Below are 72,089 nucleotides of genomic sequence, written 5' to 3'. Positions count from 1 at the left end.
TGTGGACGAATGAGATTTCATAGATGCATTTATTTTTTTATTGCATTCACTAATAAAAATCACCTTTCACGAATACCATCTATTTGAATAGCTTTGTTCCTATATGTATATCTATCTATGTTTGGGCTCCATGAAAGCGTAAGATATCGTAGATGCATTACTTGGGAATGCATTGACTAGTTAAAATTGGATTGCACGATTGTAAGACAGGTTTAATCATATTCAATAGATAAATCAATTTCAATTATTACACTTACTTACACTATATTGCGAAAATGTTGTTCGGTAATTTATGCACATGTTGGAGTAGTAATTGGGTTTCGAAATTTTTAGACATCTGTAAACAATATTCCACATCATGGACGGATGCTTTTTGATCAAAAGTGTTTTTAATATGATATAAAACTAGGCAGCATGTAGGTGACAAAATAACGACTTTTATTAATGTTAAGCAACAAAAACAAATACGCAGTTGAAAAACAATCATAAAGCTCTGTTTGCTATCTTTGTACAACCCATTACATTATTATAAAAAATGTTACTTATTGATACGTCATGGCATGCAAGAGCGCCACCTATAACAATTATGATTTTGAACATTCGAATGCTGTAACCCGTTGAGAGCGGTTGCACAAAATAAAGCCTTAATAACTATAACGTCATCCGTATTTTCGACTACTATATATCCATTTATAATCGACGATAACAATTATGTTATCCTTGTGTTAATTTGAAAAGAAAAAACTTACTCTCAATAAAAAGAAATTCTTAAGAAAATCGATAAAATATGTAAAAAATAATTATTTAATGATAAATAATTATAATGAGTAAAAGACCCGAATGTATCAAGACATAATGCTCAAGAACTTGCAAAACGATTGTTAGATAAATGTTTTTAAACGTTTAAAAATTCATCAAAATGATTGACCAATATTTATCGCCTTTTTCGCAGCGTATAACTTCATAATTGACATAATTGGCGATGCCATTGAATATCATTGAAAACATTTGACTCTTCCATAGGCAATTATTTCTATTCTTTGTATCACATTTTAAGCTCATTACTAGCCATTAAGCAACTTAAGCACGTTCCTCAAGTAGAGAAAGAAAAATGTTTTTAACGTTCTTTGATGGAAAAAGCTTGTTTTATTACCCATACTCATAATTTCATTAGAAAGTCGATGTATTAGTTTATTCTAATCAATAGCTTTATTAATTTTCCATCCCTGACCTTGACTTTTATTAGAAGCTTTTTTTTCCAGCAATTAAAGGGACGAAGTAGTGTAGTGGTAAGTTCTCAGCTTTGGGCCAAAGGGCTCTAGGTTCGAGATCAAATTCCGCTAAAGTTTTGGTGTATGGTGTGGTACTGGTGCACATTAAATCTGGTTCTGTAATTCATTCTAGTATGTTTAATGTAGCTCCTGTCATCTGACTATGGTTCAAAATCGGAAGGTACATCTCCTAATAACTGTTGTACTACTTCAAAATTGAACGTTAAACTAAGCTATTCCAGCGCTCTAAGATTTGTTTGCATTATAATTCATGCGAAAATTCGTATGAAAAGGCTTCGATAAAGATTAGATATGTCGAATGAAAAATAATAAATAATGAAAAGCCTCAGTACGATCATCGCTAATACCTAATAACGCTAGTGCTTCAAGATGAATTCGAAATATATAAATTTAGACATGTTTTACTAAGCGGGCTTATTAAATTATTTCACGATAATGCCTACAATAACTATGTTAACTGGGAATGATCCAGATTTCCCTAAATACTATTTGGAAATTTGTCATAATACAAAGGCACAGTTGTTTTATTTTTTCCCCATAAATTGCATGTTTGGTATCTCAGCAATACTTTTTCCTGCTTTCATTATATCTTCAAATGGAAAAGTAATAAATTTATACTGGCCATTCCAAATGGTCAAACAGTGTCTTCAAATAGATATACTTGTATTCCTCGTTATATTTTCCCTAAAACTAATTTATGTAGGAATGCCTTATCTTCTCTTGAAGGTTTTTGGTAGCATTTTTAGTGGTACTTTATGCTTTACCATGTCTAAAATTTTTCATGCAGTTTTAGGTAGGTAGGTAGATTTCCGATAGGAATACCACTTATTGCAATTTTCTTCATGCCACGATTTTGGCAATATTTTGGGCACATTTTCTTCTATAATGTTTGTTAGAAAGTGAAATTACAACTGCTTAAAATTTATTTATAAATAGGATATCCATTTTAATCGTGTGGCCTAATAGTTCTTTTTTAAGTTGTTAGAGAAATACATATGTTGTTGTGTTGTGACTTATGGCACTTTACAAGCTCATTGACAGTTAATTGCGAGCGATTTAAGCCGAATGAGTGCCTCTTGTTTTTTCAATAGCGCCAACTAGGGCCAAGAGTCTGACTTAGCTACTTACACGTCACATTCTATTTTACGGGGCAGACTTCATTCATGCATTTCATTCACTCATCCACAGATCGTAATTTAGACCTGAATCAGGGAACAATCGCCTTTGAACCAGTCCCCCAGAGATATTACTCTCGACATAGAGGACTTTGTGACCACGACAGATCTGTACGTACCCCAGCCACCACACGCACGGGGAATCTTCGGCCCGCGAGACTTTCGGAGAGAGAAAGACATTGTTCCAAATGGAAAAAAGCTTGAAATGGGGGCAGTCTTTATATTTTGGGCCACTTATGTCAATACATATTTTTTTCAAGAAATTGCGAATTATAGCTGTTTATTATGCCTATCAGTCCTTCAATTACATTCATTTTAACTTAACATTTTAAACAAAATACAAATCCATTCTTTTGCTACTAAAACTGATCGCATTATTAATGTTTGAAAATCGCATTTTTGAATGAATCTTCCAGCTAAATTCGCAGCCTCGAGATACAATTAAAGGGGTTGTTTGCATTTGACAATTATGCATCGTATGTTACTTATGCAAATTATTCATTAAAATAAATTTGTGTACGACCCCCCCCCCCTTTTGGGTTAAACATCTATAATTCGTTTGTTTTTAGTTATTAAACAACAGGATATTTTTATTGTGTGTTTTAGAGCATCGACAATATTTTTATTGATATGATTTATAGAACATGCGTCCTGCATAAAAGGCTAGGATTCGTAACCTTTTAAAAAGAACATTTACTGATTTAAAAAACATAAGATATAATTTTTCCTGTCATTTAAAACATTTTCCCCCTTTAGAACCACATGCCTACCTCTTTTGAAATAGAAATTACACACTGGGCCAAGACATAATATAACATACAACACTTTAATTTTATGAAAATTAATATAACTCGAATTGTTTTGATCTTATTTGAACGAGCGAAAAATATATTATCTGGGAGGGAAAATCTCAGCTGACGTCGTGTATGAGTCATCCATTTAAAAAAAAAAGGATGAAAAAGGCGGAATTTTTTTCATAATTCTCTTCTAGTGGACGGTAGAAAAATAAGTCAAATTGCATGACTAATCAATTCATCAGAATGAAAAACCTTTGTGCTGAATTTTTTTTATTGACTGTAATAGCTTAAACTTTGGGACTAAAAAGGCAGCCCATGACATGGGCTGCCTTTTATTCTAAACCTGTGACTATTAGCTTGCTCATGAATTATGTAATCTTCCACACTCTTACATACTCATAATCAGACTTAGGTGAAATAAGAAGAGGAAATGCTGGAAGGAATCTAATATCTAATACTTTTGGTATCCGTTCCCCGAAAGGATTTTTTTTGTTTTTTATTTAATTTCAAGATTTTAATTAAGAATTTTAATGCAATTTGATTCTATTTTTTATTTGCTTTTGGGAGAATTAAAGCATTTTGTCTGGTGTTGAATTGCATTCAATGAAGCCAAAAAATAAATAAATTCATATCATAGGAAAGTGTAAAAGCACTCTTTTATTATGCGCCTCGTATTAGAAGAATGTATCATACTTCACAAAATTCTCCATTTTATTAATGAAAAAATCGTTACAACAATCAAACGTATTTATTTATTACGAATTACATTTATAATGAACATACATATATAATGAATGACAAAATTGACATTGCCTATTGCCATCATAACTATGTAATGATGATAAAATAAAGTTTAAATATTGTATATCTCGTTGTTTGTTTTCCAAATACATTTGAATATTTATACAGATGCTGAATACATTTTTTATTCAAGCAAAAAATTAATGAATTACATTATATGAATAAAGAGCATTTCAGGATTAAACCAATAGAGGTGGTCTCCCAAAATTTTCTCGCATAAATTAACTTGTCATGCCAGGGTCACGACCTTCGTAAAACACGAATGATGTATTACGAAGGTCGTGCCAGGGTACGTCTTACACGGCAAGGTGTACAATAGTTACGAAATATTAACTTTTGGGTGGCATTTAGCATTTTTACTGAATCTACTGTGCCATCCTTGGGGAGTTTTTAACTATTAATCTCTGTCATGCGGTTAATAGTATCTAAAAAGAATTGTGATTTAGACATGTTCTTCTCAACCGATTGAAATAAAAAATGACATAAAACTGCACTTGTATTCACAAAATCCCATACCAAATTTAACATATTTATTTCATTTTTGAAATATCACATTTACATATTTCTGGAATTACATATAAACGGACAGCCAACCCATAGTTGGATTTGGCTTAAATTTTACAGGTCTCTACATTAAAGATGTTAAATATGTATGCCGAATTTTACCTATCTAGCTCTTTTCGTTTTGTAATTATGATGTTAACTTATATTAGTACAACCGAATAAATGGACTTCTCTGAACAGATTTTACTCAAAATTTGATCAAAATAAGAAAATTTGGTGCAGACTGTATACCAGATTTCAACAGCCTAGTTCAAAGCGTTTTTTGAGTTATCATTGTCACAGATAGAAGGACAGACATATTCCAAAAATGTGTTTTTTGATCTCACAAAGGGCTAAATCGTGGAGAGTACGATTTTTTTTTTTTGACGATTACTATACTTTCTCTATACCTACGTATAAGGAAAAAAAAAAATTCCTTACTTCCAGTTTTATGATAGCTATATTAATCTTTCGATTACGGACATGTTACAATCTCATACATCCTCTTCATACGAGAATATTGACGAAGAAACTAGGCGCTACTGACAACGTATACGAAAAAATAAAAAAAAACGTTATAAACTGAAACCATGGTAAAATCATCTATTCTTTACTTCCAGTTATATGATAGCTATATTAATCTTTCGATTACGGACATAATACAATCTCATATATCCTCTCCATACGTGAATATTGACGAAGAAACTAGTCGCTACTGACAACGTATACGAAAAAATAAAAAAAAACGTTATAAACTGAAACCATGGTAAAATCATCTATTCTTTACTTCCAGTTATATGATAGCTATATTAATCTTTCGATTACGGACATAATACAATCTCATATATCCTCTTCATACGAGAATATTGACGAAGAAACTAGTCGCTACTGACAACGTAGACGAAAAAATAAAAATAACTTCATTCAGTTGTTTATCTTATTTGAACATCATTGCACAAAGAATATAAAAAAACATTTCAAAAATCCTTCATATTTTTAAAGCGAATAAACACAAAATTTAGTTCAAAAATATATATAAAACTAAGACTTTAATCCCTAGGAAACAACATTTTTGGAAACAATTCTACCTTATCCAAAAAAAGAAAATATTTCAACTCTTTGGGAAACGCTCGCTCCAAATATTTACACAAACATATGACAAGTGACGAAAATAAAATATAGTTCCAATTCACTATTTAGAGCAATAGAGTGGAAACAACACTTTGTGGGAGCCTATCGCAACGGGTTTTTGAGGAGAGAGAGAGAGAGAAAGTAAAATATGCCCCAGTGAGTATATATCTAGATATGTAAATGGGCACCCAAGTGAAAGGACAAATAAGAAGTTCAATTTCGCCTGCTTCTCGGGGAAGATATCTAAATCCGAAATGGGAGCATTCTTAGAGGACGTTGTGTTTGCTCAAAGTATTATGCATTTTGGATTTTGAATATTCCATTTTGATATAAATCCATCTTTTTCTAGCATTTAATCAATCTTTTAAGCTATTTTATGGTATATTTCGGGAAAAATTGTTTATGTGGAATGTTCATCGTTTTAAGATGTCTGCATGATAATAACAAAAAATGGTGCAATCAAAGCATGTATTCTATTTCCATATGACTGGATTTTTTTTATTTTATACAAAATTTAAATTTTTTAAGGTGGCTTTAGAAAGTTTTATTATGTAGAAAGTACAGTTTATCCGGGCTTTTATTAATGAAATAGCGAGGAACAAACATCTCAAGTACTATGCATATAAATTTTGAATATGCTATCTTTTTATATTGTTCATTGATTGAATTCATTTTATTCAATTTTAGAACGATGCTCTGACAAGAATTTATACCTTTCGGTAATATTTTCTTAAAAATAAACTACAACATTACACTCAAATTCTGTGTTTAATTGTTGTTTATAATTGTTGTTAGGTTCGGGCATTAATCTAGGGTTTATATGTACTGAAATTTTTCTACGATAATAAATTAATTATTTGATTGAGTTGTTTAGTTGTAAAAATTGCATACACATTTACGATATAACGTTCGTACAATTAAAATTACTCTCATTTAAGGAAAAGATTTTTTTTTCCATTTTAATCCTTGTTTATACTGACTTCTCTAATTTTTATGTGAAAATAAAAGAGCGTACGATTGAAAAGATTAATTTACATGGGCTTTGATTTCGATATGTTGTGAATTAATAAAGTTCCTGAATTTAAACATTGTTTATCTTCTCATATTACTTCTGCTGAGAAAAATGCAGCATTATAAATTTAGTTAGTTAATAAACTTATATGGATCATAAAAGGGTAATGGAAGGAACTTATCAAATATTTTCACAGATTAATTATTAAATGGAATATTGAAAACTTTTAATCGACAACCACAAAAGGACAACGACAAACCCTCACTTGCTTTCGAATTCTGTGCAATTGAATGATACTTGTCTCGATAGCACTAAGATGGGAATTATGGTCATCATCGGTCAAGGTATAATTCCTTCTGAAAGGAGGCACAGCCAATCATAGGAATGGAAGTGTCTAGACCCTACATCCTACTTTTTCCACTAGACTTATGAGAAACAACTACCACTGAAGGAAGATTCTGATCCCTGTTTTTGGATGGCCTCCCGTGAGAAAATCTTAATTCTACAAAAAAGAAGTTAATCTATTCTGCCTGATCATCTTGATACAGTAGAACAAGAGAATAATATTGTCTACAATGCGATTAGGCGTACAATAAATAAGAATCTGATTTTTGGCATACAGTTGTCATGCGGATAGTATGCATTATGCATTTTCATTCTTTGGACTTTCTATAAGCATACAGCGGCAAAGTAGCAGAGCAATTAAAATTTAAGGGGATACTCTTGGCTTTAGAATATGAAAATTTGAAACTCAAAATTTCTTTATAAGTTGGGGGTATCAGTCGAGAAATAAACGTGTTTGATCTTATTATTCTTAAAATTCAATGGAAGAGTACTTTTATACTGATTGTAGATTTTTTTTTATTTAATTTTTGTCTTACTAACAACGAGCCCATTTATCACGCACGTCGTGTATGACAGAGCGAGAGAGTAATATTATTTACAAGATGTTTAAATATCCAATAAATAAATATGGTGGAAGGAGTGAAATTGTATTGGTTTATTGGCAAAGCATAGAATTAGTGGAAGTTGGGAGATTATTCTATTTTTATTGGCAGAGAATAGACTAAAAAGTGTGAATATTATTTCAAAAATAACATTCGAACCATTTTGGAAAATAAAAAAAAAAATGATTTCAAATAAATTCTTATCCGTCATCTTCCCAGTCATCATCCTAGTTAATTCTCAAGAGTTACTATCCTATCTAGATCAAATAATAATTTAAATAATTCTCTATTGAATTTAATTTTACTAATTTTATTGCACAGATTTAACAAGTATTAAAATAATTCTTCACAATAAAATCTCTTTAACTTCTTTCTCTTAAATCTCTTAAACTCTCTTTTAAGTAAATTTCTATTAATTATTTTAACAGTTCATAAGTATGATATGTAAACCTGAATTTAACCAAAATCTCCTTTTTCATATGATTACAACAGAGATATGGATTGCAATGAATCTGTAACACCATATCTGTATCTGTGTTTTTAGTTTTTTTCTCTTCGAAAAGGTGTGAAAAAAATTCAAAATAGTTTTTATTTAATAACTCATTACCACTCACAGTGCAAATGATTATACATTTATATCCCTTCATGTCGCCAACGAATAAAAAGTTGCCAATGTCAACATCGCCATTGGCAGCTTGGCGGTGTTATGAAATTCTGCCGGATAGTGGATTTGATTTAAATTGAATATATGGTATAAAATCGTTTTCATAGTAAGCAAATATTGTTTCTTTAATATTTGTTTTAGCGTAGATAATAAATGCAAGAGATAACTATTATAATTCACAATATTCACTTATATAATTCTTTTTAAATTAAAAGTTTTGAAATAAATAAAAATGACTTGTATTCAATTAATTCATCAAGACACCTGAAACACAAATTTAATGCAATAACTTAGCTAAGAAAAATATAAATGTCCTGGCCCTTTAATATTTATGTTTAACTTTGCCAATTAGACAATATAACAATTTTTTAATTGAATCAGACATGTACCAGTTGATGTTCTGTCCACCAGACAGCAATTCAGGAAGACTCATTTTGTTATCAAAAGCTTTTTTGTTGCTATTAAGTAAAGTATTGTATGGTAAGTAAATATTTTATCATAATTATATTGATTTTAATTTTTTTTACTACTTTTGTTTATGTTAAATATAGAAGTATGAATTAAAACATTGAAATGTAAGTTTAGCTTATGCAAAATAAGGCTCTTTCTATTATACAAAAAGTGTTTGATGATATTTTTTCTTGAAGATACATTGCTATATTTTAGGACAACAAACTATGTTCTATGCTAGAATACTCCTAGGATTTTCAAGAAATGTCCAATTTGGTGTTAAAAAACATCATTTGATCTAATTTATTAACCCAGTTTATACCTTGAATTCTTCTTTTATAATTTCTCAATTTTTTTTAAAGAAAAAAGCTTAAGTTTAGGTTTTTAAAACTGCCAATGTTAATAACTGTGTTTAATTGTTAATAAAATTTAAAATTAGTTATCTTCTTTTAAAAAAAATTTAAATACAGTCAGTAGATTAGCGATTGGAGAACGAGGCGGTGTATGGATGCTTTGAGCGCCAGCCTTAGAAGGCATCATAGAAAGCAAACATCAATGTATGCATTTTTTTTAAAGGGAAATATCATGAGGTGGTCAAAAAAATATAATAAAATGCGTCCGGGTGCTACTTACACTAACTAAGCCATTATGCATAACAGAATTATACCTTGGGGATACTTGTAAGGATGTAAGAAAACATTACCAGGATTTAAATCGGAAAATAATACATTTAAAGAGTGAAGTATATTTTAAAAATGGTTTATCATAATAGAATTTGAATTGAACAACTTTAAACGCAAACGTAGGTAATTCTTTTATCACTTTTTCCTCCTCAAAACTTCACAAGATTTTTACTCATTATTCTTATATACTTTATACGATATAATATTATATATACTTGTGGTGAATAGCTTATAAGCTAATTAACAACTACGCTGCACGAGCAATTGCTTTTGTATTGTGGTCATGTTACTGGGCTGCGAACCACAAGGTCCCAGGTTCTATCCTCGCTCATAACAATCCATTACATACTTAAAGAGCATATTTTTCACTTCATGGTGTACAGTGAGTTGATATTTAATCATTTCTTGTTTCAAAGAAGAAAAAAAAGAGCTCAATTATAAGTGAAAAGATATAAAAATAGAATTAAACTGTCCACAGCAAAATGAAAAGTACAAGTATAAAGTTTCAAAAATAGTACAGTTACATGCATGAAAAATGTTTTTTAACGCTGCTGAGAGTACTTTAATAAGAGTTGCGAGTAAAACAGTTTTTTGAATTTTTTTTCACTCTCTGTAATCTCTAAATATCAATATTTTAAATCTAATACTTTCATGCGAGTAAAATTAAAGTTCAGGAACCTAGAACTATTATTGAATTATCCAAAGCGTGACTGGAGGGAATTTATATTTGTTCTACGTGGGAATAATAATCTTAATACTTTAATGTCGTATTCTCTATGTTGACACGTAAACGAAAGAATATATTCTATTAGTGCAACATCAAAAAATTTTATAAGAAAAAAAAGTGAAAAATTAAATGTAAAAGTGTGAAAAATAAAAAAGTATCTACTTCTTAAAATGATCCATTTTACTAATGAAAACTTTGTTATATGGTTTTCACTAAATTAAATATGAGTTTTAAAATTTTATTGACAAATTTGTAGGTAGACCAAATGAATAATGTTGGATGGAAAGAAAAACTCATTAATTTTTAATCAATCTGTTTTCGATAAAAAATAACTCAGAAAAATGTTAGGATTTACCAGGAAAGTATTTAATATCATTTTCCTCAAAATATAGTAAATACCTTACGAAACTAAGTGGCGCAGAATTGGAACATTTTTGCCATTAATCTTTTCTTCATCGATAAATACTAGTTACCCCAAGTTTTCAGATATATGAAAAATAGCTTCACTAATGAGAGTCATTATAAGAATTCCAGGTATTGATTTGCAGCTGAAAGGCAGCAATTCGTTACACTCTAAGCGTCAAAATGAATCATTTGGAAGCAATGTTTGTCAACATTTCTAGCTGCCTAAAAATGCCAGCTTTTCAGTAAAGAAGAGAACAAAAATAGTGCGTTGAAATCGATGATTGTTTGAAAAAATTCTTCGGAACTAATTATGCTGAGATTTCTATAGAAGTTTCACAAATGAATATGCTTACATTCTTCTCTGGTTTGATTCGTTGAAAGGGAAATATTTATTACCTGCCACCTTTGACTCGAAATCGGTTTGCGGAAATATTGGCAATGTTCATATTCTTGCTTCAAAAGATTAAAGGAATATATTTATTATTAGTTAACTTTGGCCACCAGTCGATTCACTGGGAATATTGATATTTTTGGCCTGCTTTGATTGGATTGAAAAGAAATTATTTATTAGTAGCTAACTTTGGATACCAGTCGATTCACTAGGAATTGTAGTCTAGTATTTCTTGACTGTTTTGACTGGATTGAAAGGAATATATTTATTAATAATCATTTTTGGCTTCAAATCGGTTGTCCGGAAATATTGGCAATGTTCGTATTCTTGCTTCAAAAGATTAAAGGAATATATTTATTATTAGTTAACTTTGGCCACCAGTCGATTCACTGGGAATATTGATATTTTTGGCCTGCTTTGATTGGATTGAAAAGAAATTATTTATTAGTAGCTAACTTTGGATACCAGTCGATTCACTAGGAATTGTAGTCTAGTATTTCTTGACTGTTTTGACTGGATTGAAAGGAATATATTTATTAATAATCATTTTTGGCTTCAAATCGGTTGTCCGGAAATATTGGCAATGTTCGTATTCTTGCTTCAAAAGATTAAAGGAATATATTTATTATTAGTTAACTTTGGCCACCAGTCGATTCACTGGGAATATTGATATTTTTGGCCTGCTTTGATTGGATTGAAAAGAAATTATTTATTAGTAGCTAACTTTGGATACCAGTCGATTCACTAGGAATTGTAGTCTAGTATTTCTTGACTGTTTTGACTGGATTGAAAGGAATATATTTATTAATAATCATTTTTGGCTTCAAATCGGTTGTCCGGAAATATTGGCAATGTTCGTATTCTTGCTTCAAAAGATTAAAGGAATATATTTATTATTAGTTAACTTTGGCCACCAGTCGATTCACTGGGAATATTGATATTTTTGGCCTGCTTTGATTGGATTGAAAAGAAATTATTTATTAGTAGCTAACTTTGGATACCAGTCGATTCACTAGGAATTGTAGTCTAGTATTTCTTGACTGTTTTGACTGGATTGAAAGGAATATATTTATTAATAATCATTTTTGGCTTCAAATCGGTTGTCCGGAAATATTGGCAATGTTCGTATTCTTGCTTCAAAAGATTAAAGGAATATATTTATTATTAGTTAACTTTGGCCACCAGTCGATTCACTGGGAATATTGATATTTTTGGCCTGCTTTGATTGGATTGAAAAGAAATTATTTATTAGTAGCTAACTTTGGATACCAGTCGATTCACTAGGAATTGTAGTCTAGTATTTCTTGACTGTTTTGACTGGATTGAAAGGAATATATTTATTAATAATCATTTTTGGCTTCAAATCGGTTGTCCGGAAATATTGGCAATGTTCGTATTCTTGCTTTGGATATATTATTATCAGCTAACTTTGGATACCATTCGATTAGCTGGGAATTAGGTATTTCTTGCCTGCTTTGATTGGATTGAAAGAAATATATTTATAGCTAGTCACATTTGGGTATCAGTCGTTGGACGAATATATATAATGACAATGTAAGCATTCTTACCTGCTTTGATTTCGAAGGGGAAATATTTATTACGAACCAACTTTGGCTAACAGTCAATTCTCAGGGAATTTGGTATTTCTTGCTTGCTTTGATTCGATTGAAAATAAAATATTTATTACCTGCTACCTTTGGCTTCAGAATGGTTTGTTGGAAATATTAGTAATGGTCTTTCTTTTACCTCAAAATATTGAAGGAATATATTAATTATTAGCTAACTTTGTTTATTAATAGATTCCTTGGGAATTTCGTGTTTATTACCGGTTTTGGTTGAATTAAAGGGAAAATATTTATTACTAACAACCTTTGGTTACTAGTCGATTTGTTGAAATATTGGTAATGTTCAGTTTCAATTAAATAACGTATTTATAATGTGTAGATATTATTTTTATGCTTACACAAAATGTGTAAATTTGCCTATACATGTTTTAAATTAATTTTTAAATGATTCAATTTGATTATTTTTAAAGAAATTCAGAATATTTTAAAGAAAAGAAAGAAAATAAGGGATGTATTTTCGTCTCGATGCATTATTAGATATTTCCATAATTTTTCTTACCGAATATTTATTCTTCGTACATCATCATATGTATTTACGATCTTTCTCCGTTCAGATTTTCAATTTGCAATTCTGCTTAAAATCTTATATACGTGATAACTTTTATACACTTGATAAAGGATGGTTTGATTCTCAAACTTTACATAGATTATCATTTCTTGGATTTACATAAATTAATTCTCGTTATTGAAAAAAAGCATTAATACATACGCAAAGCAAGTGTCACACAGATAAAATACTTATTCGGGTCTATGAAGCTTCACATGAAATGCTTTGCTATTTTTTCCGGCCCTAGGATAATTTTACTAGTCAAATTAAAAGCCTAATAACTAATCAAGCATAGAAAACCAAACAAAATAATCAGATTACGGCAGGCAAATTAATTATCGTTACTAAAAAAAGAATATTAATACATACGCAAAGCAAGTGTCACACAGATAATATACTTATTCGGGTCTATGAAGCTTCACATGAAATGTTTTGCTATTTTTTCCGGCCCTAGGAAAAGTTTACTAGTCAAATTAAAAGCCTAATAACTAATCAAGCATAGAAAACCAAACAAAATAATCAGATTACGGCAGGCAAATTAATTATCGTTACTAAAAAAAGAATATTAATACATACGCAAAGCAAGTGTCACACAGATAATATACTTATTCGGGTCTATGAAGCTTCACATGAAATGTTTTGCTATTTTTTCCGGCCCTAGGAAAATTTTACTAGTCAAATTAAAAGCCTAATAACTAATCAAGCATAGAAAACCAAACAAAATAATCAGATTACGGCAGGCAAATTAATTATCGTTACTAAAAAAAGAATATTAATACATACGCAAAGCAAGTGTCACACAGATAATATACTTATTCTGGTGTATGAAGCTTCACATGAAATGTTTTGCTATTTTTTCCGGCCCTAGGAAAATTTTACTAGACAAATTAAAAGCCTAATAACTAATGAAGCATAGAAAACCAAACAAAATAATCAGATTACGGCAGGCAAATTAATTATCGTTACTAAAAAAAGAATATTAATACATACGCAAAGCAAGTGTCACACAGATAATATACTCATTCGGGTCTATGAAGCTTCACATGAAATGTTTTGCTATTTTTTCCGGCCCTAGGAAAATTTTACTAGTCAAATTAAAAGCCTAATAACTAATCAAGCATAGAAAACCAAACAAAATAATCAGATTACGGCAGGCAAATTAATTATCGTTACTAAAAAAAGAATTTTAATACATACGCAAAGCAAGTGTCACACAGATAATATACTTATTCGGGTTATATGAAGCTTCACATGAAGTGTTTTGCTATTTTTTTCGGCCCTAGGATGATTTTACTAGTCATATTAAAAGCCTAATAACTAATAAAGTATAGAAAACCAAACAAAATAATCAGATTACGGCAGGCAGGTTTATAAACAGATTTTTTCTCTGCAATTTAGCTTGTTACATTTTTGAATTCTAACATGAATATTTAAGCAGATATTTAAAATCAAGTCTAAAATTGGTCACGGATCCAAAAATTTTGGAGCGAAAGTTATATACCAAATTTCATTCATTTTGCTCAGAATGCTTTTCAATTGCAGTATTTGCATACCTTTAGATAGACAAAATATTATAACGTTGAATAAATGGACAAAATTTCATGCTGGTCCTCATCTAATTATTATAATTCATTAATTATGAATGAATATATTTATTACTAGCCGCCTTTGGCGACCAGCCGGTTCACCAATCTTAATGTTCGTTTAAATTTTAATAATGAAATAGGTTGAACCGGAGTTTAACCCCCTTCTTCGCCAAGTTGCGATAACGCGCCAAAGCTGGAAATCTTTATTATGCACTATAATTGAACATCTGCTCCTTTGCTTTTGAACATTTTGAAAGACCGTTGATGGCAATTTTTAAAAATTTCGCCAAGCAGGGGGTTAAACTCCGGTCGTGCCATTGAAAATTTTACGCAATTCCAACTTTAATAGATTCTTCAGCAAAATATTTTAAAACTTCAAATTTTGTCATAGCGTGATATGTATCTCTCTAATTTTCTGTTGCCCCTCGTAGAATTTATGCTTTAAATTAAAGTGTAAATGATTAATCTGCAATTAATATAATAATATTTTTTACTGAAACAAAGCATTTTTTTAATACTATGATTACTGATAATAGAGTCACAGAGCGTTTAAACTTTATGGGCACAAAAGAATATCTTTCTTAATTTATGTAATATCTCAAGAATTTATCAACAAAAATTTCTCAGATGAATCATGAACAGATCGATTCATTAACAATGTTTCATTTTAAATGCATCAAACACTAAGAAAATAAAATGAATCGTTTAAAATAATCGGTCGAAAACAGGTTTAAAAAAACTACTTAAAAAACGATGTACTTAAAACTATAAGCATATACAAAAAATATATAACTAACATAAATACAATTTACTTACAAAAGCATGCAACTAACCTAAAAATAATTTAAATATTCCGTTGGTTGTCATGTCAACAGTCAGAACATAATGCGCATGCGTGAATTTTCTTCGCCAGTTACGTTAACGCAAATGCGTGAATTTTTCTACGCCAGTTGGGGTAACGCTATGCAGATTATACATTTTAAATTTCCTTTATTCTGTGTTATTTTAATTCAAAAGTACTTCAGAAGGAATCTGAAACATGGATTAATTAACAATGTTTAATTTTAAATGCATAAAACATTAAGAAAATAAACAGAATCGTTTGAAATAATCCATCGAAAAATGTTAACCCTAGCCTCATTACTGTTGGGAGAAAAAAATAACTGAAGCCTTACTCATTTGGCGGTGGGGAAAATGGAAGATTTTTTTGGCGGAAAAGTTGGCGGTGGGGAAAATGGAAAATTTTTTTTGGCGGGAAAGTTAGTTTTTAATTAATAATTAAAATTCTAATTAAAATTTCAAAAAAAGGGACCCCAGGTGCACATTCCCGACCTCTAAGGTATACATGTACCAAATTTGATAGCTGTATGTCAAATGACCTGGCCTGTAGAGCGCCAACACACACACACAAACACATTGAGCTTTATTATAAGTATAGATTAATATAATATAATGTTTGAAATGTATGCATAGTTTTCATTGTCAAGTTTTTAAGTTATTTGTGGCCACATATACAAATATTTTTTTTTTTTTTTAGAGACGAATTTCGTCTAAATTTGATTTTTGTAGAATAAAAACATATAATTTTTTTTTAGTGTTTATTGTTTTTGATTTTCAAATATAGAGACAGGAAAATATCATTCCGAAAATAGTTTAATTGCAATCCTAATATTGAGATTTGTCTAAGTTAGGAAATATATATTTTTTCTGATATCAATACTTTCTTTTTGTATATGAAGATGTAGGAAGGTAGCAAATGAATTCTTTTCATCTAAAAATTCATCCTTTTATTTTTCAGCATTAAAAATAATCCGTTTCATAATGTAGATAAAATGAAATTGTATGAAAGGATTTCATCAAAAATATGTTCATTTCTTCTTAAAACATTAAAGGAAAAATGCATTTAACTATTAATATTTAAATATTATATCAATCAATTTTTCAGAAACCATTTTTTAAAAAGTATTGATACCTTGGTTAACATATTGAACCATTTAAAAAAAAAACAACTTTAAAATACTATAGTATTTTTCAACTTTGCTTAAGAATTCATAGTTCTTGTTAATATTACACTCAAATTATTGTTTACTTTCACCAAAGTATCAATTATTTATTTCAGCTGGTATATTTTGACAGTCAGTATATTTTATACACGTCAAAATCAATCTTGTACAAAGCCAGAAGCAATTGACAACTTTCTGCATTGCCGAAAACAAATCTATCATGATCACTTTCGCAATTATTCAGTGAATAACTGTCATAAAAGTTTTTTAAGACAGCCACATTATTATCTATTCTTGGAGGAATAACAGCATTCTTGATATATTGACAACAAGGAAAAAATAAATCCATACCGAGTTATTTTAATCATAATATTAAAACATATATTAAAGAAAGGTGCAAATTAACTTTTGAAATATAATAACCTATTATAACTTTTCTTTTCTGAAATATCATTGTAAGCTGAATTTAGTTGTCATGTTTTTAATTGTATATTTTGTATTAGTGTCATTAAAATTGGTAATAAGAAATATTTGGCATTTCATATCATCACATTTCCGTTTATGAATTTATTTCTTTATGTTGTTGGATAAAAATATGAAATATATTATGAAAGATACTTTTTTTATGTCAAGAATTCTTAAATAATGATTCATAACCTTATTTGGCGACATACAGAAAAATAGTGATGTTACAGAAATTTCAAAGCATCTTCTTTCAGATTCTCAATATTTATAAGCAAAAAAAGTTGATGAAAAAATTATTCAGTCTAAAAATTTTATTTAAACCTATTTATAGCAACTGGTTTTTTTTAATATTATTTTTAGTTCATCCTTTTTTATTTGATTCAAAATTTTAGTTTCGAGATTGAACTTGGGATATTTTTTCTTCGGAAAATCTTTCAAGAATGACAAAATTCAAAATTATGTTCCAATACCAGTGGAAGATATAGGAAAAACTAATTCGAAAACATTTCTAATCTTTACTTTAATGTTTCGTAAGGAAAAAAAAAACAATTTTATGTTACTATCCATGTGCAATTTAAACTCTGTTTTATTTTGAATACAAAATCAGTAGACAGGAAAAAAATACTGTTAAGAAATCCATGCAAGTAAATATATATGTAATGATATCTCTTAATTTTAATCTTAGTTTTAATCTTAATTTAATTTTTAGTTTAGTTTTCTTAGTTTTAATCTATATAAATTGTATTCTAAACTCTTCTGTTATTTCTTGATCTAATTTCCATTTTTTTATTTAATTATTTTTAACACGCGCTCTAGAAAACTGATGACTTAAGCATTTCACACGCTCTGGGCGAAGGAATAAAAATCGCTAAGGCTTACAACATTCTTTTAAAGATACCTAAGATTCCCTTTCATAAGTCTACACAAGTTCAAAGAAATCCCTATTAAAATCTCACAGTAAGTCAACCTTCTAACTCTCCGACCCGCCCTAAGGCACACGGATTTAAACCATAAAACTGAATGACCGGACCGCCGCAACAGCAATTGGCGGGAACTGTGGTTGAGTCCTAAGGGCCGTCACCGGCCACGGTACAACCCTCCCCGAAGGAAGTACGTCCCGTCATCGATGGGGGGAGCCAGATCCCCCACCTATTAGTGTACCCTCCAGGGTGGCGAGATCCAACCACCATGCCGGAAGCATCTCATCCTCATTTCGAGGTGCCCCCCCGAGGGTCTAAAATCTCACAGTAAACTCACTGAAAGAAAAGCATTTCGCTCTTCTGTTCTTGAGTCAGCATGTAACCTGGCGCATCTCTTATGATAGTTTGTTTATATTACAAATTATTCCTCCCAGGTTGAAATAAACCTAAGTTTCAAAAGTTTCTTCTTCTATTCGGCCACGTAATGCTAAAAGAGGTTAATATAAATATGCATGCAACAATAAATCATTCATTAGACTGAATTTAAACCTAATGTTAAATAAAGAACCAAGCTTCTCTCATTTTTAGATAATTTCGCCAAACACCGGTCTTCCATTTCCTGATTGAAATGATTCCTAGAAAAGACTCTCAGAAAACCAAAGTAAATAATTATTTAACACTCCATTACTTAGTCATTCCTCCAGGTAGATGGGAGGGCATGGACTCTTGAGACCGTCTCTTTGCTCTGAGTATCGGGTAAGATGATATGATGCGTCTTTTAGTGAGAGTGGTTAAGTAATCATATTAACTACTTACCACCCAAATGAAATAAAAGCAAGATAATTCTTAAGTAGGTACTAAGATTAATTAGACTCCAGAATATAACATGAAATGAAAGAAGTGGTTGAATAAATTAATAGTACCACTCTATATTGTGTTAACAATTTATCTTAATAACATTGTCTTTGTTGGTAAATTGATGTTATATAAGTGATTTTTCTGCAGACATTATGTGGATTTTAGGGTTTCATCTAGAGTTGAAGCTATATTTCTTTGAGTACAATGTACAAACTAATATTGAAGGATATTCTTAATGTTAAAAGTGGAGGTGTCATGACACATTTCTAATTCTTAGCGCGTTATTTCTCTATAAAGTTCCATTTTATGTAATTTAAATAGTTATTTACTCTATTTTCTAATATATATTAGCATGTTAAGAAGAAAATTATATAAATCAAAATCAAATCATAATTTTAGAAAAATGTGTTCTGTCTTATGGCACTTTACAAGTCCGCTGAGCCGAGTGAGCGTCTCTTGTTTTTTTAGTAGCACCGACTAGGGCCAGGAGTACGATTTAGCTATTCACGCATCACAACCCTTTTAACGGGGCGGACTTCATCCATGCATTTCATCCACAGATAGTAATTTAGACCTGAATCAGAGAACGATCACCTCCGAACCAATACCCCCAGTGATATTACTCTCGACATGGGGGACTTTGCAACCACGACAGATTTATACGTACTCCAGTCACCGCACACACGGAGAGTCTTCAGCCGACAGGGTTCGAATTCGCAACCTAAGGGATACGAATCCAACGTTCTACCAACCAGGCTATCCCGGCCCTAGAAGAAATTTATATTTATCTAATTCAAATCATAATTTTAGAAAAATACTTTTCGTATTCAAGCATCGTTGTCGAATTATCTTAGAGATAAAAGATATTCACTTGGTCAAACATGTTTTAATTTTCAACGGATTTTTTTTTCGCATGGAGCTGTACGCAATTCGTTTTAGGAATCAAAGATTATTAATTTTGAACTATTTTACCCAATCACAGAGAGAATTATACACACTTCCGCAGTCCTTTATTAGGCCTTGATCTTCATCCGTTAGATGCCATTTTTTTTTCTTTTGAGCCGTAATATTTTATTTTGATTCGATGCTTGTGTTATTATTATTCATATGTCTAGTTCAATTTTTTTGATGATCTGCTGTTACTACACTACCTAATCATCTGATAACTGGGGCTTACTCTATTGCTAAATAAAGGGCAAACATATCCATCTCCATCTGTCATATCAGCTGTATTTTTTGTGTAATTAATGTTTCCTAGCGCATGCGCAAAATCCCAGAGGCTTCCTTATATGAAAATGGACAGTATAAGCAGTTTAACCTACAATAAATAATGAAACTTCAGGAATGATCTCTTTTTTAACATTCTCTTATACTTACATAATGTCTATTTTTTTTTTTTTTTTTTTTTTTGTTCAGTTATGTAGCATAATAAAAACACGATTTGCGGATTTTAAATTATATACTTTTTTTTATCAAGACGGTTCAATAGTTGATACAAATATATAATTTTTGAATAAAATTATGAACTTATCATTTTTTTTAATGTTTTGTTGTCGGTTTCTCTATTCATGTGCATGTAAACACGAAAAGAAATATCGACAGACATGGCATATATGGACAGACAGCTAAAAGATTTGATTCAGAGTTTAATTTGGTTTTGTTAGTTAAACTTTCATTTTGAAGTTACCGTTAATAAGGCGTATTGACTGCCAGAGTGATAAATATGCAGATAATGTAATTATAAAAATCTATATATTTTTTTAACTTAAGGTGTACTAAACATGGAAATTCCTCAAAATCCTTGATTTAAAATTCTTTCTTTTAGTATATTTCCAATACTAGAAGTAAAAATAGCTTATCACGCTTTTGTGCAAAGTTAGAATTGAAATATTCTTGTTCTTTGATAAAAGCGTAATTAATTACGGAAATTTACTGAAAAGGGAGAATCATTGTAGCTTTGCTTTAATAACTCACTTAATCATTATAAAAAATTAACATGTTATTTGCCTTTGAACTTTTACAGTGCCAGACTGTTACAAGGAAATTTAGCATATATAAAAGGATCATAGGAGCATACTTATATAATTATAAGTTAAATTATCTTCCTCGTCGATTCGCTGTTCGGTCACCATGTTAATAGTATTAATTTATATAAAATGATTAAAGGATTAGCTAAATAGGAAAAATTAAAGGATTAATTAATTTATATAAAAGGATCATTCGCTGTTCGGTAACCGTATTAATAGTATTAATTTATATAAAAGGATTAAAGGATTAATTAATAGGAAAAATTAAAGGATTAATTAATTAAAGGATTAATTAATTTATATAAAAGTATCATGATAGCATACTAATATAATTATAAGTTAAATTCTCTTCCTCGTCGATCCGCTGTTTGGTCTCCATGTTAATAGAATTAATTTATATAAAATGATTAAAGGATGAATTAAATAGGAAAAATTAAAGGATTAATTAATTTATATAAAAGGATCATTCGCTGTTCGGTCACCATATTAATAGTATTAATTTATATAAAAGGATTAAAGGATTAATTAATAGGAAAAATTAAAGAATTAATTAATTTATATAAAAGGATCATGATAGCGTACTTATATAATTATAAGTTAAATTATCTTCCTCGTCGATTCACTGTTCGGTCACCATGTTAATAGTATTAATTTAGCAATGTCAGCCAATTTTTATAAAACACGTATTTTCAGACAAATAGAAAGCTTTGGTTAAATTGTGCTTCCAAAATAAATCTGGAACGTTCTGATTGCTTAACAACGTTTGCCAAACGACGAAACAGAAATAAAGTTGGGATATGTGTTAAAAATTTAATTTGTGATATCTTTTAAAAATAGAGGACAAAAAAAAAAATGGCAGACGACCATTAACAAGGAATCTAAGTGTCAGGAACATTTAAATGAAATAAAAAATAACGAAATCGGGATAATGATTGGGATTATCATGATTTTTTCCTGTAAGTAATGTACAATGAAGTAGCTTTCTTGATATTTTTCTCAAAGAGAGAGAAGCAACTATTGCTGACATATATTGGGATTGCGAGTTTCCACGTGAAAGAAAAAATGGCGAAATCGGACCAATTGTTTAGTTTGGGGGACTGATTCTTCAGTTTTCTTAATCATTTTAAATATTTAGATGTTATCAACTTACTTTAGCTGATTGCTATTTCAAAATAATGTGAAATCATTATCTAAATACATTATCTAATCCTAGAATCGACATTAAATACAAATAAAGACCTGAGAAGAAATTATTTTAGAATAACGTAACTTCCATATTCTATAATTAAAATAATATTTACGAAAGGCATCCAGAATCCTATGTAAATAGTTATTCAACATTCAGTTATTTAGTCATTCCGTTTGGCAGAATTTTGTCTCTCGGGGCAGTCTCTTTGGTCTCTGCATCATATAAGACGATATGATGTGGATTGTATTGAAAGTAGTTAAATAATCGTATTACCTACTTACAATACAAATGAAACAAAAACTTTATTATAGCTCGATACTGAAATTAATTAATTCAGGATGAAATACTGAATGGAAGATACGAATGAATAGCTTAATTTGAAGATTATTATTATTCCTACGGTTGCACACATAATAATTCCTTTTAAAAGGTGTTAATTGTAGGGCATTATAATTCTAGAAGCAATATTTTTTCGTACTAATCATTGTCTATATTTTCTTCTGAGATTTATAGATCTTTTTGATTTATTTCTTATTTTACTAAGCACTCATTTATCTTTAACCATTTTCACTACCAATGGGATACAAATCTAATGAAATAGAATACGAATTCTAAACGGATTTTAATAAATCTAAAGCTGAGTAAATATTGTCTGACTTCTTCAGAGCTCAATAGAAATTATGGAAAAAAGAACCTGAACTTTACGTTCAAACTCCACTTTGAGAATTATGTTTTGTAACATACAATTGGGATCATCTTACAACATATGATGTTAATTTTTTAGACATTCTATATAAGTTATTCTAAGAAAATAAACGTTTGTAAGATGTTTGTTATTGTTTTTACTCTAATACCAATGGGATCTAATGATCCAATTAGTAGTACCAGTGAGACATATTATATTCCAACGTTCCTCATGATATGACTGTGACCAAGTATAATTAACTTTAAAAGAGTCTATACAGCATATTTTTGTAGAAAAAGGCTCAGATACAAAAGGGATCCCTCTTTCTCAAAAAATAATAGTCTAAGGATGAAAGTTTTAAGGAAGATATTCCTCGAACATATTAATTCTTAATATGCGACGTAAATTTTATTTGTATAAAAATGTATTTGTAAGTTGGTATCTTCAATTTTTGACATTTTCCCATTAACTTTCTCCATATATGTTCCTGGAACATATTGATTTTTAATATGCAACGTAAATTTTATTTGTATAAAAATGTATTTTTTAGTTTATATCTTCAATTTTTGACATTTTCCCAATAACTTTCTCTATATTTGCACAAAACAACATATTCGTATTTACGTTTATAATGCAGATTACTATACAAATCTACTCCACTCCGCCTAATGAAAGGCATTTGGATAAATTTCAATGACTGGACTGCCGCGACAGCATAGGAGCCCTAAAGGCCATCACCGGACACGGCGCAACCCTTCCCGTGGGAAGGACATCCCGCCATCGGCAGAAGGTAGCGGACACCCACCATCTCTGGGCCCACATGGGTGACGAAAACCATGCAATACGTTTCTCATCCTCCAATCTGAGATGCCCATTTCCAATGGGAGTGTAATACAGATAATTCATGCAGCTTTGAATTGACCATTTAAATTACATTATTTTAAATTGTATGCCATTTAGTAGTCAAGTCCACAAGTCTTATGATTTTTTATACAGCCCATATTCTTTTTGTATCATCATATGTACTGACAGCTTACAAAGCTGGCAGACCCCCGGGGGGCACCTCGTAATGAGGATGAGATGCTTCCGGCATGGTGGTTGGATCTCGCCACCCTGGAGGGTACACTAATAGGTGGGGGATGTGACTCTTCCCATCGATGTCGGGACGTACTTCCTTCGGGGGGGGGGGTTGTACCGTCGCCGGTGATAGCCCTTAGGACTATTTCCCGCCAATGTTGCTGTTGCGGCTGTCCGGTCATTCAGTTTTTATGGTTTAAATCCGTGTGCCTTCGTGGCGGGTCGGAGAGTTAGATGGCTGACTTACGAAGATGGCAGTCCATTAAAAGATTTAAACCAAAATTCGAAGTTACATTATAGTTTTAATAATAAATAGCAAAAGTTATGAAATAAAATTCATTGATGTAGATAGCGTATTACGTTTTGGGGAAATGAAGTTTTTATACAAACAAATAGACCGTTCGGCAGATAATTGACTCTTGATAATTCAAGTGTACAGCTCTAGTAATAAAATAATTTCCTGGCTTTCAACTAACTTTCTCGTCGCGTTTTTGAGTTACGATGCTGATATTTTCAAACAGATTGACAGACAGAGATATTTAGACTGATGTCTTTCAAAATTTGGTGTAGGATTGAATTCTAATTGCGAAATTATTTGTTTAATTTTTTCGTATGCAATACTTAAAACTCTAAATCAGTGCTCAAAAAAGTAGTATTTTTAAATAATGAAATACACTTGTGCAAGGACAGAAATTCAACTTCGGGAGCATATATTTCGTAATAAAAGATATTACGTTTTTTTTTTATTATTATTTGTTTAAAGGCGTATACCAGGTGTCTATCTTATTTCCTCCAACTATCACTTCTGTCACTTTCAGTTTTTGAGAAATCATGCTTTTCTCTGGATTTTTCTGAATAAATAAAGAAAAAAAATGTTTTAATGAATACTCCGTTTTTTATGTTTTTGAGTAAATTAATATCAATGTCACAAATTAATCTTTTAATAACGAAGAAATTAAAATAATGATGATTTTGAATTAATAATTCAATTTCTTAGCATAATAATTTAAAAACTAGTTAAAAAAATATTAGGAATATGATTTCTAAAGGGAGAAGATACAAGATCGAATATAAAAATTATTTTCTTCCGTTTGAAATGACATTTAATTTATATAAAATGTCAACTATTTAAAGTAATTATTGTCCAAATTTTACATTAAATATCATTTAAATTAATTATATATTACTATTTTTGAATTTATTTTATTATTAGTAAATTAAATTACTAATTGTTTTTTAATTAATTATATGTTGGATGTCCATTTTAATCGTCACTGAATAAATAACTCATTTAAAAAATTTGAGATGTATTCATATTGTTGGGCTCTTTTGGAAAAATACTTTAAATAATGTAAAGAATTATGAATTCTATTGGTTCGATTAAGAAAGCATAATGTTTAAAAGAATTGCGATTTCTTAACTTTTATACGGTCCCTCGACATCAATGAATCGTTTTTACTAAAATATGCTTCACATACTGACATTTTAAACAAAAATCGTTTCACTCTTTTGAGACCAACAACCTTTATTATAAAATCGTGAGTATCAGTGTTTCAGACGATTTCATTGCAGTTTCTATTTCAAGAAAGATCGTTGAATCAAATGATTTTGATAAAACGAAGCTGTCATTTATTCATCTACAATAATGGAATTATAAGCTTCATAACTCTGTCAGTTTTGATTTTTCTTGCTTTAAAATATTAGTGTACCAAGAATATCCTTACGATATATGTAAAAGTAAGAGTACTGAGATGAAAAGTACCGATTGTGCAATTTTTTCAGCATTAATTTACCTACTGAGCCAACACAAAATATAATTATTTACGTTTTATATAAAAAAAATTCAAATGATATTATATACCTATTTTAAATGGTTTAGAAATCGGTTACTAAGCCATTTTTAAATCAGATGTCATGTTTGTTTTTTTTAAAAGCAAACGATAACAAAGCCTAAATAAATGAGAAAAAAAATGTTAGTTTATATTTATTATTTTCTTATTAACTCTATTGAAACTTAGGAAATATATTAAATTTTTCATTCCAAAACTGTCAAAACTTTCAATACTAATTCTTTTAAAAAGAAAAATCAGAAAATTATTTTTTAATAATAGTGAAATTCCTGGAATTTCTCAAATTTTCTTCAAACAAACAGCGACACCTTTTAAAAAAAACATATTTTGGTGGGAAAATTTAATAAGATTAAGATTCCAGAAATTTCTAAAGTTTTTCTGTAAACAAACAGAGACAGTTTTGAAAAATTATACCTACAATAAAAAAAAACAGCGAAAAACCAACAAAACAGCTTCACAGCTCTTTCTAAGAGCTAAAGCTGATAAAACCCAGCAGTGGCAGCTGAAAAAAAAAAAAAAAGATAACGCCCTATTTAAAAGCACATTTCGTGCTCGACTTTCAAACAGGTCGTATCGTCACAGAAGTCGATCTTTTACTTTTTTACGGTCTCCGTAGAGTTAATGTTGTTAGGATTGACAACCGATCGTCGTTGGCCTTGACGAAGCACGGTGCACGCTAAAAGAGTTTCAAAAGAGACACGGCACATCCGTCGCATTTTGATACGCGTGTGAAAATCTTGCCGACGGTAGTTATTTTTTTTCCATTTTTTTTTTTTTCTTTTTCTATCGAGCTGACGCCGCCATATATATCCACATTTTTTTCGTTCTTTATGGAAACCCGCTTTTTGAGTTAGAAAAGGAAATATTTAGTATTCTTTTCACTATTTGCTTATTCAAAGATATGTTGTTTCGTTATTTTTGATGTTCCGTGTCTTTATCATCCCTACAAAGTTTTTTTGCAGAAATCTGTTCTTTTTATCTACTTGGTTCATTAAAAATAACGAATATAGAGCCGCTGCCGTCCAAATAGTGGTTTTTGATGTTCGGCGGATTTAACAGATTTTCAAAAGACAAGGGGATTTTTTTATGCTTCATATTTTTAGAAAAAGATTGAATGAGTTAAAAATACAGAGAATTTTCTTTTAGTAAGTTGATTTTCTTGGGTCCCCATGCATTGCTATTTATTTCAATCTAAACAGAAATTTTTGTTTAGCGTACAAATTTACATGTTTTTAAAAAAAGAAAATATTAGATTTTTCTTATTTTTTTCAATTCAATTTTATTTTTCGAAAAGAAAACTATTCAATTAATAAAATTCATTGAAATCTATTTTGTACTGCGTTCATTAATATAATAACTTTTTCCTGCTTCCGTTTCATTCCTATCCATTTCAAACGACTTCCGATGTTTAATGAATTTAATTATAAATTTAATGAATTAAATTTAATAAATTTCATTTAATTAGCTAATTTATTAAATTTACTAAGATAGAATTTTTTTTTTTAAACTTGTAGTTTGAAAAACAAGTCGAATTTGCAAAATAAAGCGAAAACTTTTTTGTGCTGTTACTATCGTGTTATCTGAATCCAACGCATTCTTTTTAATTTTCAATTCCAAACAAAGATTTCCGATATATCTAAGATACTTAACAATTTCTTATAGAATTTTTCAACCCGAAAAACATTGAATTAATAAAATGAAACTTAATACTGTTAGGTCTTCGCATTACCCTGGTTCCTATTTATTCCTACTCAATTCAATATAAAAGATTTAGATGTTCAGTAAATTTAAAGGATTTACGAATTTTTCTCTCATAATTAGAGAGAAAAAAAAGTTGATATTCTAAAATACAGTAAAAAAATACTTTAGTACCTATTCCTACATTTTATATTTTATCGTGTCATTTACATTCAATTTAGTTTTTTTCATTCCAATCCAAATGAAAATCTCTAAATGTTTTATAGATCTAATATATCTAGGATACTTGAGAATTTTTTTTACCTGTTTGTATTTCTAAAAAAAAAAAAAAAAAAAAAAAAAGATTTAAAAAGTATAATGCAGTGAAGCCTATTAAAAAATGCCCCTTTTTTTACATCATTTTGCACTACTTCCATTTCATTCTTATTCCTTTCCATCCAAACGATTTGGAGTTTCTGTGAATTTACTAGATTTACGGAGATAACAATATTTCTGGTATAATAATTAGAGCAAAACGGTCAAATTTCTGAAATACAGCAAAAATACTTTAGTGTCTACTCTTACATTGGATATTATAACGTTTTATCTGCATCTCATTCAGTCTTTTTCATTTCAATCCAAATGAAAATCCTTGAAGCTTAATTGATCTAATATATCTAAGATATATGGGGATTTTTTTTCCAGTTTTAATTCCCTTTTTTTGTGTATCATTTTGCCTTACTTCAATTTTATTCATATATATTTTTTTTAATTCAATCGATTTTTAGTTTCAGTGAATTTAAAAAATTTACAGGGGGATTTTTTTTTTATATTTTAAATCGAAAAGAATGTAAAATTAGTAAAAGGCAGCAAAAAAGCTTTAGTTTAATTCTTTTACGCTTACATTTTATATGCTTTTTTTACATTCGATACAATTTTTTTGCATCGTTTTATATGCATTCATTTGTTATTTTTCATTTCAATCCAAACGGGGATCTTTAATTGATCAAATATGCTTAAATGAGATGTTTTTCATCTAGCTTTTCAAGGAGAAAAAGATTGAATTTATAAAATGCAGCGAATTTTATTTAATACTGTATTTTTTCGAGTGTAATTTTGACTGTTTTCTCTTTTTATTCTTATTCATTTCAATTCAAACGATTTCCAATGTTCAGTGGATTTAATAGATTTACGAATATAGAAATTCTTTTAATTCATAGTCGAGGAAATATTCACTAAAAATACTTGAGCACTGTTTTCTTTAATATGTTGTGTACTCATTCTTTTCGTTCCATTTCTCACTCATTCTATTCATTTCAAGTGAAACCGAAATTTATAATATTCAACGTCTATGTTTAAAGCATATGTTAAATTGTTTATATGTCTAAGACACGTGAGAAGAATATTTATTTGATATTACAAGAAGTAAAGGTTGAGTTAAAAATGTAGTTGAGTCCCTTTCTTCTATACATTTGTCAGTATGTCGTTCCGATTTGCTTGTATTTTGACTATTAATTATTTCAACTCAAGTCGAGTTTTTTGAGTTTTGATCACTTTAACCCTTTCTAGGTCCGTGAGAAGATGCTTCCCACCAAATTTATCAATCTTTGTATGAAATTATGTAGGTTGGAATAAGTTCTGACAAATTTTTTTAGTAAGTCAGAAACTTAGATGCTTCAGTTCTTTATCTCAGACAAAATGATGTGTCTTGATTTGTTATTTAATTATTAATTAACCGAATTAATTAATTAATCAAAATAAATTTATCTAATAAATTAAATGAATCCCTTTCCTTATTCTTATTTCGAGCCTAAATATATTTTAACATAATATGACTAGAAAAAAATGGCCCTTTAAAGGGTTAATAAATATGAGATATGCAAGATTTTTATTATGTATTTTGAAAATTACAAAGACGAAATATTAAAATACAATGAATTTCTTTCAGAACTTCATTCGTTAGTATATTCTTTTATCTTGCTTACATTTTATTCCTTATTACCTATATTATACTGATTTGAAAAAAAAAAGATATCCTTACTTATATATATTGGAGTATATAGAACATCCTGAATGTGCAACATGACATATAAGAATTGAGTGTTAAAGGTAGACTCTAGATAAAAACTCTAGAAAATCGAATATTACATGCTGAAAAAGCTCATGGAATTGAATTTTCCTTAAATTCTACCTCTTAAAATACAAATTTATATTGTTAGGATTAAATTGATCAATAATGATAATAAATTAAGGTTTATCTAAGCTCGATAATGAGTGTTCTACTTGTTAAGCACACCATTATACAAAGAAAAACATAATCCTTCTATATTATGTTTGCACGGAGCAATTACCTGTGAATAGTTTGATAAAGTTGCACAGGGCGCAATGTTTCTTTCTAACCCCTATGAATAAAGCTTTCGAAAGCATTATTCAATGTGAAGATAACAGCTTCAGAAATAGTTACCATACAAATACGTTCCCCCTTAGGACATCTCAAACATGGCGACTAGAAACTTCCGGTATGGTGATTAACTCATGTTTTTTTAGAGGGCTGATAATAATAATGATAATAAATAAGGTTTATCTAAGCTCGATAATGAGTGTTCTACTTGTTAAGCACACCATTATACAAAGAAGAACATAATCCTTCTATATTATGTTTGCACGGAGCAATTACCTGTGAATAGTTTGATAAAGTTGCACAGGGCGCAATGTTTCTTTCTAAGCCCTATGAATAAAGCTTTCGAAAGCATTATTCAATGTGAAGATAACAGCTTCAGAAAGAGTTACCATACAAATACGTTCCCCCTTAGGACATCTCAAACATGGTGACTAGAAACTTCCGGTATGGTGATTAACTCATGTTTTTTAGAGGGCTGATAATAATAATGATAATAAATAAGGTTTATCTAAGCTCGATAATGAGTGTTCTACTTGTTAAGCACACCATTATACAAAAAAGAATATAATCCTTCTATATTATGTTTGCACGGAGCAATTACCTGTGAATAGTTTGATAAAGTTGCACAGGGCGCAATGTTTCTTTCTAACCCCTATGAATAAAGCTTTCGAAAGCATTATTCAATGTGAAGATAACAGCTTCAGAAATAGTTACCATACAAATACGTTCCCCCTTAGGACATCTCAAACATGGTGACTAGAAACTTCCGGTATGGTGATTAACTCATGTTTTTTAGAGGGCTGATAATAATAATGATAATAAATAAGGTTTATCTAAGCTCGATAATGAGTGTTCTACTTGTTAAGCACACCATTATACAAAAAAGAACATAATCCTTCTATATTATGTTTGCACGGAGCAGTTACCTGTGAATAGTTTGATAAAGTTGCACAGGGCGCAATCTTTCTTTCTAACCCCTATGAATGAAGCTTTCGAAAGCATTATTCAATGTGAAGATAACAGCTTCAGAAATAGTTACCATACAAATACGTTCCCCCTTAGGACATCTCAAACATGGCGACTAGAAACTTCCGGTATGGTGATTAACTCATGTTTTTTTAGAGGGCTGATAATAATAATGATAATAAATAAGGTTTATCTAAGCTCGATAATGAGTGTTCTACTTGTTAAGCACACCATTATACAAAGAAGAACATAATCCTTCTATATTATGTTTGCACGGAGCAATTACCTGTGAATAGTTTGATAAAGTTGCACAGGGCGCAATGTTTCTTTCTAAGCCCTATGAATAAAGCTTTCGAAAGCATTATTCAATGTGAAGATAACAGCTTCAGAAAGAGTTACCATACAAATACGTTCCCCCTTAGGACATCTCAAACATGGTGACTAGAAACTTCCGGTATGGTGATTAACTCATGTTTTTTAGAGGGCTGATAATAATAATGATAATAAATAAGGTTTATCTAAGCTCGATAATGAGTGTTCTACTTGTTAAGCACACCATTATACAAAAAAGAATATAATCCTTCTATATTATGTTTGCACGGAGCAATTACCTGTGAATAGTTTGATAAAGTTGCACAGGGCGCAATGTTTCTTTCTAACCCCTATGAATAAAGCTTTCGAAAGCATTATTCAATGTGAAGATAACAGCTTCAGAAATAGTAACCATACAAATACGTTCCCCCTTAGGACATCTCAAACATGGTGATTAGAAACTTCCGGTATGGTGATTAACTCATGTTTTTTAGAGGACGCATTAAATTTGTGGGTTCGTATTACTTACACTTTTATGATGAGGCTTACCTTTTACAGAAAGGGTTGTGTAGTGATTGTTGGTAGGCATTACTCATGCTGTTCGGTTGTTCCACTATAATTCTTTTGCTTTTTTTTCTTCACTATAATTTTTTCACTGTTAGAATGCACGTTTTATGCGTTTTCTTCTTACCATTGACGGATTGTTCTTGCTAAATGAAAAGTCACTTTTAATAAGTAAAGTAAAATTTCATAACATTTTTTAATCATGTGTTTAAATTTAATTATTTGATAATATCTCGACTTCAAATTTTGCTGGTAAATAAAACGGTAAAGGCCTTCAAATCATAAACATTTTATTTTATTAAGCCATCACATTTCTTTACTATAGTTGTTGTCATTCTGAACTTAACAAGTTTCAGTATGCCTGCCATATTTGGTCATATAATTGACTGATCATTTTTTAATTTCATTATGTATGGTTTACCGATTTAAAATATTTAAGAACTATTTTTAGTTAGTATTATTAATTTTTTAAAAACTGAAAATGAAAAACAGCAATGATGATTAGAATTATGTGCTTATATATATTACAAAAACACAGTTTTCAATTTCTTAATACGTATTAATAAATTTTAAAAAATAAACTAAAAACCGAAATTTTCGAAAAATTATGTATTATATTTTCATAATACATAATAATAATATAATGTTCATAAATTTTAAACATACTGAAAAGCATGGGAGTAAACTATTCATTACTTTTTAAATTATTCAGGTTCATTTTAAAGGCGTTAAGTAATTTCGAAGCTAATTTTACCAATGTAACTTAAAACTGTAATTTAAAATTTTTGAGTCTTAAATGACATTTAAAAATTCTTATAAAATAAGTAAGGATTAATAGATTTTTAAATATATTTTAATTCCCCCATCTAATTGTTTAATTGTTCGAAATTCCTATATTTTGATTTAAGACATCTGAAATAGCATAATTTGTAATAATTTTAAAAAAATGCATTTCAAAAAATATTTCTCATGTTTATTTTAAGAAATATTCCAAGCTTCAATTTCATATTTTTCACGCGTGTTAAAAGATTGAAAACCTGCTGTAAAAGATTTCCAGAAGATTTTTTTTATATGATAATATTTTTTAAAAATAAGAAATCAGCAAAAGTTTCTCCTAGAAAGGATTTTTTTTTAATTTTGTTTCCGAAGGTTTTATTTATTATCATTTCTCTTTATTTAAATGTCTATTGGTTAATTGATTTAAAAGTATTATGATACAAAAAAAAAAAAAAAATATGCAAACGCAAAACAAAAGTTGACATTTTTTAAAAATCTATTTCTTATAAAAATTATTAAAGCAAACAAAAAAATATATATATCGGAATATTAACTTACACCTTTTTTTTAAAATAAAGTACACAAAAATTTATACGTACATTAAATTTCAAATAGAATTTTTTTTCAAAAATAAATAGCATTTTCTTTATTTCATTTTTAATAATATACTTCAGATTTAAAAAATATTTATTATTTTGCTTTCTGTTTAAATATTGAAGAATTTAGAAATTCACTTAATCACAAAATTTAAAAAAAATATATAATCACAAAATTTCTTGACAGTTAATTTTTTCTACAATGATTAATACATTGGTTCATAATTAATCAAAATTCAGTTTTATTCAGTTATGATTAAAAGTCAATTTTCTTATTGGAAAAATTTTTCTGTATGAAAAATTTTGGGCAGATAAATTATTTATACTCATTGAAAAGAAAAGGCGAATTTCATGTTTTTATCCATTTTATTTCTCTTTTTTTTATTTAAACTTCAATGGTAACCAGCTGGTTCACCAAGATAAATGGATGCTAAAAAAGGATTTTCAAATAAATATTTTATGTAACATGGCCGTAATAGCTTGCATGGCTTACCAAGTAAAATATTTTTGAGCTTTAAATTTTGATAGTCATAAAATTCCTCCTATTTTAGAAGTTCTGCACAATTCTATTCACATTACTGTACATTTCCATAATTCATAGATATGCTTCCTTAAATTTGAACTTTAATTTGAAACGTAAGTGGTTAAATTTCAACGAATAAAAGAAAATTTTTGTTGAAATAGAACATTATATATATATATATATATATATATATATATATATATATATATATATATATATATATATATATATATATATATATATATATATATATATATATATATATATATATATTATAGAAGCTTTCGGCATTGAAGTCTTGCGAGTATTACTGAATAATTTTTCATAATTTATCTAATATTTCGAAAGATTTTTCAATAAAAATGCTTAAGATTTTTTCATAATAATCAATTTACTACAGGAGGAATAAGCATTATTAAACATATTTATATTATTGTGCTGAGAATCTTTATAAAAATATAAAATTCGTAATTTATTTAAAAATTTATTGTGCTCAAATTGTATAAAATATAATTATTTACTTTGCTTAGACCATTTTTCTTTTTGGATGTGTATGCATGTTATTAACGATTTAGAAATGAAACCACTTTAATTCCGTAGAAATTACTATTTAAAATAGATATACTGAATATAATAAACCACGTTTTTCTTAAATAACAAATAATTGTTGAATTAATAATATAGATATTTCAAAAGTCACAGAAATATTTATCTAGCATTTAATTTTCTGGAAAAAGAATTCTATTAATTTTCGAGAAAAAGATATATTTCATATTTGTTCCATTTCATACAAACCATATAAAAAATTCCTCTAAGCAAGCCGGAGAACAAGGCAGATTCCTTTTTGTCTAAGTTAATGTTTTTGAATTCCAAGCATAAAATTGAGGACCTGAATAAGCACACGAATACTTAGCATGGTGCAGGTGAAGAATAGTAACAAAGTACTGACTTTTAGCATGGAATTAACATTTTAAATAAATTTATCTTGAGAATGTGGGTTTTGGATGCTCATCTGCAGACCGATTCACTCCAAAATTTGACGGTGCCTTGTGACTAGCGTTGTAGTCACAAGGTAGCATACAGAATTTCTTTGATTTGAATCTATAAATTATAGTGTTTACTTGCGTGCGAAATTATTAGTCCGTAGGTGGTCAACTGCATGACAGGTTTGGTTCTAAATCTGATACGAATCTATATTTACGATGCTAAATCTATTTTATTTGCATAAATCTTTATATTTTTGAATTCATTTGTACTTAAATGTTAGACAGACAGGAATTTTCTAGGCTCTAGGGACCATGATCGGTGAAGATTTGCAAAATTTTTCCGAAGTCGTGTCACGAGAAACATTGCAGTAGAGAGTCTTCCAATAAAGATTCTATCTAAATTATTTTCCAAGTTTAGTTTGCAGTGTGAATTCATTTAAGGAAACCATTTGTACCAACAAAAAAAAATGATTTTTTTTCAATTTTAGTTTCATAAAATAGGGGGCTTTTCACTGATTACAAAAATGTATAATCTGGAAAGATTTAAAAACACGAAAGAACAGTTATTAACTTTTAAAAAAATGTGGTTAACAAGAGTCCCTATGGCAGACAGAGACAGTTTTTTGCCGTTTTCTAAAAACATTTTTTTTCCTCTAATTTCAGTACGCTTAAAAGCAAGTTCATTACAATTGTATGAAATTTTGTGTAATAATATTTATAAGCGTCATGCATCGTTTAAATCTATTTTTATATACTTATGACTAATAGTATGAATTGTAAGATGCTATTTATCATCATAAATATCATGCATTTTTGAGATTTTCAAACTGCACGGTATCCATTATTTAAAAAAATAATAATATTAGCATATTAAAGTAAAATTTTATTAAACACATATTCATCGCATCATAATGCATATTAGATTTCTCATTACAAGACAAATACTTTAAGGAAACAAATGTTTTTCTTCTGTTTTATAATTAAAATAACTCACTTGTTTTATATATCCTAAATATAACATAAAATATAAAATTTTCAATCAACCCCCACCTTCTTTATTTACGACAGAAATTTCGACGATTCTTATTGTCGAGAGCGTCCTATCTCCTTTAATGTTTTATCTTCAGCTTTTGCAACGTCATAGAAACACATTAATAAAAGATAATTTTTCCCGTGCACGCGTAACGTGATTGTGGGTTAAATTTTACTTTTATTTAGTGCGAAATAAGTGTTTGGAAAATATGCTTAAAAATATGCTTTTTATTAAAAATATAAATATAATTTTAGATGTTAAAAACTGATATAATTTAGGCAGGCCATATTTTAGATTTCAAGATGCTGTACAAATAATTTTTACGCTGTAAATTTTTCAAATCTTATCCCTGAAAAGTGACAAAAGTTTAATTAATATTAACTATAAATTAATTAATATTTCAAACAAATCACTCCGAGGTATGCTTTTCCAATTTCCAAAGTATATATTTTGTTTCTATAGAACAAACGGTCTAGCCGGTGCTGCGGCAATACACACACACACACACACGCACGCACGCACGCACGCACGCACGCACGCACGCACGCACGCAAATATACAATCATCCTTATAGTAAGTAATGATTTGTGTACATTTATTCGACTAAAATAATTTGTACTGATTTAAAATTATAATGGTTATATTGAAAATAATTCTTGGGATATACATTCTCACAAGTTTTGAAATAGTCTAAAAATACTGATCTAATCACATTTTGGATCAACATTTACAAATTATTAAATTCAGACTAGAATTTATAAATTATTGCATTTACCAGACTTTGAGACAATTATTAACTAAATTTAATGGGTAACATTATTTACAGGTACTGTACGATTTGACGATAATATGTTATTTGCAGGTGTTGTACCGAGGATAAAATAAAAGATTCCGGTACTGATCATTAAATTAAATTAAATATTCATTGCATCGAACTAATTTAAAACCCTATAAAGTAATATTTTGAATGTAACTATAGCTCATTTTTTCTTTGATTAGTTATTAGATCCTGTTGGTTCGTACAGACAGTGGCAAATACAATGGAGTCTCTTTTAAAAAATATAATTTGTTCCCAAGCCTTAACCATATTGTGAATCACTCTTTAAACAAAACTTTTTTCATAGGAATTCATATAAAATAGAACGCTGCGTTCCATTCCGAAAAAAATAAACACTCAAAGTTATAAGAATTTAATTTATTAATTTTAATGCATGTTTCTTTTCTTAAATGGTCTAAGGACATTTGTCTTTAACTGCGCTTCAAAAATTGGCGAAAATGTGACACTGCATTATTATTAAATGAATTTTGTGATCAGCGTGGCTATTGCCTTATCAGGATGATGCTTCTTAACATACGATACAATAATTTCCCATGATTTCAGGGCATCTCTTATTTCACTGAAGGTTTGATGCTTTGTTGCATCTATCATTTCATCGTTTCTTCCTCTCCTGATCAAATTTCCTCCGCAGCTTTTTACTGTGACAGAGAATGCAGCTCCATTATCTCTTAGATAGTTCTTGATATATTCTTCCCCCAGTTCTTTGATATTATTGTTATCCACTTATATTTTCCAAAATCTTGGTCAAAGACAATATCTCGTTGATTAAAGCTCTACAGGTACTTGCTCAAATCCATCGGCGTCGTATTCAACAACGCTATATGGCCAAAATTTCTTCCATGTAGATATGCATTTTCTTCAAAGAAATGCTAAAATAGAGGTTAATACAGACCAATCCAACATGTCTTCAAGATGTGCCTTCGGCATATTCCGCGAAACATTTCTCGTTTCTTGTTTGCATTTTAGTTTGCTCATTATATGAATCACTGATTATGTGAGGTGCTCGTTAAAAATGATTCGATTATAATTCCAAATTCTAAACCTGATTCAATAAAACATTCGCCGTTCAAGTGAGTACATTAGTGCACATTAAGATAATTTTTAATATAATAATTTTTTTGAACAAAATACTTACATTTTAAATTTTTAGCAAATGAACAAAAATATATCAAATAAAAACATTGCAATAAAAAAAAATTACCTAAAAGCAGGAAATGCTTCGGAAGTTGTAATAAATTTAAATATGCCATCTAAAAAGAGGTATGATAAAAAAAAAAGCTTCCCAGTTTAGATACTTAATAAATAATTTGTTAAAAATTAAATTTTCTAATTTCTGAGCTAAGAATTAAGCTATATTTTTTAACAATTTCATAAACATTTGATGTTTGCTTTTACAAATTTTCAATTTTTTTTCACATTTTAAAGCATTGAAACAATTATACAAATTTTTTAAATCAACAAAGTGTTTCTTATTTAGAATTCGAGGTAATAACATTTAAAGGTGCAAAACCATGTTAAAATGCAAAATGGATAAATATAAAAAGGAATGTAACTTCCCAATAAAAAATAAAATTCAAATGATTTTAAAAGAATATTATTAAAAAATTAAGGATATTAATTAAATGAAAGAAATAGTTGATATTTTTTCGCCAAAGATAGATCTTTAAATGCAAAAAAACTTCTTTAAACTTGCCAAGCACTCTTTCTTAAATTTGCCACGTATCAAACATATTACAGTTATTGTGAGGTAGAATTTTGAAGATTGGGTACTATAGCAAATTTCGACCACGTTATCTGACTATGGCTAAAAATTAGAAAGTTCTTACTCAAATAGTTTTTTCATTGCTTCAAAACAAGACGCATCAATTAGTCAAAACTAACTAATCTAATTGAATCTGATATTATTTAGTAATGAACTTTAATCTAATTGGTTCTTTGATATTCTTAAATAAATTAATCTTCTCTGCCATGATGCCATTCGGTGCTTCTGAATGATTGGATCGGACCCAAATAATAACCACAAGCACTAGGATCAGATAAAAAATGGCCTGCCGGCGTCTTGGCATAGGGGTAGCGCGTCTTCCCCGTGATCTGGGCGTCCTGGGTTCGAGTCCTGGTTCGGGCATGGTTGTTCTTCATCTGTTCTATCTGTGAGATGTGTGAATGTGCCCTCCTGTAAAAAGGGGTTGTGCAAGCGAATGTGATGCGTTAAATCGCTGTCTTCGTAACAGCGAGCTTGTCCATGGCAAGTGCCATAAGAAACAACAACAATAACCACTCAAAATGGCCTCCAGACGCCTACACATCAACCCCTCCAATTGGAGTTACATTCCTTTTTCTTATCCAGTGACTTCTCTTCTTTATACTTCAAATGTTTCCTATGAGGGGATATCCAAATGAGATAAATATTCCTTTTTCAAGTGTTGAATAAAAATAAATCTTTTTTTTCTGTGGTTTAAATATAAAATGTATAGCTAACAAAACAATTCATAGGATATTTCATAACAATAGAACATACTCTCATAAACATGCAAAAAGAAATGAAGATTTCATTTCCTTTCCTAACTTTTGCTTTCAGTCGCCAAACGAATTAATTCAGAATCAAAGCTTTATTCGTCAAGCTTTCCATTTTTTCCCCTTGAAAGTTCTTTCATTAAAAGGCTTCAACATGTTAAAAGGAGGCCATATAACTCAGATGAAGGATCAAAAGAAATATCAGTTTCCAAAGGTCCAAAGGTAACTGCTAATTGCTTGAAGCTAGTCTGTAGTCGGTGTTCAACTGAAAGCAGTTCCGACTAAAGAAATCAGAATTAATGAATTTACATTTAGACCTTTACGAATTTTCAAGTTGTGGAATAGAATAACCAATTCATTTATAAAATTTCAAAAATATTAAAACATAAATTTTTATTTATGTATTTAATGAAAAATTGAGATAATCTTCCATGTACCCTATTTTAATTTTTTTAATTATTTATTGATTTAGAATTTTTTTCTTGGCCAAAAAACAGAAATCTGATTCTCTAAAAAAGATCATGAAATTCAATATTTATGTGTTTCGAAAATATATAGAAACATAAGTAGTTAAAATTATTGCTTTTATATTTCATAGTAAGCCGTAATAATTAAGAATAACATCGTTTTCAACTTTCGTATTAACTACCAGATTTTTTTTCTTATATTCTCATAATATTTATTAATGAATAAAAATACGTCTTTCTGCTAAAATAAAAAAAAAAATCGTTTTTTTTAGAGTTCGTTATAAAAAAAAAACATCTATACTTATAATAAAGCTCAATGTGTGTGTGTATGTGTGTGTGTGTGTGTGTGTGTGTGTGTGTTGGCGCTCTACAGGCCAGGTCATTTGACATATAACTATCAAATTTGGTACATGTATACCTTAGAGGTCGGAAATCTGCACCTGGGGTCCCTTTTTTTGAAATTTTAATTAGAATTTTAATTATTAATTAAAAACTAACTTTCCCGCCAAAAAAATCTTCCATTTTCCCCACCGAAAAATAAGTAAGGCATCATTTGTTTTTTTCTCCCAACAGTAATGAGGCTAGGGTCAACATTTTTCGACGGATTATTTCAAACGATTCTGTTTATTTTCTTAATGTTTTATGCATTTAAAATTAAACATTGTTAATTAATCCATGTTTCAGATTCATTCTGAAGTACTTTTCAATTAATATAACACAGAATAAAGGAAATTAAAAATGTCTAATCTGCATAGCGTTACCCCAACTGGCGTAGAAAAATTTACGCATTTGCGTTAACGTAACTGGTGAAGAAAATCCACGCATGCGCATTGTTCTGATTGTTGGCATGACAACCAACGGACGATTTAAATTATTTTTAGGTTAGTTGCATGCTTTTGTAATTAAATTGTATTTATGCTAGTTATATATTTTTTGTATATGCTTATAGTTTTAAGTACATCGTTTTTTAAGTAGTTTTTTTTAAAACCTGTTTTCGACCGATTATTTTAAACGATTCATTTTATTTTCTTAGTGTTTGATGCATTTAAAATTAAACATTGTTAATGAATCGATCTGTTCATGATGAATCTGAGAAATTTTTGTTGACACATTCTTGAGATATTATATAAATTAAGAAAGATATTCTTTAGTGACCATAAAGTTTAAACGCTCAGTGGCTCTATTATCAGTAATCATATTATTAAAAAAATGCTTTGTTTCAGTAAAAAATATTATTATATTAATTGCAGATTAATCATTTACACTTTAATTTAAAGCATAATTTCTACGAGGGGTAACAGAAAATTAGAGGGATACATATCACGCTATAACTGAAGGCCTTTATAATATTATGAGTGAATTATATGACTATCAAAATTTGAAGTTTTAAAATATTTTGCTGAAGAATCTATTAAAGTTGGAATTGCGTAAAATATTTAATGGTACGACCGGAGTTATCCCCTGCTTGGCGAAATTTTTAAAAATCGCAAACAACGGCCTTGCGAAATGTTCAAAAGCAAAGAAACAGATGTTCAATTATAGTGCATAATAAAGATTGCCAGCTTTGGTGCGTTATCGCAACTTGGCGAAGAAGGGGGTTAAACTCCGGTTCAACCTATTTAATTATTAAAATTTAAACGAACATTAAGATTGGCGAACCGACTGGTCGCCAAAGGCGGCTAGTTAGAAATAAAACAGACAGTCAATAAGTATTTATTAACTTGGGAATCGATCATTGAAGGAAAAATTAGATCACACATTAAATTTGAGATCAATTTTCTTTTTTATTTTGTTTCAAATGCAAAGATCTTAAGGCTTTCAAAAATAAAATGCGATTAATATTTTTCAAAAATAAAAAAGTGAAATTCTCATTAAAATTAATCAATGTTTCATAAATTTGTTTATTAGTGTAGTAGCAATAACTATTAATTATTACTATTGCATTAATAAACAACATAAAAAATTAATTTTTTTTTCTAACATGAAAAATTTGGAATCCAAAATGTTGCCAAAGAAAGTCGTCTATATTTTACGAAATGAATCAAGTGGTAAAAGTTATTTATTATAATTTGCATTTTTTTTTCACAAATGGTACTGTAAAAAGCACTAACATGCAAACGGACTTTTTCAAAAAAAAAAAATGAAAAAAATCGAATCAAATATGTCGACTTATGGCATTTGAACTAGTGGATGAATATGGTTAAATCTACCGCTGAAGGCTGGAGCTTTAATTTTATCACCGAATACCAGATTTATCTCCTCTTGATAATATGGAGAGAAACGGATTTGGAAGCCAACTGCATAAGGATATTTTTTTTTTAACAAATGCATTGTATCTCAAAATTATCTAAGAGATTCTGAGCCTTTAAAGGTACAACTGAGATTAAAGTTTGATTTAGTTCGTATGTTTAGGCGTTTTACTACTATTATAAGAAAGAACCTTTTATAGGAAACTTGCCTTCATTTATGATCCGTTAGCAGAAAACTCAGAATATTTTACTACACGGAGTCTAAATACAAAAGATATTATATTTTTAATAATATATGTTAAAGATAATTTCTGCCTAGAACTTTGCATCATTTATAAGTCAGAGGACTCCCCAAGACTTTCATGCATGCTCTCTAATAAAGATTCGTCCCAGTGAACACCTTGCATGATATATGCGTATAATAGTTATTAAATATCAACGTTTAGTGTGAATTTAACCTTTTCACTAAATACATCGTTATTTCTTGGCGATTGTTTTGGTGATTAATCACTGGCATAAGGTCCACAATACCCAAAAACCGCACTTGCAGCAAAAATTACACTTGCAGTCATAAAACCACGTACTAAATTTGATACATTTAAATCATTGTGTTTTTGAGTTATCCCATTGATGTATTTCTGAAATTACAGACCGACAGATGGCCAACTGTTCAATTTCACTCAAAATTTGACAGGCGCCTATACTAAAGTTAAATCTGTGTACTGAATTATATCTATCTATCTAGGTCTCTTCGTTTTTTACTTGCCGATCTTGCCGACTTCTGGACGGTTTTTACTCAAAATTTGATAGAAATCTGCAAATTTAGTGTAACGATCATGTAATGAATAGCTTATAAACCAGTTAACAGCTACGCTACCCGAGCAATTGCTTTTGTATCGTGGTCTTGTTACTGGACTGCGAACCACAAGGTCCCAGGTTCTATCCTCGCGCATCACAACCCGGCCCATTTAATGATTTCAACCGTTTGCGACTAAGCATTTTTCAGTTATCTTTGTCACAGACAGACAGGGGGACATTTTATAAGAATGTGTTTTTCGAACTCAATGAGGTCTAAAACATGGAGATTGGTCAAAATTTACATGTCGAATTTTTTTTTATCGTTACTATACTGTGATACATATACGAGTAGGTAAAAAATAATGTATCTCAAGCTGGTTTAAGAAAATCAGAACTTCTAAAGGAGCAGTTGAGGTTAAAGTTTGAATTAATTCGTATATTTAGATAGGTTACTATTCTAAGAAGGAACCTTTTATAGGAACTTTCCCACATTTATGATCCATTTTGCACAAAATCCTGAATATTCTGTTACAGCGAGCCTATAAAAAGAGAGACTTACTTTATAATAATATAAGTAAAAGAAAATTTCTGCCTACAGCCTTGCTACATTTATAAAAAAATTTATAAAATATAAAAAGCAATTACTTAAAACGTTTTTTGAATAAATTAACCTTGCATTCATTAAATTCATTAGATTCGCGGAAAAATATAGATTTATTGGAGAATATTCATAATAATCAAGAAATATATAGTTTCAGAATCCATTATTAAATATTTATATAAATAATCAACATGTATCTGATTGAATAGAATATATTCTAACATGAAATGCAATTATGGAAAGGGGATTTAAAGAATGAAATCAAATAAAGAATTTTATAAGAAATAATGCTGCCGGAATTATTTATTAATGTCTTCTGGCTGATACAAATGATTTGAAAATTTAACAACTTATTTGATTTCTTATAAGCTACTCAGACAGCGGAATCACAGAATAGGATTTGCATTCATTTGATTTGAAAAATCCAATCTCTTTAGTTGAATCTGACTTTCTTTAAAGTGGTAAATTTGTTTCATTCAGAATGTTTAAGAGGAAAATAGAATGTTACAAATTCGCAACAGATTTCAATGTTTGTAACTTTTTTAAATTTCTCTTCTAAAGTAATTGCTTATTCCGTGGTAGTGAGATATCAATAAAATGGCAGAAGTTTCTTAAAGATTGGTACATGTCTGAATATGGCGAAATGGTATGCGTTAAATTATAGTTAATGGATATAGTAAACTATACTAGACAACGAATTATTTAGTTATTATTGGTATCAATTAATTAAAAACCCAGGATTTATTTCGGTATCTAAGTTTTTCTTTAATTACCTTCTGGTATACGTACTATAGAGATGATATAGTAATGGTAAAAAAAAATTGGATTTCAAGATTTTGACGTATCTCCACGTTCTTGACCTCTCTGAGTTCAAAAAACACAGTTTTGGAAAGTATTGTTACGAAATTTCCGGGGGTTCGTTTGGATAGTGGGGGTTATATGGTGTGAAGAACACTCAATCACCAGCCGGCAGTAGAAAATAAAACAACGACGTTTATTTACACGAAGACACACAGGACAGCACAAAGACGACAACTATATACAGCACAGAAGACCATTATCTTCAGCCGAGACGTGCAGCATACAACAGTATACACAGCAGCTCTACTCCGTCACTGCTCCGCTAGTAAATGGAAGACGAGTTCTTCACCGTCGCTTCCGACTACTCTTCGACTCCACTGGCTAGCGACTCAATTCACCATCGGTTCACAACTACTCGGCAGCGGCAGGACTGCTTCTTTTTATAGGCATCAGGAGGCGGGGCTAGAAGCCTCTCAACCAATCAGGAACGTTCGAGGCGTATCTCCGTTCCTACTGGACGGAACGGGAAAATTCTCGATGTTTCGGGTATAATCTATTTTGGCACCAAAGTCGCCAATTTCGTCGCCAGGTCGCCAAATGGTCGCCAAGTTTCTCGCCAGGCTCTGGAACCCACTATGCTGGGAAGCCGCATCGCAGATTCGTAACAGTATCATTCTATCTGTCTGTCTATGACAAAGAAAACTCAAAAATGTTTTGAGCTGGACGAGTGACATTCGATGTCTGATCTTAACACTAAATTTACAGATTTCTAGTAAATTTTAAGTAAACTCTGTTGAAAGGAAGTCCTTCTGTCCATCTGTTTGAATATAAATTAACATGATAATTACAAAACTGAGAGAGTTAGATAGATAAAATTTGGTTCAAAGATTTAACATTTATAGTGTAGACAGCTGCCAAATTTAGAACCAAATCCAATTACCGGTTGACTGTCTGTTGGTCTGTACTTTCAGAAGCATGTAAACGCAATCATTTAAAAATGGTATAACTTAATAATAAATTATAATATTGAATTTGGTAGGAGATTTTGTGACTACAAGTGCGATTTTCCATCAAATTTTTGTTTCATTCAGTTGGGAAAAATATGTCTAAAACACAAATTCGATTTTTGGATATTATTAATGTCTGGCAGCAATTGCTAATTACTCGTCAAGGATGACACGATAGATTCTGTAAAAATGCTAAACTCACAGAAAAAATTAATGTTTCGTAACTATTGTACTCCAATGCCATGCAAGACGTTCTCTGGTGTGACAACTTTATTAGAGAATATACTGGAAAGTTTATGGATCATTCCTGATGGGTTTTGAGGTCAATGCTTTACTGTATTTCATTTACATTAGACTCTTCATGATTCACTAATGCCTTTCATTCCTTATATTCAAGTTTTTGTTCATACTTTAAGGCAATTATTTACAAAAAATGTATTTATTTATTTTGTAATTTCTTGTAACATTTTTCAAGACCTTATTATTTTTCCCAGAAGAGCTGTGTTTGAAATTCCCTTTAGTGAAATCTCATCCATACCACCACCTTGACGTAAATTCTATGTTATTATACCAAGATCGGATGAAGAATCGAATTTATTTTCTTCTAATTTATTAAAGAATTTATTTTCCTTTGATAACATGACCCTCAGTAATCATTGCCATTTCATTTTATAGCGAATGAAAGTAATATTTAATTTAGTTTTATTAACATCCTAATAACCTGATAATAATAATTGTTGAAACATGTCTTCCAATAGCATCCCTTAGACTATTTTTGAACTATGTAAATCTGGATCGTGATTAGACGACGTGGAAGACTACAGGGCCATTTTCTTCCACCTCAAGATGAGATACGCAGTTATATCATGTGGCAGAATTCGGGCATTCGAATCAGATGTAACATCATCAGGTTGATATAAAAGATGTATTTCTAAAATCGGAACAACCAGTTTGGATGCGGATTTTACCATTATTTCACCGTGACCCTTAGTGAAAACATAAATTGAGATTAAACAGAAATATATGTATTTTATTTATCAGATTAGTTTGGTAAATATTAATTTTATTCGATAGTGTTGTTACGGAATTCGATTCGGTGAGTGTACGCTGCAAGATGTCTAACAACTTCGATTACGGACCATGCTTCTTTATTCCATAAACAAACGCAAAGTGCAGGTGGAAAATAAACGCAATCAATGCATGCTTAAAGAACAGCACTTAAAGAAATGTTCAGCACAAGTACAGGAAAATTAGCAATAGCGTTCAGAGTGCAGTTAGAAAGATCTCTCGGCAATCAACAGTCCAAAGACAGAAAAAAATTTCTAATGGGCACTTCATCTTTTATAGTCATCTAATAGAGTATATGAAATTATCCAAAAGAATCTTCGGATCTTAATATATTTATGTAGTGACGAGCGCTTGTTGGCGAGCGCCATCTGCTGGTTGTTAGACGGAGTTGACGCTGGTTAGACGGAGAGCAGATCAGACGGATCTGGACGAGAGAAAAGACGTGGCAGATCAGACGGATCTGGACGAGAGAATAGACGTGGCAGATCAGACGGATCTGGACGAGAGAAAAGACGTGGCAGATCAGACGGATCTGGACGAGAATAAAGACGTGGCAGATCAGACGGATCTGGACGAGAGAAAAGACGTGGCAGATCAGACGGATCTGGACGAGAGAAAAGACGTGTCAGATCAGACGGATCTGGACGAGAATAAAGACGTGTCAGATCAGACGGATCTGGACGAGAGAAAAGACGTGGCAGATCAGACGGATCTGGACGAGAGAATAGACGTGGCAGATCAGACGGATCTGGACGAGAGAAAAGACGTGTCAGATCAGACGGATCTGGACGAGAATAAAGACGTGGCAGATCAGACGGATCTGGACGAGAGAAAAGACGTGGCAGATCAGACGGATCTGGACGAGAGAAAAGACGTGTCAGATCAGACGGATCTGGACGAGAGAAAAGACGTGGCAGATCAGACGGATCTGGACGAGAATAAAGACGTGGCAGATCAGACGGATCTGGACGAGAGAAAAGACGTGGCAGATCAGACGGATCTGGACGAGAGAAAAGACGTGTCAGATCAGACGGATCTGGACGAGAATAAAGACGTGGCAGATCAGACGGATCTGGACGAGAGAAAAGACGTGTCAGATCAGACGGATCTGGACGAGAGAAAAGACGTGGCAGATCAGACGGATCTGGACGAGAGAAAAGACGTGGCAGATCAGACGGATCTGGACGAGAGAAAAGACGTGGCAGATCAGACGGATCTGGACGAGAGAAAAGACGTGGCAGATCAGACGGATCTGGACGAGAGAATAGACGTGGCAGATCAGACGGATCTGGACGAGAGAAAAGACGTGTCAGATCAGACGGATCTGGACGAGAATAAAGACGTGGCAGATCAGACGGATCTGGACGAGAGAAAAGACGTGGCAGATCAGACGGATCTGGACGAAGTAAAGACGAGACGAGACGCGACGTATTCGACGAAATCTACTGAATGTTCAATTCTTTTATGTTAATGTATATATATCCTAAATGTCCTAATCGTCCTAAATGTAATTAAATGTGCGTTCTAAAATAGTAGTGATTTCTGAGTCCTACATATATATATATATAATTATACAGATATATAAATAGATAGATATATAGATAGGCAGATATAGGTATAAATAACTAGTTAGATAGATAAATATAGATATAAATTTTTGAACGAAAGGTGATTTTGGGTTTTATGGACCATAATTGGTGGAGTTCTGCAGATATTTTCCCCAAATCATGTTAGGGTTCCAAAACAATAGGTATCGTTTTTATAAGGAATCTATCAAAAATATCTCATTTGGTATTAGAGGGAAAAAGAACTTCCTTAAGACTTCCAATGGATATTTGCCCCTGGAAAATTTAATCCTTTCCGAAGTTTACTTGGTTTGAACGAGCATTTGTAGTTCCAATAATGTTTTACTGAAATTAGAAAGGCAGATAACTTCTAAATTCATCAATATCCTTTGGTGATAATATCTTGAAGATTATATTCTAGTTGTTTTATATTATTCATACATAAAATGTTGTAAGTATAAAAAAAAAAGATGTAACCTAAAGCATTATTTTAAAAAATTGGAATAACTGTGTCCCTAGAAATGTATCACGTTCAAAATATCTTCTCTAATACAGAAAAGGCTAAAACATAGAAATTCATCAACATCTCGAGCATAAATTTTATTTTAAGATTATATTACAGTTTTTGAATATAATCAGTAAGTGCGAAAAATGAAATTACGAAGGGATATTGTCAAAGAAAGCATCGTTAAAAATAAAAGCATATAAATGTGCATGGTTGCATATTTATGGAAACTGACAGTTGTTAAAATTTATCTTTTTCAAAAGAACTCTTCACAAAGTTCTTAAATATGAAGAAAAAATAATATTTCCGATTTGTTGTAGTTTCTGCTTGAAAAGTGCTGAGCTTAAACAGTTTTCTTTCAGAATTAAATATATATATATATATTTCATCGTCTTCGTTGGGAAAATTGTTAAGTAAAAAAGAGTCAATTAATCATAATAAATTAGTACGTGTTGAAATTAATTGTTGATGAAGGCAAGCTTTGGACTCCAAAATTATGTTAGAAAGTGTTTAATATTTAATTTAGTTACATCCCACGCTTTATATCCTTAACAAATTAACATTTTTTTTTATTTATTGCAAAAATAAGTGTAGGCTGCCTCGTACAACAGTTACTACTAGCATAATTAGGATGCTAAGCCTGCTTTATCGTAAAAATAATGTCTGTGTATATAAAAGGTTATAAACCTGTCATTATAAAAAACAAAATGCAGCTATTATCATATAGATGATTACTTAATGTCGTAGTTAAAAACGTCGATGGAAAAAAGAAGGAAGGATTTGCATTTCCTTTCATTTGGACAGTGATGTGGATTCCCTAATATGCATGAACGAATTTGTTTTAGTGAGCAACTGCACGGGGAAATGCTTTGAAGGCTATAAAAGAAATGCCAACATTAAGAGAATATTGTTCAAATATTTATTACCATAAATGATAAGCCGGCGGATTAATGTATTCGTAACATACAGTATATAGAGTCCATATGAAGGCGTATAATAAAAAATGATTATGTAACTAATTTATCTATGGTTTTTGGTTTCAAATTATGTTAGTCACATCTGGAGTTCAGCTGTTCCTTTACAATTTTATTAGCATTAATTTAGTAATGTTAAACTTGATAAATTACATTTTATTATGCTAAATAAAAGATAGCAAATAATTGATATTGGATATTTTTCTTCATTTTTTCCTGAGAATTCAATAATGGATTCAGATCTAAGGTTGCTAGCTTTGTTTTGAAGGAGTTTTACTCCTTAATGGATACATGAATAAAGCAATAGAATTTCTTCAACAAATAGGGCAATTTTCATTCTTGTTATCCCTGCTTATTTTCAATTCTTCATTATACACGAAACATGCGACAACGATCAAATCTTTATTAAAATTTTCTTTTAGATTGTTTGAATTAAATTTTTAAATATTCTCTTTCACCGGGTCGATGTGGTCTGGTGGTAAGATCTTGTGTTCGGAAATGTAGACTTCAGGTTCAAGACCCTATTACACCGAAGAACAGTCCTGTAAGTGGGTAAGGTGCACTTGAAATTCATCGGGGCCAAACTTCCTCCCACTGGTGTGGTGTGAAAGTTTGGAGAGGGGATGCCAGCTCAGGTGCGGTCCTCCTCATCTAACCGCGGTTCAGAATTACGAGGTCCGTCCCAAAATAGTCCAAGTGTTACTTTAAAAAGGGGCGCTAATATAACTAAACTAAACTAAACTTTTACGGCAATGTTTCAAATTGTTTTCTAATGTGTGTACAATAAAGCGTGTAACAGACTCAATACCAAATAAAGATCTGAAATTTTGCATGAACACACAGGCAGCAAAACACAACCGAAGAATATATAGGAACAATAAACGGGAGGATACAAACAACAAAACAGTATTAAACAATCATAACAGCACAAAATACAGTGGCAAAGAGTGAACTCACCAGAGAAACCCTTCAAATAGGAATTTACTCAATAACTTGCTTGAACTCACTCAGCTGACTATTCGAGTCTTTCGATTTGTCTATTCACTTAGTGAATTTGCTCTCGTATTTTTATAGTCTCCATACTCAGGAAATTACTCTAAAATAAGCCCCTAACTCGAGCCCCCTAATAGAGCTATCGACAAGATTCTCGAATATTCGGGATATCACATTTTTATCATCAAATTCATCGCCAAGTCGCCCAAAGTTTATTAAATTTGTGGCCAAAACCGGTTGTCATTGATTTATCATCCAATCAACAACCATTATTATAGCTGTGAAGCTATCTTCCATACTACGAAGGGAAGCAATATATCAAATTCGTATCAATATTAACAGTCTAAAGTTTGATGAAACAATTACTGTAAAAATAGATTTGCTTTAAACAAAACGATTGCTTGTATGGAAGGAGGCAGATATGAGAAGATCTACTTGGCCTCTGCCAAGTGAGCTAGTGAAGATAGTCTTTTCCTTTATTCATTGCATTAGCATATTTCAATCGGTGTTATTAATTGTGATCTTATGAGCAGCATATTTCTGCTTATAATTGTTTTGTAAATCCTTTACAGCTTTTCAGCTTCAGTTCAGTTATAGATTCCAAATCAATCCAAATGAGTCCTCTCCTCCCATTATAATCCTATGTTGGAGTAATCTTCATTCAAAATTTGTATTCTAGTAAAGGGTAAGGGCAGAAATTTTCTTAACTCCCATATACCGCAATAGTTTGAGTAATTTCAATTCTTAAAGCGAAAATCTGATAACTCATGAATTTTATTTGTGATAATGAAACTTATCAGCGCAGAGACCCCAATATCTCATGTCACTTTTTCCAATTAGATGACCAATTTCTCCAGAATTGCACCCTAAAATCGCTTCATTAATGAGACTGGGTCACTTTCTGAAATGTTACATTATATGATTTTTTTTTAAATATAGAACTAGACATTTTGTGCTTTCGAATGAACTTTTCTTGAATTTTTCTGGAACCAAATATACAAAAGGTTTTTTTTTAACACTATTCCTCATTTTTGGCCTACTCTGTTTTCTGGTAGTTGCTTTGCTTTTACAACTGTTCTGTAAGCAACATTTGTTATTTGTATCCACAGGTTTTTTTAAAAAAAACTATAACGTGGCAGCATTTTTTGTCTGCAAAGTATATAATGAAAAGTTATTGCTATCGACAAAAAAAATTCAATCTTAAGATTTTGATAATTTTCAGGCTTTAAATTTCACAGAGTCCGAAAAATAATTTTATCATTACGTATGTCTGTCAATATGATTAACTCAAAACTGCTTTGAGTTGGATGAAATTTCGTACATCGATTTTATACCGCATTTATAGATTTCTATAAAATTTCAAACGAAATTCATTCGGAGGAAGGTTTTGCACGACTCTTCAAGTAAAAGAAACTACAAAATATAAAGAGCCAAAACGATAAAATTTGGATATATATTTTACATCTACAGTACATATTATTATGAAATTTTGAATTAAATTTGTCAAAAGCTTAATAGACTATAAGTCTACAATTTCTCGTATATATAAGCACAATAACTGAAAAGATTTCAATATTCATGCAATAACTTATATGAATAAAATTTTTTAAGTGATATTACGATTACGACGGTACTTTTATGTCAAAATTTGATTCCAATTGGTCGAAAAATGGTTCCAAAATACATATAAGGTTTTTGGGTACTTGCAATGATTAATCATCGAAGGTCGCATGATAGACTCGGCAAAAATTTTAAACTCTAACTAAACTATAAAGAACTATATTTCATAATTATTGCTTGCAAATGATTTGCAGAATATTCGTACCCTTATCCAATGCTCTCGCTGGCCGTGGTGGGCTGGTGGTAACGTCACGGCTTCGGAACTGGAGGGTTTCGGGTTCGAGACCGGATTCCACAGAAGAACCGTTTTGTAAGCGTGTGTGCTACCTACCTCCTCCCGCTGAACCTCCTCCCGCTGGTGTGTTGTGGTTTGGAGAGGGGGATGCCAACTCAGGTGTCGTCCTCGTCATCTGACCGCGGTTCAAAATTATGAGGTCCGTCCCAAAATAACCCCAGTGTTGCTTTAAAACGGGACGTTAATATAACTAAACTAAACCAATCTTCTCAAATTTATATGGAAAGAGGAGGATAGCACCTTTTTAGAAAGCACGCAAGAACGTTTTTTGGAGACTATTTACATTACTTTTTTTGGGGGGGGGGTTCAGCTAAAGATTATATTCTGTTAAAGTCTTTCTCAAAAAGGCACGATGCATTTTTCTTTCTCCTTTTTGCCATTCTCACTAAATGGGTATCATAACGATTCTATGTATGCAAAAGCATGCAGGGACTAGTATTAAAATGAGATGGTTAAAATGAACATTAGTTGCAAGATATTATTTTCCAATAATGATTATAATTATATTTTATTTAATAATGAGCATTTAGTTTTAAGTAAATTTTTACTCTTACTAAAAATGAAAAAATTGCCATTATTTAAAAAAACATCCTATTAATCTGTGCAGCATGGTATATATTTTATAAGGAACTTTAAAAATGTGTTATCATTCTTTGTATAGCCATGTTAAATTATATAAAGCAATGCCTTTATAACTTTGTTTTTTATAATATATGTTATTTAACATATATATTGTTTTATGTTAAATAATATAAAACAATATCGTTTGGCATAGCCATGTTGAATTATATCAAACAATGCTAACCGGATTGTTAACGACGATTATGTAAAACAACGATATAGTTTTGTATAATTTAACATGATATAACCATGTTAAATAATATAAAACAATGTCGCTTTGTATAACCATGCTAATTTTTATAAAGCAATGGCGCTGTATATAACAATGTTAAATCATAAATACAATTTCACCTAGTATAACCATGTTAAATTATATGAAAAAAATCGCTTTGTAACACCATGTTAAATCATAAAAAAATGTCACTTTGTACAACCATGTTAAATCATATAAAACAATGTCGTTTTATGTAACCATGTTAAATTACATAAATAACGTCGCTTTGTATAACCATGTTAAATCATATAAAACAAAGACGCTTGGTATAACCGTGTTAAATTATATAAAACAATGTCTTTTCTAAGTCATGAGACTGACTCACAAAAATATTCCGGAACTTTAAAAAATAAAAGAAAGCAGAGTCCATCGAACATAACAAAAATATCGAGAGGGGAGAAAGAAACCCTTCATCGATATGAAGTTGGGCTACCACTCAGAATCCATCAATATTGACTCTAAAATTGTCCCAGAAGTCAGTGCCTCTCACTGTTGAAAAGGAGAAATATAAAAATCCCGGAATCGATTCAAAGAAAAACAAACACTGTATCCTTTGCAAAGGGAAGCGCTGGAACCGGGAAGTTAATCTGATCTTTCAAAAGAGGACGAACGCGTTCAAAAAGTACTAAAAAAACCAGAGATTTTTCCGTGAGAAAAAGAAGGAGCTGTGTGTACACGGAACGGGTTTCGTATCAACAAGAATCGAACGTTTATACTAGCAAGGTAACTTTTCCAATCCCTGGAAAAAAGGAAAACCGCTTGAAATCACCGTGGAAGAGATTGGAAATGCTTTGCCTTCAGTTTATTGATTCTTTTTCATCACTTAAAGTTTATTTCAAAACGTATTTTATCTGTTCCAAGCTTGCTTTTTTTCTCGTATATGGTCATGTCCAGAGTGGTGCAAGAAGTGAAACTACAATAGGAGACATTTTTAGGAACTGACTAGGGTTTGATATCGTTTTGATCCCGGAGGAATTTAAAGAGCTCAAACGTCTGTCATGTAAAAATTCTATCGCATTATACTTTCTTAAAAGTTCCTCTACAAAGAAGAAGAAGGTTACTTTCAATAGGGGATGGACATAATAACATTTGAAGGAGTATAATAGATAGCAATCATTTTCGTCATTATTTGTTCTGTCAACTATTAAACGTCCATCATTCATTGCCTTTTATAGACCCAATCTGTTTAAATTTATGAAAAAAAGGAAAATATTCCAAGGAATATTTTTAAAAAAAATATATGTAGTGTAAAGATGTAGGAATGGTACATAACAACATTTCTTTGATAGATTACCCAGTAGTAACAGATTCGGCTTTGACAACAACAGATTAGGGGCTGAAAAATGAACAGCACATATTGTAAAGGAAGTTTTCAAGAAATAAACCATCTACACAAGTATAATCAAATTATTTTCTGTATATAGCTAACTAATGAAACTTCAATTCACTTTCTGCTAAGGAATGAACTAAAAATGTCTTCTTTAACCAATGATTCACGACTTATATATTCGTTAATCCAAATTTTTATTTCGGCGTGGTGCCTGTATAATATTTTATCGAAAAAATTAAATATTATTCGTTTTATTATGATTTTTTGCAAAATTTGCGATGTAACCATTTGCATCGCAAATCGTCTAGTGATAGATAGCCTCTCGTAGAACTTTGTAAACCTTTAGCCTGGAAGTCCTGCAAATATAAATTGAAAATAATTTTTATTTATTTATTGCCAAGAAAAATTACTCAAGCAGTAATTAGTAATTACAAACTATCACAGGATAGAGTAATTTAAATATTTCTAATATTTTAATATTCCGTTTCCTTTTCACATCAAACTTTCCATTTCAAATGTAAAATATCTAGGCAAAATTATTATTGGAAATACATTAAATTTTTATATCGAAATATATAAAAATATATATATGAAAGTTCTTACGATTCTTTTTTTTTTCAATTTCCACTTTATCTTTCATGAGAGAAATCAAGAATTTTCCTAAATAATAAGTAAATAATTAATAATTTTAAATAATAATTAAATAAAAAAAATAATTATAATGTAAATAAATACTTTAAATAATTATTTAAATAATTTAACAAATTAATATATAACCAAAAGACGTAGATATATTAGTATAACCATAAGTCGTAGATTATTTTGAAAATAACCAAAAGACATAGATTATTTTGATATGGAATTCTAGTTTGCTTATCACACAATGATTTAAATTCTTAGTTGCAATGACGAATATGTAAAAATTTTGTTACATAATTGACTCATGATACAACACAGCTGGTACAAAAACTTTCCACCTCCACAAATATTAAATAAATTCAATATTAGATTAAACTGATGAACATAAAAAATTTGAAATCTATTCTAATTTCGTTTGCCGTGTCATTTTCTTTTGTTAAGTCTCCATTTTTTTTTTCTGAGTGCAGAACTTCCTATTCCTACTTCTGCTTAAATCAACAAAAGAATGAGAAAGAAAAAATCTACATTTTTAATACTCTTATTTGTAGAAGGATATACAAATATTGATTCTAATTGGGCTTCAATCCCTTTTTTTCAGTTTGAAAAATCAGTAAAATAATGAATCATGAATATTAATTTGTCATTCTCTGCATTCTGATGATTCATTAGATTCTTAGTCTTTTACTGAATAAATAACTTGTAAGCTAGAATTTAGAACCTCATATATTTATTTGTTTTAATTATTTGGGAGTAGTATTTTGCACATTTAGAAAAATTTGTTTCGTTTAAAAGTGTATGAAAGAAATTAATTTTATTTTTTAATAATTATAAATTTTTGATAAATTAATAATTTTTTTAAAAATTTCTCACGTGTTGCAGTAATTTACTAATAAATAAGTAAAAATTTTGAGGAATCTAGATTCGAAAGATCTTTGAAATGCGAGGATAAAAAGAGGAAATATTTGTGGATTTGAAATTAGAACTCTTTCACTTAATATTTCATTTACAATTGCTATGCATTTTGCATACCAGACGATGAGAAATAAAAAAGAAGAAGAACAGTAAATAGTTCTAATTTATAACGATTATAAAATTTGCTACAATACTATCGATTAAACTGGTATTTTAGCTCTTAATTTTTGGTAATCTGAAATCCCATGGTATTTTTAATCAACCTAATAGACCTAAGTCAGTTATAAATTCTTTAAATTCATTTTAAATTATCCATTAAGAGCAAAAAAAAAAAAAACTATAAGCTAGCCAACATTATAGCATCATCTTAAACAATCAGTTTTGTATCTACACACGTTATTTTCCAAAATTGAAAAATATGAAGGAAAAAATTATCATCTCAATATTAGTATGAATATCAAAATTTGCCATAATAATAAGAGATAAACGAATTTGCATCGCCTTCATTAATCTGAAGTCCCACATTACTTTCAGGCAAACCTAATAAACTACGTTAATTTTAAATGCTTTCAAAGTTATTTTAAATTATTTATTAAAACCAAAAAAAAAAAAAAATAATAATAAATAAAAATTCTGAGCAAAATTTTGCATAATTGAATCAACATTGTATCATCATCATCTTAACTAATCAGTGTTGCATCTAAACAGTCATTATTTTTCAAAACTAACAAATGTGAAGGAAAAAATTAATGTTTTTATCAGCTATTAATGAATGTTATTAATAACATTTTATCAAATATTAATAAATGTTCTTAATAAACTGATTTTTGTTGTTGTTGTTTCTTATGGCACTTGTCATAGACAAGTCCGCAGACGAAGTCAGCGATTTTAAGCCGAGAGAGAGTCTCTTGTTTTTTAGTAGCGCCATCTAGAGCTAAGAATACGCCTTAGCTATTCATCCGTCAAATTCGCTTTCACAACCCCTTTTTACTGGGGGGGGGGTGACCTTCATACACCTCACAGATAGAACACAGAGGAAGAACAACCATGTCCGAACTGGGACTCGAACGCCCAGATCACGGGGAAGACGTGCTACCCCTATGCCCTCATGCCGGCTCTGATTTTTTTGTAAAAATGGTAAATAGTTAACAATAAACAGATGGCTAGTATAAAGAAAATAAATCATGTGTAAACAAAGTGTAGTATACTGTTAACGAATTTAATGCCATAACTGAGTGTTTATGACTGGAAAGCTGTTGGCACTTCAAGGTGTTTAGATTTTTCATAATCTTATAAATATTTTCAAACAGTCATATTTAATTACAAACTTCTTAACTTTTTCTGTCGCAATGGCATTGTCGATAAATAATTCGACAAATTCATTTTTTTTTTAAATTTCAAATTTGTTTTATTTTATAGCTTAGGATTTATCCGTCTGTGGGAAGATTTGATATGAAGTGAAAGTACTTTTTATTTTTAAAAAATCAGTTCTTTATGTCCTGATTTAGGCTTATTTCCCGAAAGAAAGAAAAGATGAGCTTGCGAAGAAAATAATGATAAAAAAAAAACATTTCTTGAGCATATGTATTATTTAATCTTTATTTTACAAAAAAATATCCCAGTTTTCTCTTGCTTGAAAAATTATTTTTTTCTTTCAACCACTTTTGCTTATACCCGAATGATTTGGTAATTAATTAAAATCGTGATCATCTTGACAGTTTATAATCGTAAAAACAAAAACAATTTTTTTTCTTTAAGATAATTTTCTTGTTATCTCTGGAGTTTTTTTTAAAAAGATGCAAGCTTCTGTGTGTTGCAGAAAAAGACAATTAAGATATGTTTCGCAGAAACGTGTTATTTAAGGATGAATGTTATTTTTTAAAAAAATGGACAAAAATTGTATACGGAGCACATTTAATTTAAAATACATGATTCTAACATGCATCAAAATGTAAATGATTTTGGTGAAACAGATAGCCGCAACATATGTTATACATTAGAGAAAAAATTTAAGTTAGTTCTTTACTTAAAATATGAAGAATATTTTTATATTATACACGAATTTTTATTCGCATTAGCGCTTACAATTAACCCTTTAAAGGACCATTTTTTATCATAGTATGTTAAAATATTTTTAGGCTTGAAATTAGAATAAGAAAAGGGATTCATTTAGCTTATTAGATAAATTTAATTTGATTAATTAATTAATAATTAAGTATCAAATCAAGACACATCATTTTGTGTAAGATAAAGAACTAAAGCATCTAAGTTTCTATCTTTCTAAAAAAATTTGTCAGAACTTATGCCAACCTACATAATTTCATACAAAGATTGATAAATTTGGTGGAAAGCATACTTCCCACAGCCCTAGGAAGGGTTAAAATGAGGCGTTAGTATAACTAAACTATACTAAATGTTTGAATTCGTAAATAAAAAATTCAATTCGTTTCGTAATTTTTTCGACCATTAATTCCAGTAACTAGCTGTTCGCCAAAGGTGGATTATATTATAAATGATAACTTTAATCTTTATTATAAATATTTGTTAAAGTACTTGAAATTGTTCTGGCAATATTGAAGAATGATCAAGATTTTATTGATGGATTTGTGTCATTTAACAAAATAATTAAAGATTTATTTTTAGAAAATACGTACATAATTTTATTCCAAGCATCAACAATAGATATATCAGCTAGCATGAAATGAAACTTTCCTTATTTACCAAATCTTTTCCAGTATTAAAATGTAAATATTTAATATTAGCCGAACTAGAAAATGTAAAAATTATCTTATTGTTATCATAAAGTTTCTCATTAAAATACTTCTTACGAAGCGAAGAATTATTTCTCAAACGAGAAGCTTAAAAAAAAGAAAGATTTAAATATTTTTTTCCAAAGATACACTTCAAATAATCTCACGAGACAATTTGCGAACTAATATGTCATCCATTTTCAACTAACGATGAAACTGTCAAATGGAACAATAGGTGAAAAGAATCCGAAATAAAAATTCTACTTGATTGACAATGAAAGAGCTTAGAAAAAATAAATCTTTGACAAAATTTGAACAATTAGAAGGGATTAAATAGACTTAGAACTGATTTGAATTAAATTAGCTTCTATGTCACTAGGAATCATCTTTTTGTTATTTCTTTTTATATTTTTTCTTGGAATTGGAAATAAAAATCTGATATTGCCGTTACATAATTAAGCTATTTATGGAATATTTGTTTAAATTTTATATTTATTTGATTTAATTATCTGTTTTATATATAAGATATCAAAACCTAAGATAGAATAACTCTTTGTTTGTTATCTGAACTCTCGAAATATTTTTATTTGAATAAAATAAAAATACATTAAGCTCTCTAATGACTTTGCGTTGCAAAACATCTTGATTCGTTTTTGTTAAGCTGCAAAAAGAAACTTTGTTGTTAAATCTAAAAAGTTTTTATGAACTAGATTAAGATTTTGAATGTCGCGTGTCATCCGTATATTGAAGCAAGAAATTGTGGTAGTAGTTGAGCAACAACACGTTCTTCCAACTACATTTTTAACAACATTTACTTTTGGAAATTTATTTTATCAAAAGAAAAAAGGCAATGTAGTTTCGAAAATAGAATAAAACTATTTTCTTATACTAGAAATTTGCTTCCATAAGAACCACACTAGAGAGAGCCAATGCGTCCGAGATACTTGTTTGATTGTGAAAGAAACCCTAAAACCTGTACCCTGTAAAATACCCTGTGGAGGTAGAATGTAAGGTTGAGTCTTAAGGGCCATCTCTAATCATTAAAAACCAGTTCCATAGAAAGTATGTGCCATCATTGGAGGAGAGATAACTAGACCTCACAACATTACTTTTATGATGTGAAAATAATTTGCTTTTTTTCAGCAAACTCATCCACATTTCGTGAATCTACATGGTGGGTAACTATTATGATAAAGGAAGCTTACTGATATTTTAATAATTATCGAATAATTTTATTTCAAATGAAAAGTTATATAGGAGGTATATAATTCATCTGAATTATATTTAATGTGAGTAACTTTGACATGACAATGTTTATAAAAAGCATGGTATCTGTCAGATGCGTCTTGTAACATGAGGCATAAACGATGCAAAAACTATTCAAAACTCTTTATAGGGTGGACTTTTATCAGAGCAACAAAGTTTAGCACGTAGTTGCTTCTTGGGTAATACATATTCAATGAGAAAGGTATTTTCAAAATTTTAACAATATATATTAAAAATTAAATAAAATCTTAACGTTTTATCCATTTGCTACATATTGTTATAATAAATTCATTTTTAAATCAATTAAAAACTTTTTACTAACTTAATTTTATAAATTTGACCTGATTATATTCATTTCCGCTCGAATTTTCAAATATGTGTTAAGAAATATTGTAATACCTATACAATCTGAACATGGAATTCATAAATTTTAAACGAAAGTTTATTAAATTTTTCTTCTCGCGATCTTTTACAAGTGAAAGAAATAACAATGGAAACTAAGAATTCAGTTCTATAGGAAATAATTATCAGTATGTGAAAAATGAAAAATAAATACCTTTAAGATAGCTGTTCCACGAGTGTTAGTAAGGTATTTTAAATCATGTTTATTTTTCTTAATTACATATGATAGCATGAAAGAATTTGGAACAAGAGATTTCTAATGAATGTTCTTCTAACCCAATATTATTCTAAGAAATCCTCATCCATACTACCAGCCAAACATAAGAAGTCCGATTTTCAACATCAACATCAATGGCCTTTAGGCATTTCTAACTATTAACAATTAATTTTATTCGTTAAATTTATAAATTTATTTTTTCTTTGTTATGTTATGTTAATTGTCTCAGATGGAATAAGAAACAAATCCACATGTAAATTCTTTATTTTACACAATGGACTAATATTAAGTTATTACAGTTCAAACTTTAACAATAGCTAGATTGCAGGAAAGATGTGAAATGACTTGAAATCAAAAAATCGTAAGCATTAGTTCGACTTCCAAAATCGATACTCATCGTGTGTGAGCTTGGTATCGATAATTTTGTCATCGTCTGTCCTTATTTCTTACTTGAAAACGTGGAAATTTGCATAATGAGGTGCCTTATTTGGATTTTACCTCCTTAACTGATAATGTCTCAGAATTTTGAATTTTGTTCCTAACTCTTAAGTATCTAGTAGTCTAAGTATAAATCCGACTCTATGAGCTCCTCAATTACCACAAGGATCATGCAATCCCTTTAAAAGAAATCGAATGGATGAAAGTCTGGTGAAATATCTGTAAAATGATGTTTGCCGAATCATTCTAATTCAAGCACTTAATGCATAACCATCTTTAACAGCTGTCCGTAACGTTTTCGGATACCATTTTCTTTATATATAATTTACATATTTACCTGCAAATATTTGTTTAAAATTATTTTAAAACCTGTCGCTAAAAAGAGAATATTAGTTGTATTTTTAAACTGTAATATAAACATTTAAATATTCACTTTTTTGTCTCGTATTTTGTCCTGTCTTACACATTTTGAGAATAGTAATATGATCTTAAATTTGATTAAGAATTTTCACAAACAAGTTATTAATATGAGCTTAAATTTGATTAAGAATTTTCACAAACAAGTTATTAAGCATTTATGATAAATATGTGTAAGACAGACATCTTTGTTAGAAAATTATTAAATATTTAAATTTGTTAGAAAAGTTTATATCTCTAAGTCTATTCAATAAGTATTTGGTTCTGGTTACAAAATACTATTTAAGCATAAATATTTAGGCATTCACTTTTTTTTTGTCTTGTTTTACACATTTTGAGAACAGTAATTACGATTATAAATTAGATCAAGAATTTTCACAAACACGTCACTAAGCATTTATGATAAATTAGTATCTAAATTTCTTAGAAAAGTATATATATATATAAGTCTAATAAATAGTTATTTGATTCTAGTATCAAAATGGTTTTTCTCCATAAGATCTCTTAAATAATCAAACATAAAAAAATAATTGATAAACATTTTATAAATTCATGACGTATTCTATCTTTTCATTTAGATTACAAATCACAGCAAAAATATTAAAAATTGATAATAAACCTTTATTCAACTCACTTCACTAATGATTCACTCTTTTTAAGTACGTTAACATAATATTTGGCTTTAGCTCAGAACAGTTCTCCGTATTATCACTTAACGGATGAAGCATGTTTTAAAAAATAGATGATAAATATTTATCACACGAACGCACAGAGCTTTCAAGTCTGTTAAATATGTATCTCCCCATGTCTGTGAATAGCTATCTTCCTTATCATCATCTGGACAAAAGACGTTCAATACTCCCAAATTCAGACCCCCCTTTTCGGTAATTAAAGTCTAACTTCCATCTCCCACCCATATCTTGGGTAGACTCGCCCCATTAACAGTAGAGTCGGCATGAAATGGTTGGCAGTGAACCGTTCTCCGGTGCCATTAGTCCCATCGTTCTAGGGTCTAACGTACCAGAAAACCCTCTTTCCGATAACACTTGTACCAGTCGGGACGGGGGTGCAACGCTAATGGGGGGCAATTAAACAGCAGTCCTGTCACTTTCGATTGAGGCTGCTAGATAGAGCTGCCGGATCAATCCGGAAACGATAGGACAGCAGGAAGACCGGGGAAAAAAACTTGCAGCTAACAAATAATCGATAAATAAATTGTTTTCCCCTATTACTAATGGTAAATCTGTCGCGTGGAACAATGCATTGTAGACTGGGTTTGATGACTAAGATAAGAAAACGATGGAATGTTACATGAGTAAGAGATTGGTATTTTTTTTTCTGTCATGCATTTGAAAGATGATGTAAAGGTCGATATTTATCGACCTTTGCAAGAATGTTTATGAGGATTTGAATATTTTGAAAGTTTGTGCCTAGTGAAATTAATTATTAATAATCAATTGTTATTATAATGATATAATTTTAAATGAGTTAGGTGATGAAGTAAATAAAATTGGATTAAATTAAGATAAGGAAACGGTGCAGCGTTACATGATTAAGAGATTTGTGGTTATTTTCGGTTGTAAAGGGTCAACATTTATCTTTATAAATGCAAGGAATTTTGAAGGGATTAGGATTTTGAAGGTTTGTGCCAGTTGAAAATTAGAAAATCAATTATCAATAATCCATTGTTATGATGATATAAATATAGAAGAGTTAGGTACTGCGAATAAATAAAATTTGATTAAAGTAGCATAAAGAAACGATGCAATGTTGCATAAATAAGAGATTAATCATTTTTTTTTGTTATGCATTTGAAATATAATGTAAGGGGTCACCTTTTATCGATAATAAGTGCAAGGATCTTTGAGGGGGAGGTTTGGATATTTTGACGCTTTGCGCCTAGTGAAATTTAGGGAATATATTAATAATAAATTGTTATGGCGATATAATTATAAGAGTTAAGTATGACAAATAATTAAAATTGTATTAAAATAAGATAAGAAAGCAATGGAATGTTACATGAGTAAGAGATTGGTGAGTTTTTTTCCCCCTGTCATGCATTTGAAAAGGGATGTAGGAGTCAACATTTATTGATAACAAATGTTAAAAGTTTTAAGGGATTTGAATATTTTGATGATTTCCGCTAAGTGAAATTTGGAATTCAATTATTAATAACCAGTTTTTATGGTAATATAATTTTTTAATATTTAGGTGCTGCAAATAAATAAAATCAGATTAAAGTATGATAAGAAAACGATGTGATGTTACATGAGTAAGAGATTAATAAGTTTTTATGCCATGCATTTGAAAGATGATGTTGGGGTTAATATTTATCGATAACAAGTGCAAAAATGTTTGTGAGGATTTGGATATTTTGAAAGTTTGTGTCTAATGAACTGAATTATTCATAATCAATTGTTATAATGATATAATTTTAAAAGAGTTAGGAGATGAAATAAATAAAATTGGATTAAATTAAGACGAGGAAACTACGCATTGTTACAAGAGTAAGAGATTTGTGATTATGTTCGGTTATTTATATGAAGGATAATGTGACGTCAACATTTATAGATAATAAATGCAAGGATCTTTGAAGGGATTTGGATATTTTGAAGGTTTGTGTCTATTGAAATCAATTATTAATAATCAGTTGTAATAATTACATATTTTTGAAGAGTTAGATGTGAAATAAAGGAAATTGGTTTAAAATAAGGTAAAGAAACGATTCAATGTTATATGAGAAAGAGTTGTTTTGGTTTTTTTCGATCATGTGTCTGACGGATGATGCGGGGTCAACATTTAGCAACATTAAGCCTAAGGTTCTTAGATGGGTTGTCTTTTGAAAGTCAATGTCTAATGAAATTTGTGGAATCAGTTATTAATAACTGTTTGTTATGATTGTATAATTTTTAAATATTTAGGGACTACAAATAAATAAACTTAGAGGAAGCAAAATAAATAAATGATGCAATACTGCATGAATAAGAAATTAATGGCATATTTTTCTGTAAAGTATTTGAAGGATGTTTTGAGGTCTATATATATCGATAACAAAATACAAGGCCGTTTAGTAAGATTTGAATTTTGAGCGTTTGTATCCGGTAAAATTTATGAAATGAAATATTAACAATCAACAGCTATGCCAAAGTAAAAAAAAAAAAAAAAAAAAAAAAAAAAAAAATACAGTTTTAAAAGACATTATGTGTTACAACTGAACGTAATATGAAAGCACCCGTACAATATATATGATCCCTAATGCTTCAAGATTTGATCCTAAATTTCATTGTAAAAATGCAAGATCGCAATTGTTCATTCCTTCATAACTTTTCCTATCTAAAGCACTCAGATAAAATGTATTGCATTTATCAAACAATTTGGTCTGAAATTTCTAATGAATGTCCAGTAGTTAGACTTTCTTTTAATCAAAAAATCATTGGTTGAATTATGTCTGTCAGCTAATAAGAGCGCTAACTAAAAATGGAACGTTACGCTTAAAGTAAACTTGTTTTGTGACTTTTACACCAACCAGAAGGAGTGGTCTCTCTGAAATTTTCTCTCATACTTACCAATTAAGATATCCTGCCCCTCCCTCAAAAAATTATGGACTTTGAGTAAGGCTGAAAATGCACGATATTCCTTGCATAGCATTCGTGAACGATAATCATGGAATATAGATATTTGGCGTTAATATAACATTTTTATTGAATCTATCGAGTGAATATGTATTTTGGATGCTTTTTAACCAACTGAGTAAAAATAAAATTTGATATGTAACTACAGCTGTAATTACAAAATAGAATGTCGAATTTCATTGATTTAAGTCATTCTGAGTTATTGCGTTTTAATGCATTCAAAAGTATAGACCAACAGATGGTTAAATGTTTGAAGAATTCGATTCAAATTTTGTGAATGTTTATTTTAGAAGTCGAACTGTGTACCAAATATTATCGACCTAAGTTTTTGAGTTTTGTAATTCACTTATACTCCAACATACAGAGAAACAGGCTTTCTGAGAATGGATTTCCTTTAAAATTTTCTAATTCCGTATATTAAATTTCAGCTATCTTCCTCGAGGCGTTTTAGAATAATCGTATTAAAAGACAGACAGACATTATACTAAAATTTCTTTTTCAGACTTGAGATGGTTGAAACATGATTTGTCAATATATTAAGTTCAAATTTTTTCATGATTATGATACTTTCTCTGTACTTCATATTCGAAAGTAAAAATGATCATCAATAATTTTAAATAATAAATGTCATATAGATGATAGTTCGCTTGCCCTTTGTTTAGCGTGTCTGCAATTTTAAAATACAAAATTGCTACAAGTTCGTGATATATAGCGCATGATCTTTGGGTCAAAACTATAAGTTTGTAATAAATTTTATCACGGCTGGCCAAATAAAAAAGACAATTTTTAAACCACATATTGTTTTTCACCAGATGATGAAACTGTATTGTACTCTCAATTATATTATTATTATGGAAAATAAGCAAGCATAGGAGATGTTTTAGTTCTCGGTTTCATTTGAAATTATTTATTTCAAATGCTGTAAGCTAGAAGATATGATCATTTTGAAATTGATTTTATATTCCGTTTTCATAAAATTTTTAAAAATATATTTTTGCTTTTGTTCAGCTAGCATACACACCCACACACCTACACACGCACACACACACACACACACACACACACACACACACACACACACACACACACACACACATACATATATAGGTATTTTTCTTTGAATTGGCTCTTGCAAAAACGATCTATCATAATGAACACAATATGAACAATATTTCATAGTAGTGAATCTCCCGAACTCTCCTATTTAATCATTAATTCAATTAAACTTTGATTCCACAAAGGTGGCGTCACCTATTATTGAAACACAGAAATTAATCTTTTAGACCGCATAGATCACATTGAAAGTACTGCATATCTTAAAATTTATAATAATGTATTACAAATTAAATGTTGAAAATATTCAAATAAAATAATAAATAAAGTATGTTTATGAATGAAAAAATTATATCATGAATAAAAAATGTATTTTCTCTGATAAAAATATGTCTAAAACTTTTCATACTTAATTTATTTTTAACGTATGTTTAGCAGTCGCTTCTAGCAAGGTTTGATGCAATTTAATGTAATATTTAAAGCAGTGTTTACTTTCATGTAAATTTTCTACTCATATATTAATTTTTCAGAATATATGCTTTTCTAGAAACATGGATTTTGCAAAGATAATAGAGTTAGAAAAACACAAAGCTCATAACAAAAGGCAGGCAAGATAGTCTGCCTATCCAGACAAATAAAAATTCAAAAAACACAATGTTAAAGATACGTGATAAGATTTTTAACATAGATTGGTTTAGATTAAGGAAGAGAGAGAGAGAGATTTCGATTTTATTTTTATTTTTTATTTCGAATACATGTTTTCGCATACAAATAAAACTAAAATTCGCTTGTTCATTCAAGTTGGGTGAACCTCCTTTACAATATTTTTCTCATTTGTAATTTTAAATGCGACTTAATTAAAAAACTGCCTGCGAAGTCTGAGCTCTTTTATCAATGAAAAGTCAAAAGTGAAGCAGCGACATTAAATATTTAATATAACAAAGGAAATTTCTCACAATCCACAGTATTTCTGAATCTTATTTCTCCCGTCAATGTTCTTTTTTTTTAATTAATACAAAACACACAATAATGAATAAAGTATGAGAGGGTAGGATATTTACTAATTCTTAGCTAAGAATACTGTTTACATTAAAACATTTTATGAGTTTAAAATTTAAGTTAAAAGAAGCGTAACCTCGCTTCGCTTACACAAATGAGAAAGAAACAAAATAAAACAGGTCTGATATGTAAAAAAAAAAAAAAATTCTTAAAGATACATAAATATAGTTTTTCAGTTATTAAATATTAGCTATTCAGTTATTAATAATTAATCGTTTACAGCTTTACTACAAATTACCAGCATTCATATGTACACATTTTATATAATCAAGAGTATTTTGTTAATTATATGAACTTTAAAAATATATTTATATAATTTAAATAATAAATTATTTTTCACAAAATCTTGTCAATTAAGAATAAGCAATTGCTTTTATGAGATTTGCACAATTGTTTGACATACAGAATACAGAGAAATCAAATTAAAGCTGGACTACTAGCTTGCTGATGCATTCCTACCCCTTTATTTTACCTTTTCACATCCCCTTCTTCATTATTCCAAATTTCCTATTTTAGCTTACTTCCACATGAATGCCTCTGAGGGACCATCTCTTTTAGGTAAGTACGAGCGCCCCAATTCCGAGGTAGCCATGATTTATTTTCTTCTTTTAATGATGGAATGGTAGTAACTACTCACTCAGGTGTGTTTAACTTATAAATAATTAGGGAAATTTTTATGAAGCTCCACAGTTAAGTGGAAAGATGATTATGATTTCTATACTGGCAATTTTGTCTGGGATTTTCTAGTGATTAGCTAATTGTGTTATCGACAACTATCATTAACGACAGCAAGATCCATAGTGGAGCATAGTTTGGATTAAACAAGATATTCATTTGGACATAGTTGAATCATTGAAGAAATGCTGAGACTTTCCCATGAGTTGTCCAAAAGTGATTGCTAAAGAATCTAGGTGTCTCAGAACTGAAAGAGAAAGGATGTAAGTAAGGAGGCTTGAAGAGCTCAGAAGAGGGCAAGGCTTGGTGAATTTGTTGGTGGAAGGGAAGGTGGTGCGCAGAATCACTAATTTGTTTGGCGGATGCAATGAAACGGCCCGGATAAAATGAAAATCGATTAAACAAAATGATCTAGAGGGAAGAGACAGGAAATATGGACATTTAGTCTGCAGTGTAAATAATACCAATCAGAACTGTCTAGGTAACAGGAGTAGAAATGAGTTGAGTGGTCGAGGTTTGCTAGGTGGCATTTGTTTCGAAACGAAGTGACTTCCGAACTGATAGAACGGGAGGAAAGGCTAAGTAAAGTTGTTTGAAAAGCCCGGAATAGTGGTCCGCCTGAAGTAATACAGCAATAATAGATGGTAAGCACTGTCCTTAATTAGTCTGGGGGATTTCAGCAGGATTGGACTCCTAGTCTGTTTGGGAACATTATAACAATTAATTTGTTGAGAATATTGAGTTCAATGATTACAGTTAAATGATTTAGGAAATTAATTTGTTGAGAATATTGAGTCCAATGATTATAGTTAGGTGATCAAGGAAATTAATTTGTTGAGAATATTGAGTCCAATGATTATAGTTAGGTGATTAAGGAAATTAATTTGTTGAGTTCAATGATTATAGTTAGGTGATTAAGGAAATTAATTTGTTGAGTTCAATGATTATAGTTAGGTGATTAAGGAAATTAATTTGTTGAGTTCAATGATTACAGTTAGGTGATTAAGGAAATTAATTTGTTGAGTCCAATGATTACAGTTAGGTGATTAAGGAAATTACCGAGACTCGGTCTTCCTGACCGTAAGGTTCAGAAGGAGATATCAAGACCAATCAGACATTTTATGGCTGGGGTTCAACCGCCGTGAAAAAAGCAGCAAAGAGGACTTGGAGATATAGACAGAGGATAATTTTCAATATACCGCATCCCTGAAGGAAAGCGAAGGAGGTATGATCTAGAGAGACTATTAAGTTAGAAGAGTTGGCATGAATATAAGTAGAGAATATGGTATACAACGGTCGATGGTGTCAAACTACCGATATTAAGTTGCTTCGCGATAAGAGGGTGGTCGACTGCAAATTCTGTCCTTGAGAAATGTCTGTCTTACTTTAATTCTGTTCATATATATGTAATTCTAGTTTATCTAATAGAAGCGCTTTATAATTTATGTTTATCATACAGGTTGAGGGAAAAGAATTTCAGAGGTTGAGGTAAATTCCGAAATGTTTCTGCTACATTTGTGATCACTTTATAGTAGAAAAGAACAAAGAAACATTTCATATCTTGTAGAAGAAGTTTATTTTTCAAATTTTGGTATGAAATTGTGGAAGAAGAAACGGAAGATATTAAAAAAAAATATTGAAAGGGAAAGTTTGATTAATTTTAAGCTTTTACTTCCATCGCTTCATATAAAATTAGGTCATATAAAACAAATTGCTAAACATCTCAGATCTTGCGGAAGAAATTTACTTTGCTTACTTTGACATGAAACGGGGAAATAAGAAAAGGTAGTCAAAAGTGACAGAAATGAAAAATATTCAATGCAAAAGTTTGAATAAATCAAAGAATGTTTTGCTTCCAATACTTCAATTAAGATTATGTCTTATAAAACAATTTGTTACAGCTTACCAAAAGAAAGGGAAGGTTTCTTTTGCTTATGCGAGCAATTCCTGAGATTAAATCAATTCAAACTTGACGAAAGAGGTATTTACTGCATTTGACATCAGTACCTATTTACCAAAATTTTGCCCTTTCTACAATATATTTCTCATAGTATTAAGTCCAATACAATTACTCTAATTACCACGTTCGCAAGATATCATGAGCAAACAGAAATATAATTCTTTGCATACACACACCCTGTACGCCTGAGTATCCATACAAACAAATCAAATACAATTTCTAAACAAACAGAAGTAATGTTTCTAAAGCAAATCTTTTATTTTTATCTTCGCAATCAAGCAAAAGCTTTAAATTTTGAAATAATTTTTGATTTTCGTTGTTAACAATGTGAGTACTCTCACAAGGTTTAACACCGTCGACAGAGACCAAAAAAGAAATTGGTTATGCGTTCTAATTTTTCAAGCATTTAAAACTGAAATGTTCATGAAAAAGACATGATTTGCCATATCTTTGAGGGTTATGATTTTTATGTTATGAGAAATCAATGTTAGATAGTGAAAGTTATAGTCATTAGAACCTTCGAAGAGTGAGAAAAGCCAAAAGTCTGCATAGCTTAGAAAATAAAATGAAATAATTTTTAGAATTAGTTTTAAAAGCCTACTAAAAATTTAATTTATCATACGTACAAGTACATATATAAATAAAAAGCGGATCTAAATTCTTGGAGCAATGTTAGACAGAAATAGGCAAAAAAAATTTCGAAAGTTGCGTCATGAAAATTATTTCAGTAAATAGAGTTCGTTGAAGGAATATATCTTGCACACAGCATGAATTTTCAGTCCAATTTTAATCTGAACGCAATTTGGTATCCTAAATATTTTATATACATTTTATTACATTATGACAATCACTATTCATATAAAACAGGAAGTCAAGTGATGCTGGAGAAATGATGTATAACTTTTTAAAAGAATTTATTTCCTTCAAAGAGAATTTCATTCATGAAAACAACTTAATAATGACAATCTATTTGGCAAAATAATGTCTTAATCGCCCTCATGGCTGAATTATTGAAAAAACCGCTTGTAAATTCGTTTTCTGTTTGAACTTTCTAAATGTAAATCGATCGATGAAACATTATTACAGCTCAGAAATTATGCAATAAAACGAAGAGGACACTTTTTCTTGTAATTGTAAATAATTAATAATGAAATATGCAAAAATGCAGAATATTTTTTTTTACTGAAAGTCTACGGGAAGTTTCACATTTAGAATAGGATTTTTGAAAAAGAAAATGAAAAGTTTTCCATCATTTTTTAAGTCATATTAATTTACAACCAAAAGTTCTATTTTAACTTGGATTGTCTATTCTTTCAAGACTGTTTTTTTCTAACCAGTATATCGACAAGAAAAAAATAATAAGATCATAAATTAATTAGTTTTATTATATTTAGAAGCAATACGAAGGAGTTTTTAGAACAAACTACAAATATTGAGCCCTAATGGGATGACGAAAATTGCAACAAAGGCGGCATCCTTCTTTAAACTTATGAGTTATACCAGTATTAGGAAATTCGATTCACAGGGCAGATTTCATGTTTGGCAGATTAACATATATGTTTAGCCTATTGTGAAATCACACTCGAAACCAGACGGCTCTGATTGCAAAATCTCACCAGCAAATTACTGCGTCTGAAGGATTAATTTCGGATAGTTAAATATTCATTTACATGCAAATTATGTAATTCATTTGCAATACCTTCCAACTAGAAGAAAAGAATGATTGCTCGCTGCCCCCCCCCCCCACAAATTGATAAGAGTTTCACCGTATTTACTTTTCTATAAAATGTAGAGAAATGAATGCTATAATTATTAAATTTTTCTTATGTAACCACAAGGTTTTGTAGTAGTTGGCATTCTTGATATTCCAGTAAACATTTATGTCCTTAGTAGAACAAAAAGTCCTTTAGAGTAAGTTATCTGATTAAAATCAGATATTTGCAACATCTTTAAAGTAGAAGAAAAGAGTGACTGCTAGTTGTTCCTTCTACACGTTAATATTAATTGCTTTATTTACTCTTCAATCAAATGAAGAGATATGAATGCTATCATTCTTAAAATTTTCTCGTGTCACCACAAGATTTCCAACTTTTTTAGTTGCTGATAACTTTTATAATAATTTAGCCATAGTGTGATAATGAAAACGGCAACTGAGGCAGCATTCCTTTTCAAACTTATACGTCACACCGGTGGCAAGAAGTTCGATTCACAGAGGTAGATATAAGGAAAAACAGACCAACAAATGTGGCCAATATATTGTGAAACCCTTTTGGAACTATATAGTTTCAAAGGGAAAACCTTGCATACAAGCCAGTGCTTCCAGTGTTTTGATATGAAAATATTTAATTCAATCAATGAAGATAATTTCATTTGCAACATTTTCAAGAAGAAAAGAATGACTGTTCGCTGTTTCTTTTCCCTACATTTTGATAATGGTGTCTCTTATTTACTCTTCAATAAAGCG

Source organism: Argiope bruennichi, chromosome 5, assembly GCF_947563725.1.
Source record: "Argiope bruennichi chromosome 5, qqArgBrue1.1, whole genome shotgun sequence".
Lineage (NCBI taxonomy): Eukaryota > Metazoa > Arthropoda > Arachnida > Araneae > Araneidae > Argiope > Argiope bruennichi.
Note: the sequence above shows the minus strand (reverse complement) of the source record.